Source organism: Haliotis rufescens, unplaced genomic scaffold, assembly GCF_023055435.1.
Source record: "Haliotis rufescens isolate VD_foot unplaced genomic scaffold, xgHalRufe1.0.p SCAF_13, whole genome shotgun sequence".
Classification (NCBI taxonomy): domain Eukaryota; kingdom Metazoa; phylum Mollusca; class Gastropoda; order Lepetellida; family Haliotidae; genus Haliotis; species Haliotis rufescens.
The window spans coordinates 35,568,024-35,631,127 of record NW_025963813.1 but is presented as its reverse complement, the minus strand read 5'-3'; the positions used below and the strand labels follow the sequence as shown (position 1 = coordinate 35,631,127).

At 41.7% G+C, this 63,104-nt stretch overlaps 3 protein-coding genes across 4 annotated transcripts; 1 reads left to right on the top strand and 2 right to left on the bottom strand.

The window, feature by feature from the left end:
- Positions 1-2,684: 2,684 nt before the first annotated feature.
- On the bottom strand, positions 2,685-17,464 carry LOC124117747 (DNA damage-binding protein 2-like). 2 transcript variants are annotated; one of them, XM_046479740.2, is made up of 10 exons: positions 17,336-17,464; positions 12,810-13,220; positions 11,898-12,092; positions 11,125-11,273; positions 8,156-8,255; positions 6,868-7,045; positions 5,748-5,890; positions 4,966-5,130; positions 4,717-4,762; positions 2,685-3,060 (listed from the first exon to the last, which is right to left on the bottom strand). In XM_046479740.2, exons 1-10 carry the CDS (start codon positions 17,381-17,383, stop codon positions 2,846-2,848), a joined length of 1,650 nt encoding a protein of 549 aa, XP_046335696.2. In that variant the 5' UTR covers positions 17,384-17,464; the 3' UTR covers positions 2,685-2,845. The 2 variants fall into 2 exon arrangements, with proteins under 2 accessions (XP_046335696.2, XP_048250439.1); XM_048394482.1 differs by lacking the exon at positions 2,685-3,060 and adding an exon at positions 3,067-3,545.
- A 160-nt stretch (positions 17,465-17,624) lies between these two features.
- LOC124117726 (triosephosphate isomerase) lies at positions 17,625-28,491 on the top strand. The gene is made up of 6 exons (XM_048394483.1): positions 17,625-17,814; positions 19,952-20,075; positions 21,107-21,191; positions 25,520-25,652; positions 25,966-26,139; positions 27,019-28,491. Exons 1-6 carry the CDS (start codon positions 17,700-17,702, stop codon positions 27,138-27,140), a joined length of 753 nt encoding a protein of 250 aa, XP_048250440.1. The 5' UTR covers positions 17,625-17,699; the 3' UTR covers positions 27,141-28,491.
- Positions 28,492-43,784: 15,293 nt separating this feature from the next.
- LOC125378734 (uncharacterized histidine-rich protein DDB_G0274557-like) lies at positions 43,785-45,013 on the bottom strand. The gene is made up of 2 exons (XM_048394689.1): positions 44,570-45,013; positions 43,785-44,273 (listed from the first exon to the last, which is right to left on the bottom strand). Exons 1-2 carry the CDS (start codon positions 45,011-45,013, stop codon positions 43,785-43,787), a joined length of 933 nt encoding a protein of 310 aa, XP_048250646.1.
- Between the last annotated feature and the right edge of the window lie 18,091 nt (positions 45,014-63,104).

Genomic DNA, 63,104 nt, shown 5'->3' with positions numbered 1-63,104 from the left:
TCAAAGCTCAAATGATGAAATGGACAAGCAAGACAACTTGTCAGGAGTCGTTGCCTCTGGTGGTTGTGGTACTCTGAAAATGAGTCATGTGGCCAAACATGTGACAGATGCCTGCCTAAAATTAAAACCATTTTAGGTTCCAGCTATATTGGCTTTACCTTGATGCAACCATTATCTGAGCACAAAGAGGATATTCATGTCATGACCAATTTCACCATTGCTGAACAACAATGACCAAACAGCCAAAAATGATGTTGTTGGTTGAGTAATCAATTAAAAGAATGTTTTCCAGGTTTGGTGCTCTTATAGAGATGGAATCATGATAATACAGGACCCTGAAGCTGATCGTTAAGCATCAGAGACCATATTATTACTTATGGTGTCTTTAGTTGCCGTATACGGTGGCATTTTATAATAGTGTGTGAGTTGGGTTTAACGCTGCTTTTAACACTATTCCAGTTATATCGCGGCGTGTCAGCTTAATGTGGGAGGAAAGCCCGAAGTGATGCAGGTCTCAGACGTTTACCACTTCGGTGAAACACACGAGCACGGATATGGCGCTGACAAACCTAGTTCCCGGGGCGAACCGGGATTCGAACCCACCATCATAGGTTTCTGGCGTGCCCAAGGGACGCAACTCTGTACAGCGAATCGCGGCGCCTTAGACGACTGGGCCACCCGTGCCCCCTTATTATGACACTGTATACGGCAATTAAAGACACCATGACGAATTAATTATGCCGATAAGTTTACACTATTTGGTATCTTTGTCGCACATGTCATGTCAAAACTTAAAACTCAAAACTTACAACCTGAGATGTTAAGGGTCAAAGGGAGACTACTCTTCAAACCTCAGAGGCCAAACCTTACTTTAACTTTCTATATAAACTTTATTAAAGTTGCCAACGTGATAAAAAACCAAAAGCATTAACGTCCTTGCACATCAGAATTAATGATATTAAATCACAAAACAGTGTCGAATAACGAATTTCTGTACCAGAATTTTCACGTTAAATATGTGAAGTGGTTGTTGGAAAATCCAAAATGGCTGTTACTGACGGTATACAGTCTCATATTAGGTCAGTAACAACCATCTTGGATTTTTACTGACGGTATACGGGGTCAAGTGGGGTCAGAAGTTCTGCTCTCTGATTGGTCAATCTCACTTTGAAGCATAATAAAACAAATTATTACCTACGAGGGGTTCATAAAAATCCTACGCGCCATATCACAACAGTGTATTGTATCATCCGGACGGCAGTGTTGACGTCATTCGAATATTATTGTGACGTGAGGTCAGAATGACGTCACACTAGAAACGACGTCATAGCTCAAGATTGTTAACGTCATTCAACAAATTGTGGTTCCGCTGCTGTTGCGACTTGCTGTCCTAAGAGGTCAACACTAAAATTTCTCTCTGTATGTAGACAATAAATAGAACATTATATTCGTGTTCATGTAATACTATGTCAACGACAAAAAAAACAAAGCTGAGGCCGTAAACATAGTATGACATGAACACGAATATAATATCCTCTATATATGGTCTCTGGAAGCAATAAAAAGGATAGGAGGATAACGCCTTATCATACTCAAGGGAACAGGCAGTGTCAAAGATTGAACAGGCCTTTACATGATCTGTCGGAACTAGTACATGACAAATATCTACCTGCTGAAAGATTGGTTGGTTGGTTTGTTGTTTAACTCCTCACTCAGCAATATTGCAGCTATATGACGGCGGTCCGTAAATAATCGATTCTGGACCAGACAATCCAGTGATTAATATCATGAGCATCGATCCACGCAATTGGGATCAATGACATGCATCCACCAAGTCAGCGAGCCTGACCACCCGATCCTGTTAGTCGCCTTTTACGACAAGCATAGTCGCCTTTTACGGCAAGCATGGGTTGCTGAAGATCTTTTCTACCCCGGATCTTCACGGGTCCCCTGCTGAAAGAGGACCAGCTGGCCCTGGGTTGGTGCAAGGTGGATCAATGGTAGGTCTGGAGACAGAACTGCCACCAATATGGAAAGTGAAAGTGAAAACAGGTGGCAGTCTGTATGTACTCACATACCAAGAATGTATCTTGGAGGAGAAGCTTTAACTTCGCGTCCAAGATCATTGCACTTCTATAGCTACGTGCTTGCACGTGTGTGGCTGCTTGTACTAGTCAGGACTAATGACCATTTTAGAGTGCTAGACCACAGAGACACCATGCCACAGTTCAACATGAATACCCCACACAGACACAGTATACAGTCTCCGAGTCAACCAGTCCTTGTTTCAGCCCCTCAAAGCCACTATTACCGCTAACAGCGACTTGTCAGCAGAGCAAATGCAGGTGCAAAAAAAACTATTCAGGCATCTAGTATTTCCACCACTCCTTGCGATTTCTTACAGCACTTCAAGCACTGTTCCATCTAGCAATCTGATCCCATTACTGGCACAAAACTTATGATCGCAACTCCTATACTTTAACATACACTTACGACTGTCGTAGCGCTACGATAGCTTTGTGGAATAGGGCCCAGACATATTGTGTTTCCACCCCTCCTTGCGATTTCTTACAGCACTGCAAGCACTGTTCCATCTAGCAATCTGATCCCATTACTGGTACAAAACTGACATGGTATGACTCACTTACAAAACTTTTTCAGTAATGAAAGACAAAGAAGAGGAAGACAGTGGCAGTGAGTTTTATTTAAGGCTACTTTGACACATCAGGATGCACAATGAAGATCCATGTTTGTCTTGATTTTCAGTGACCCATGCTTGCTGTAAGGAGTCACAAACGAATTTATGTGGCCCAGATTGGATTATTTACAGACACGCAAAGAACATTCATAGTTTCTTTGTTTTTGTTTTTAGCTTCGTTTTTAGCTCAGCAGTGTCTTTTAAAGATTTGGACTTGGTCTGTTTGTTTGTTGGTTTTCTTTTTTTCGGTTGTCTCTGTGAGGAGTCTGATGACGAGCTGATTCCCTGCTTGTATTTCTGAAGCAGGACCTGCTGCTTTGTCTCCGATTCTCCCTGTCGGCACCACACTAGGATGTTCACACCTGAAATAGTCGGGATTCAGTCAGTGAGTCAACACCACACCAGGATGTTCACACCTGAAATAGTCGGGATTCAGTCAGTGAGTAACACCACACTAGGATGTTCACACCTGAAACAGTCGGGATTCAGTCAGTGAGTAACACCACACTAGGATGTTCACACCTGAAACAGTCGGGATTCAGTCAGTGAGTAACACCACACCAGGATGTTCACACTTGAAACAGTCAGGATTCAGTCAGTGAGTCAACACCACACCAGGATGTTCACACCTGAAATAGTCGGGATTCAGTCAGTGAGTCAACAGAGACACTAGGAAGAGGTTCACACCTGAAATAGTCAGGATTCAGTCAGTGAGTAACACCAGTCTAGGATGTTCACACCTGAAACAGTCGGGATTCAGTCAGTGAGTAACACCACACTAGGATGTTCACACCTGAAACAGTCGGGATTCAGTCAGTGAGTCAACACCACACTAGGATGTTCACACCTGAAACAGTCGGGATTCAGTCAGTGAGTCAACACCACACCAGGATGTTTACACCGGAAATAGTCGGGATTCAGTCAGTGAGTCAACACCACACTAGGATGTTCACTCCTGAAATAGTCGGGATTCAGTCAGTGAGTCAACACCAAACTAGAATGTTCACACCTGAAATAGTCAGGATTCAGTCAGTGAGTCAACACCACACCAGGATGTTTACACCTGAAATAGTCGGGATTCAGTCAGTGAGTCAACACCACACTAGGAGGTTCACAACTGAAAGTCGGGATTCAGCCAGTTAGTCAACACCACACCAGGATGTTCACACCTGAAGCAGTCGGGATTCAGTCAGTGAGTCAACACCACACTAGGAGGTTCACAACTGAAAGTCGGGATTCAGCCAGTTCGTCAACACCACACCAGGATGTTCACACCTGAAATATTCAGGATTTAGTCAGTGAGTCAACACCAGCTAGCACTGTCTAAATCTAGCACTTATTTACATTGTTTATTGTGAACTATTACTTCTCATCCAACAAGCGACATTCCCATTTTCCTCATCAAATTTGTGCTCGCACAAAACCTCCTGATTTACAGTATCTAATTTGTATACATATGTCATTGGAGTTATTGGAGCTCTAAGGTCACGATACAGGACATGGATAGGTGAGGTGAGGTGGGGGGAGATGAGTACTAGTAAAATACGATGGTGGTTTTAAAATGTTGAGATGAGATTCAAGCCGCACACAGACACAGTAATTTGACTCCAAGCTGACCAGTCTATGTTTTATCCCAAGCACCAAGTTGGGTAACAATAAGTACCATATTTTAAAATCTTTGGGCATGACATTGCGGAGGATCTTAGATTTTCCAATCTCACCCTCGAATGCAAATGTTCCTAAAACCTCTCAGGACCCCTGAAGATCCGCGGTAGAATAGGTTTTCAGCAACCCATGCTTGCCGTAAATGGCGACTAACGGGATCGGGTGGTCAGGCTTGCTGACTTGGTTGATGCATGTCATCGATCCCAATTGTGTGGATCGATTCTCATGATATCAATCACTGGATTGTCTGGTCCAGACTCGATTATTTATAGATCGCCAGGAATATTGCTGAGTGCGATACCAAAACATATTTTCTAAACAAAAAACATTTGACAATCAGTGGATTCACTCACCCATGCCTGAAGCTAGCTTATCTCCATCTGGGCTGAATTTGTTCAACTGAAAAATACAAACATTTTGAATGTTTTGAATACAGAACAAGGTGAAGTGTGTGCTGGGGACATGGGTAGCCACATATCTAAAGTGATGCAATTTGTTGTGTAGTGTTGCATCCCTTAGACTTATTGCTGCCTTTTCCCTCTATACAGTTAAACATAATATTGCATACCAAGGATAAGGATGGCATGACATCCAGCCCTCACCGAGACTATCCCTGGTGCTGATGGGTCATGCAGCTGACACACTGTAGCCCCTGTGTTTGCATCGAACACATCGATTGTTCGCCTCTCACCGCTCGTGTAGCCGGGGAATGTCTTGTCAGGGTAGCGGCCCACCACGATCAGGTCCAGGAGGGGGTGCCACGATGCCTGCACACAAACAAACAAGCAGTCCTTAGTTCAAAACATATTGCTCTCTTGCTCCTATTACACTATCCCCCCTTGACAGGTCCTTATCATGTACGATGTGATGTGATGTGTCAGGCGATTACACTATCCCCCCTTGACATGTCCATATCATGTCCAGTGTGATGTACTAGGCTCTTATATTATCCCCCCCTTGACATGTCCCTATCATGTCCAGTGTGATGTACCAGGCGATTATATTATCCCCCTTGACATGTGCCTATCATGTTTGGTGTGATGTGATGTGTCAGGTGATTACACTATCCCCCCTTGACATGTCCCTATCATGTTTGGTGTGATGTGATGTGTCAGGCCATTACATTATCCCCCCTTGACATGTCCCTATCATGTTCGGTGTGATGTACCAAGCTATCACATTATCCCCCCTTGACATGTCCCTATCATGTTCAGTGTGATGTACCAGGCTATCACATTATCCCCCTTTTGACATGTCTGTATCATGTTTGGTGTGATGTGATGTACCAGGCTATTACATTATTCCCCCTTGACATGTCCCTATCATGTTTGGTGTGATGTGATGTACCAGGCTATTACATTATCCCCCCTTGACATGTCTCTACCTTGATGGGTGTGATGTGCTGGAAGAAGCGATGTGGGTGTGGTATTGTCCTTTCAAGGCTCCACTCAGGAGCCCGATACACGCGGATCTCAGATCCCTGGTCAGTGGTGAGGAGTCGGCAGCCATCAGATGGATTGAAGTACACTGAATCAAACAAACATACAGAGCTTGTACTTATGGTTCATATACTGCTGGGGGCGGTCGGGTAGCCTGGTGGTTAAAGCGTTCGCTCGTCACGCCGAAGACCCAGGTTCGAATCCCGACACGGGTACAATGTGTGAAGCCCATTTCAGGTGTCCCCTGCTGTGATATTGCTGGAATATTGCTAAAAGTGGTGTAAAACCATTTACTCTCTCACTCATTCACTCACTCACTCACTCACTATTCCCGAGGCAAGAGAGTTAACTGACTTTAAAAGTCCAGTTTCCACCCTTGCCAAACTAGGCTGGAATTCCTGGGCTCGATCGTAGCGCCACCAGTGGCTAGAGTCCAGAGTCCAGAGTCCAGAGTCCAGAGTTATGTCCTTTCTATGCCTCTCCTATTGACCAATCAGATTTAACCTCTCGTATGACTTGCATTTGCTTCTAACAATCGGTGGCGCCAAGTCAAGACAATCTGATCAATAATCAAGATCTATATTGTGATAAAACGCGTCTTACATCGCGAAGTGCATCAAATCACGTGAGCACCTTGATTAAAAACATGAAAAGATTTAGAAAATATCTGTTGACAACGAGTTAGCGGTGCACATGCTTTGCAAATCCTGCAGTCGACCGAAATCTGCATAACACTTTATGAACCGGATTTCGATTTCGGTGCCCGATTTTGATTGGACTATGCATAGACTCGTTAGTTCAGCCAAAATGTAACTCCATAATACCATCCTAGTTCGGCAAGGGTAGGAACTGGACTTTTATAGTCAGTTAACTCACTTGCCTCGGGAAGATGTCATATATACTGCTGGGTGAGTGATTGACTACTGGGTTGAATAGCAAGCCAGTAAATATTAGGGCTGATAGCATCGCCAGGGTTGAAGTGGGCTACAGTCTCAAGGTGCCAAACATGAGAAATCTTTGACTTGTCGCTATTACCTTCACAGTGTGTCTTCAAACTAGACATACCAGAGTTAACTCCCTTGTCATGTTGCAGAACACAGAGGGCGCTCTTCTTGTCCTTGATCATGCGTACGTCCCACAGCTTGACGGTGTGATCGATGGAAGCAGTACACAACGACCAGTCTTCCCGAGGGGAGAACTCTGCGTGGGTGACCTTGCCCTTGTGTAGCTTGTGGTTCCAGATCTGATAGAGATCAGTTATGTTATTACAAATCATAATGTTGAAGAAAGATCGACATATACACAAAATAAATTGTCATTTAATCTTCACTCATGATTCAGGGTTGGAACAGCAAGCCCGTATGTTTAATGATATTATTTGAGACACAGGAAAACATTAAAACTCAAAATATACTTTGGAACCAAGGTTAATCATGTCATCATTTGCATCTATAGACTCAATGCACAGCGTAATGTCAATGTTGAGGTAGTAAAGCATGGCCTGAAAACCACTATCAGATGATCCACATGCATGACTAACTCTCTGCTAGAAACTGAAAGACTCTAATATCTTGTGTATGATGCAATCCATTTAGCCATGTATCGAATATTGTGTCACCTGTCCTTTTGTGCTTGGTGACTAGCAATAGCGGCAACATTCTCAATATGTTTTTGTTCATACCTAATTGTTTACAAATGGATTGATTTGAATGATTGTGGTTTACACACGACTGATGAGAATGTTTGTGGCTGACACACGACTGATGTGAATATTTGTGGCTGACACACGACTGATGTGAATGTTTGTGGTTTACACGACTGACGTAAATATTTGTGGCTGACACACGACTGATGTAAATATTTGTGGTTTACACGACTGACGTAAATATTTGTGGCTGACATAATCCATAGAGATGGGCATGGAGACTGAAGTGTGATGGAGGACCATTTGTTTCAAATGATTGACAGGAAGATGTTTCTCATTAAAATATTGTCAGGGATACAAATGTTTCTTGTGAGAGTGTGACAAGTCACCAATAATCAGGGATCATTCCAAATTTCTGATGTTGGCCCATTTAGCACTGTTAAGTAGAATTTGGAACAATGTCTATGCATGCCTATGTAATACAATGTTATAAAGCCCCACTGCCCTTTTTTTTATTTACGGGGGAAAAGCCCAAGGGTCCTTTCTAGAATTATCCCTGAATTATTATGCTAAATGCTTCCTTCTGAATTAAAGTTTGCACATAACATGAATATACTTAATCAATCTTTAAACTTAGTGAACGTCGCTTAAACAGGCTCACTAAGAGAGTTGTCCTTTCCTTGTCACCGAGCCTATGACCCGTCTCACCTTCTTCCCCTCGTGAGACAACAGCTGCGTGTTGCCCACGTTGTCCCCGACAACCACCACCTTCCGTGCCTGGCTCACGTCCACAGAGCAGTACCAGAAGCTGAAACATGCATGGAGCTCCTGTCAGACTTGCTGTCTGTATGTTAAAACTCTTGTGGCAGAACAGCTCTGACTCATGAGCAGCGGTAGAAACTCACGTTTAGTCCAAGAGTCCTTAAAATGATACATATAGCAAAACCCTTAATATGGTAGTTTCTACTTGTTCTTATGATACCTTAACTATTGGGCACTTTGGCAAGGACTACAGGACTAGTTCCAATTTCTAACCCTGAAGAGGATATTACAATTATAAAATTCGAAACATATAGAAAAGATTGAAATATTGGTGGCTAAATTGAAAGTCAGATTCATACCTAGTCTTTGAACGACTAACTCATGACAGCTCAAACTAGGGAGTTGGTTGATGACAGCTTAAAAGAGGGTGCTGACGAGGCACCTGACTTACTCATGACATTTTAAACAAGGGGATTGGCTGACAAGGCACCTGACTTACTCATGACAGTTTAAGCAAGGGTGTTGGCTGTCGAGACACCTGACTTACTCATTACAGTTTAAACAAGGGTGTTGGCCAACGAGGCACCTGACTAACTAATGACAGTTTAAACAAGGGTGTTGGCCAACGAGGCACCTGACTAACTAATGACAGTTTAAACAAGGGTGTTGGCTGACGAGACACCTGACTTACTTACGACAGTTTAAACAAGGGGGTTGGCTGACGAGACACCTGACTTACTCACGACAGTTTAAACAAGGGGGTTGGCTGACGAGACACCTGACTTACTCATGACAGTTTAAGCAAGGGTGTTGGCTGACGAGACACCTCACTTACTAACGAAAGTTTAAACAAGGGGATTGGCTGACAATGCACCAGACTTACTCATGACAGTTTAAACAAGGGTGTTGGCTGACGAGACACCTGACTTACTCACGACAGTTTAAACAAGGGTGTTGGCTGACGAGACACCTGACTTACTCACGACAGTTTACACAAGGGGGTTGGCTGACGAGACACCTGACTTACTCATGACAGTTTAAACAAGGGTGTTGGCCAACGAGGCACCTGACTTACTAATGACAGTTTAAACAAGGGTGTTGGCCAACGAGGCACCTGACTAACTAATGACAGTTTAAACAAGGGTGTTGGCTGACGAGACACCTGACTTACTCACGACAGTTTAAACAAGGGGGTTGGCTGACGAGACACCTGACTTACGACAGTTTAAACAAGGGGGTTGGCTGACGAGACACCTGACTTACTCATGACAGTTTAAGCAGGGGTGTTGGCTGACGAGACACCTCACTTACTAACGAAAGTTTAAACAAGGGGATTGGCTGACAATGCACCAGACTTACTCATGACAGTTTAAACAAGGGTGTTGGCCAACGAGGCACCTGACTTACTAATGACAGTTTAAACAAGGGTGTTGGCCAACGAGGCACCTGACTTACTCATGACAGTTTAAGCAAGGGTGTTGGCTGACGAGACACCTCACTTACTAACGAAAGTTTAAACAAGGGGATTGGCTGACAATGCACCAGACTTACTCACGACAATTTAAACAAGGGGGTTGGCTGACGAGACACCTGACTTACTCATGACAGTTTACACAAGGGTGTTGGCCAACGAGGCACCTGACCTACAAATGACAGTTTAAACAAGGGTGTTGGCCAACGAGGCACCTGACTTACTAATGACAGTTTAAACAAGGGGGTTGGCTGACGAGACACCTGACTTACGACAGTTTAAACAAGGGGGTTGGCTGACGAGACACCTGACTTACTCATGACAGTTTAAGCAAGGGTGTTGGCTGACGAGACACCTCACTTACTAACGAAAGTTTAAACAAGGGGATTGGCTGACAATGCACCAGACTTACTCATGACAGTTTAAACAAGGGTGTTGGCCAACGAGGCACCTGACTTACTAATGACAGTTTAAACAAGGGTGTTGGCCAACGAGGCACCTGACTTACTCATGACAGTTTAAGCAAGGGTGTTGGCTGACGAGACACCTCACTTACTAACGAAAGTTTAAACAAGGGGATTGGCTGACAATGCACCAGACTTACTCACGACAGTTTAAACAAGGGGGTTGGCTGACGAGACACCTGACTTACTCATGACAGTTTACACAAGGGTGTTGGCCAACGAGGCACCTGACCTACAAATGACAGTTTAAACGAGGGTGTTGGCCAACGAGGCACCTGACTTACTAATGACAGTTTAAACAAGGGTGTTGGCCAACGAGGCACCTGACTTACTAATGACAGTTTAAGCAAGGGTGTTGGCCAACGAAGCACCTGACTTACTCATGACAGTTTAAACAAGGGTGTTGGCCAACGAGGCACCTGACTTACTAATGACAGTTTAAACAAGGGTGTTGGCCAACGAGGCACCAGAATTACTCATGACAGTTTAAACAAGGGTGTTGGCCAAGGAGGCACCTGACTTACTCATGACAGTTTACACAAGGGGACTGGACGACAAGGCACCTGACCTACAAATGACAGTTTAAACAAGGGTGTTGGCCAACGAGGCACCTGACTTACTAATGACAGTTTAAACAAGGGTGTTGGCCAACGAGGCACCTGACTTACTAATGACAGTTTAAACAAGGGTGTTGGCTGATGAGACACCTGACTTACTCATGACAGTTTAAACAAGGGTGTTGGCTGACGAGACACCTGACTTACTCATGACAGTTTAAACAAGGGTGTTGGCCGACGAGGCACCTGACTTACTCATGACAGTTTAAACTAGGATGCTGGCTGACAACACACCTGACTTACTCATGACAGTTTAAACAAGGGTGTTGGCCAACGAGGCACCTGACTTACTCATGACAGTTTAAACAAAGGTGTAGGTTGATGACAGCTTACATGCGGGTACTGGCGAGGCAGCTGACTTACTCATGACAATTGAAGGTGTCAGACAACACATCTGTTTTTCTTCCGTCGGTGTCCTGGAGGACGACTCTCCCATCAATGGAGGCAGTGATGATGCGCCTGTGGTTCCACGGCCAGAACTTAATGGCCTGTATAGATCCCCCAGGTCCTATCTGAAACACAGACAGTCATCAGTGACCTGCCCTTGCTGGCTTCAAGTCCTCCTCCTTGTCCAACCCTCACAGGGTAAAGTTCAGTATATTAATAATAACCAACAGGCTGCAACAAGTAAGCTGGTTCAGTAATGCGGCACAGCAGTGTCTGAAACTGAGGGGGCTCTGGGTTGCATCAGTTTTACTCCTATTTAGGGACATAAATCTTGGGACCCCTGAATCTTTAGCTTTTACCATTCAGTAAGGATAACCTAGAACTGGTCAGGCTGATATCATAGCAAATGTCTGTAAAAATTCCCAATTTGAAATTAAAATTTCCCAATTTTCAAAATTTACAAAAATAAAATAATAAAAAACATCCAATTTTTCACTATATCACAAAATTTTCCCAAATGAGTTTAGTACCCTAGCTAGTTTGGCAATTACAAGGACGATGTGACTTTCACGCCTAACTTTGAACAATTCATACTGTCTTGAAACAAAGGGTGTCATGGGGTTCCAGAGGTTTTCTCCGACAGTATTTGAATCCCGGGACCCCCTAAATTAACATCATGGTAATGACAAGTACCATCTAACTTTCATGCTTGGTTCTGAACGCTTCACATGTATAGAAAATCTGCTCACGCCAGGGATAAAATTGTCGTTGTTGTTGATGTTGTTGATGTCCCAGAGGTAGATGTCTCCGCCTTTGGAACCAGCTGCCAGAATGTTGGGGTTGCTGGGGTGCCACGCCATGGCGGTCACTCGACGGTCAAACGGACTACCAGTGCGGAAGAGCTGCATGTTAGACACCATGCTAACTACAGGACCTGCCACGCCCTGAAACAGATCAAGGCTTTGCCTGAAACAGTCTCATCATGACGGCTTTAGTCATTTTTCAAAAGTTTTACTCTCTTTACAATGGGTAAGTTGATCTCACCAGTATTTCATTAGGGTCATCTTATATCGGATAGTTTATGATATTTTTGCAAAGCAAACAAGAGGACTAAGTCATTGATATCCAGCATTTGAAATTGGCACTAGTCCTGTAATCCTTGCCCAACTGCCCAATAGTTAAGGTATCATAAGGACTAGTAGAAATTTGCCATTTTTAAGGGTTTTGCTATATGTTATCATTATAAGGACCAGTGGACTAAACATGTTAATTTCTACCCCTGACAATTCATAAACTCCAAAAGTGAGTGAGTGTGTTGGGTTTAACGCCGCTTTGTTTTAACAGTATTTCAGTTATATCACGGCTCATCAGTTTAATGTGGGAGGAAAGCCAGAAGTGATGCAGGTCTCAGACGTTTACCACTTCGGTGAAACCCACGAGCACGGGTATGGTGCTGACAAACCTAGAAACATAATCGGGGCGAACCGGGATTCAAACCCACAATCATAGGTTTCTGGCGTGCCCAAGGGACGCAACTCTGCACAGGGAATCGCAGCGCCTTAGACGACTGGGCCACCCGTGCCCCCTTAACTCCAAAAGAAATGGAACCATCTTTAGAGTGGGAATACCCCTTGGTTACAACCCCCCAAGTGCTGTCTAACCTGCGCATGCTGGAGTCGGGGATGTGAGAGAAGACCGATGGACGCCTGATACTGATGGTGGATGAAGTTGAGGCTTCGCTGAAGATATGGAAACATCAAGTTGGGCGCGATTGATAGTTCTTTCTTTCTCACAGAAAAATCAAGCTTCACTTCAGTCTGACCATTTAGGATTCTCCGACACGTTGTGGACAGTTCAGTGGCTTTGACTTCATTTTCACGAGCTTCATCGACAACTGATTGAGCTGTTTTGTCCTTATTGTCTTTCTGGTTTTGACTTGTCATTTTCTTGGGTCGTTTCCTCAAACATGTTGCTCCACTTTCTTGCTGCAAATTGTTGAGTTCTTGAAATCTCTTTGATCTCCTAGGGCCCATGCTTAAGTGTTGCCGTATGTCACCCGGTCCGGAGAGAGTCTGGAATTAGGACCATCAATGAATTTTCCATGTTATTTTACTTTCAATTGGGGAGGTGAAATGGGGTTTAACGTCGCGTCCAAGATTATTGCACTTATATATCGACGTGCATGCATGCATGCATGTGTTTGTGTGTGTGGCTGCTTGTACTAGTCCGGACTGATGCCGATTTATAGTGCTAGCTCACTGAGATACCATGCCGCAGTTTAACATGAATACTCAGCAAAAGCTTTAGCAGCCGAAACTGCTTGGAAAGACTTCAATCGTGTGATTACACCTCATTTAGTACAGGGTTGTTACCTGGGTCTTTCCTTTTTTTCAGTAATTATTTGGGGGTTTGAAGGCATGACAGTTGGGGTAGCTGGTACAGGCTGTGTATTGGCAAAGAATTGTATTGCAATATATTGAGAACTAAAGTGATTGACACTGATTGTAAATGCAGATCCTATTTCATACCAACTAAAATAATTATTACTCTGCATGGTAAGTCGCTGCCATTTTGTAGTCATCGATACAGATACTGCAGGAAACATCACTTCACGTTTCCACTGTTTTATCAATCAATTTCAAGGCAGACATCAGTGGTGAATGAATTTGTGTGTAGAATTTAGGTTAAACGAAAGAAACCATAATGAAACTTGTTATATATTTTCACCCAATATCCCTAACATGGAAAAGAATATTGCAGTACGTATCGTTTGAAAAGTTAATTGCAGTAAACAATGCAGTCCTACTGGCTGGGGATGTGTGTTTGTATATGTGAAGACTTGCAGTGGTAACCATGGTAACCAGGGTAACTGTATCTGTGCTGCTCCCTATAAACGAGTACGAGATTGACTTGTTGCTACACAGCGACATATGTTCTGCAACATTGAAGTCAAAATTTTAATTATCAGCTAACTCAGGACATATAATCCAATAACAAAACTGTTCTGATATTGGATGTTTTTTGTTTGTTTTTGATGCTAAACATTTTCGGTGGAATTGTTACAATGTTTTGATCCAAATTCACAGTAAAATCTATCATGAAATTTTACAAAACAAATACCAGTCATTTAGATTTGTCAATGACCTTTTTTAAGTTTGTGATGGAAACTTTTTTGCAGGGTTAGAAACTGGCACTAGTCCTGTAGTTCTTGACAAACTGCCCAATAGTTAAGGTATCATGAGGACAAGTAGAAATTTGCCATTTTTAAGGACTAAATATGTTAGTTTAGAAGACTTGGGAGGTAAAAATGCAATTCAAAAGATTATTTTTATGTACTCTCGGAACATGTTTCATGAACAAATATTGAAAGCTCTCAACATCCATTAGCTTATTCAACGACATTGCGTGTGGAGATGATAGATCACTGAGAGGAGCTTATGCACACTCGATGATCCCAGCAACCTTGTTGCTAGGCCGACGTCACATGGCATTGTTTCGCCTATGGGTCTTGCACCAAAATTCCACAATTTCCGTCATCGGGTATTGTGACGTGATTGTAAACTTTGAGGTGCAAGGCCCTGTTCCACAAGGCGATCATATTGTAGCGCAACGACAGTCGTTAGTCTAAGTTAAAGTATGTGAGTTGCGATAACCTTAGTGCTACGATAATTTTGTGGAACAGACGCCAGAATTCTAAAGGTGGACCATTGTATGGTATTAAATTCATACATTTCAACTTTTGACGTGTTTGAAGTATTATTCTGTTAAAACTCAATTGGATTATGCCATGGATCGTGTAGGTGTCAGCCTATTCACACTCAACAGTATAATTCTAAAAACGTTATAAATGTCAAGTAATAAATAAAATACTAAACTCGCTCCCGTGTAATACCAATTTTATGAAACGAGTGAATAGTTCTGGTATCTGACGAGCGAAAGCCGTATTACACGGGAGCTTGTTTAGTATTCTATATTTATCTAAAACCTCATTTCTGGTAACATTTATTGACATATTTTTATTTTTTTTGTAAGTTCGGATACCACATTACTTACATAATATGTGTAAGTGTTCCAGCAAAAAGTGTTCATAAGTACAAGTCACCATATTGAACACTGTAGAATGTATTGAAATGTCCATATGATATTAAATGAATTCTAAGCCATCACTCATATATAGGCCTTTACAAGATTCGGGAAGAGAATAGGTCTTCAGCAACCCATGCTTGCTGTAAAAAGAGACTGTGCTGGTTGTAAAAGACGACTAACAAGATCGGGTTGTCAGGTACGCTGATGCATGGACAAATATAGGCCTATAGGTTGATGCATGTCATCGTATCCCAACTGGTGAGACTGATGCTCATGATCTCAATCAGTGGATTGTCTGGACCAGACTCAATTATTTAAAGACTGCTGTCATATAGCTGGAAAATTGCTGAGTGGGGCGTTTAACAACAAACAAACAAATCAGTGTTGTTTTCAGTGATGTAGTCACATTCTAGCTGCAGTATTCCTAACTATACATTTCTGTCCGTCTCCCTAAATATAGTAGACTGCAGCATTTGGGTCCCCACTTCGGAAGGAACGTTTTTACGTGTTTATGGAAGTTGTCGAATGAAAAACGTTCCACGCATGCGCAGTTCGTTATTTACGGTCGAAGCGAGAGGATTTGTTGGCCGCCATTTTTCTACCGAACGCTGTCTGCAGTTCAGTATTTTCTTACACAGACAACACACGGGGGGTACAAGGGGGGTTTGTCCCCCCTTGTCGAAATATTAAAGTAAAAATGGGGGGTAAAGGGGGGTTACACCCCCCATTTTTTTAAATAAATCGCATGACGGTAAGTTCATTCTGTTACTTGAACAATATATTTTGTTGGGCGGACAACACAGCAGGGTTCAAGGCAGGTACAACCCCACCTTTATGACATTTTTAAAGAAAAATAAGAGGGGTAAAGAGGGAGGATCCCCCTTTTACAAATAAATCACAATATGGTATAACTTCATTCATGAAAGCATGTGAATTTTCATAGGAAAATGATCATCGATAGATACTTTCTCATTCAAACAAATCATTTGAAACGTTGAATTCGTTTTGACTGTCATATAGATTCTAGGACCTAAGTCTGTGGATCCATCTAGACCTAGTTCAATTTCTTTTTCTGCTTCTTTTTCATCTTTTTCTTAAACGATCATTTTGATTCCTAATTTTAATAAATGTAAACACGGCTGGTGAACTTAGAAACTGATCAATTGAACAACTGAAATATTTCTTTTGTGATAATGTTTTGAACAAAATAATTGTCATACATTCCCGCATTCGCCCCATACCTATGCAAAGATGTCTTCACTGTACGCCAAGTCGACTCTGTTTTATTTGTACAAGCCACACTTTAGGAATTTACAAGTTATGAGCGAAGTTGCTTTCGTAGTAACGAGTCCATATAAGGAAAGTCACAGGATCAGACACGTGATGTCTTACGTCATTTATGTCCCGCCCACAAACAACAGGGGCGGAGTTTTAGACCATACTTTTCACATCCAGCTCATTTTTGGGGTCCTTTTTGCTAAAAAATGCCTCCTAACAGATTTCGGCACACTTGCGCGTGCGCGTTTATATATAAGCGAAGCTGCCAAAACTGAAACTGCCGAAGGCAGCGGTTGCCTTACGGAAACCCCCGAAGTGGGGACCCAAATACTGCAGTTGACCCGTCCTGCACCATGAATGTGGAATATATTTATTTTATGAAAAAAAGAATAATCTAGAAATGCATACAAAAGCAAGTCTAGCCAGCTCTAGCTAGCTCTATTCCACAGCATAGGGATTTTTTAAACCGAATTGACTTGTCGCTAACCTGTAACAACTAGGCTACTTTTACCGCAGCTAATTCCAGCCAGTCAAGACATGGCCCTACACAATCTCCTTAAAATAATATCTTTAGTGTTTTGTCAATAGATCTAGGTAGCGAGCACTAAAATCTGATTATGTACAAGAGATTTTGTTTCTGTCGACCTCATCGGATCTCACGGCTTGTCACAAACCTGGTCTGAACATCGGAGATTTACTTATACTAAACATGCTAAATGAGATTCTAAATGATTTCTGTTTCGAGGTATACCAGTAGAATGGCGATGCATACTGATAATTAGTATTGCACAATACATACAACACGAAATCTAATCCAACTTACATAAATGTTGTCTGCTACCAGATATTCCCGCGGGTTACTCAAAAACATGAAATCTAAAACGGATCAGGCAAACGAAATAACCATCCCCGACTGACAGAGACAAACATGGCTTTTAAAGAAATATCTTGCACGTCTAAATTGATTACTCACTGGATCGAATGTTTTCATAAATAATGCAAATATTTTTTTACAGTAAATCAGTGTTAAAATGAAGTTTTAGAAGTTTGACTCGGTCCTGTCTTTCGAAAGATAGCGTATATCATCAGAGAACCAGTTTAATGTGGCCTTGACCGCAGTCACTCTTCAAGGTCACTTTGCCGGTAGCTCTTGTTTCTCTGAGTCTGCACAACATATTTCTACAAAGATGGCTAGCCAAAGGAAATTTGTCGTTGGTGGCAACTGGAAAATGAATGGCGACAAAGCGAGCATTGATGGAATTATTGCTTTTCTCAACGCTGGACCCCTCGACGAAAATGCAGGTTAAAACTTTAGAAATATCAGCATGATTGTCAGTGTGATGTCACATAATTTCGTGGCGTTCTGCACGTCAGTAGTCCAAAATTCATAGGTGTACCTTTCAGAGTGATATGTGTCCCAATTTCAAATTACAATGAACTGCAATATTAATATTATGACAAGGAATTACTTATGAGTGATTTTTTTTAAAATTTTACACTTTTATTTATATAGCATGGTACACAAGATCATCATTTTAGGCCTAGATAATTTATGAGGGATTGTAATGGTGCACGCTAACTAACCTACTAAATATGTCATATGTTTCTAGTTCTGTGTTTAAGTCTTTGAAACATCAATTAGGATTGATTGATGCTGAATTTAGACCTGTATCTGTCATTATCGACTCAAGGGTGGCCAACTCTATATTTTCGTGGCATCACTATTTTGTGGTGTGATATAGGGCTTGGATGAGTCCAAATTTACTACCTGGGGTCCTGAAAAACTTGAGAATGTGCTCCAGTATTTTATTTTGGAGAAATCTGTATAACTTGATTATGTTGATATCCAGTAAACAACCTTAAAATAAAGTTTCAATGTGTCTGTTTGTTGTGATTGTAGGGAGTGAGTGAAAGAGTACAGTTTTACGCTGCTGTTAGCAATATTCTACCAATATCTTGGCAGGGGACACCAGAAATGGGCTTCAAACATTGTACCCATGTCTGGAATCCAATCCAGGTTCTAGGCGTGACGAGTGGATGCTTTAACCACTACGCTTCCCCACTGCCCCTGTTTTGAATGTAACCTTAATAGTGACTATTCTAGTGGTAATTGTTAAGAAATAGTTCTGCAAGTTCACTGCATTCTGGACCCATGAAGATTCCGGGGTAGAATAGGTCTTCAGCAACCCGTGCTTGCTGTAAAAGGCAACTATTCTTGTCGTAAAAGGCGACTAACGGGATCGGGGTTGTCAGGCTCACTGACTTGGTTGATACATGTCATCGATCCCAATTACGTGGATCGATGCTCATGATATCGATCACTGGTCCAGACTCGATTATTTTACAGACAGCCGTCATATAGCATGGTATCTCAGTGAGCTAGCACTATAAATTGGCATCAGTCCGGACTAGGACAAGCAGCCACGCACAATCATACACGTACATACACGTCGCTATATAAGTGCAATAATCTTGGACGCGACATTAAACCCCATTTCACCTCACCTCACCTGCACTCTGATAGGAAATCTGGGCTTCCTTTTGCCTCATTTCCTGGTGATTAATGAGCAAATAAGGAAGTTGTTGTACACATCATTACAATAGCGCATCCGGTTGTCGTTCTACCGAGATTATCCCATTAAAAAATTAAACATAACCAAAAATTCACTAGCCAAACATACCTTCTACTTTATGTTTCAGCAAGCCCTTTGTAATTTTAACTGGCAATAGGCCAGTGGACCAGCAGTTATATCGATCCCTGTATTTGATTTGGGGGCAGGTACTTGTGTCCTTGCCTGACCCTCAGCTTTAAAGAGATCAAACAAGGACTGGTCAGCGTGTGTGTGTCTTCTTGAACTTGTTAAAAAAAGTGCCGGTGAAAAAGTGCCAGAGTACTGAGATGCCATGCTGCAATTTTAACATGGATACCCCACTCAGACACAGTATACTGGCTCTGAGCCAACCAGTCCATGTTTTATCCCCTTACTTGCAAGCGCCAGGCAGGGTGACATCAAGTACCATCTTTTAACGTCTTGTGGCATGACCCGGCTGGGTATAAAACCATAGTTGCGTCACAAGGTTTTGTTGTTAAAACCAATTCTAAGAGTGCCCTCCGCAGGCTTCAGGGACAGGAAACATATAATAATCCATGCTAGGGGCACTAAAATACATTGAATTTCTAGGGGCGGTTTGGTAGCCTAGTGGTTGAAGCGTTCGCTCGACATGCCGATAACCCGGGTTCGATTCCCGACGTGGGTACAATGTGTGAAGCCCATTTCTGGTGTCCCCCACCGTGATATTGCTGGAATATTGTTAAAAGCGGCGTAAGACCTCACTCACTCACTCACTCACTTACTCACTCACTCATTGAATTTCATTCCGGCACTTATCATGTTGACTAGACAATCACACTAAACTGATTCTCATGTTGTCTTTACAGAGGTGATTGTTGCCCCTGCTACACCATATTTGGATTATGTGAGGTCAAAGGTCAATGCCAATGTAGCAGTTGCAGCCCAGAACTGCTACAAGGTTGGGAAGGGAGCCTTCACCGGAGAAATCAGGTAATGAGAGACTTCCCACACTTGTCAGCTACTTATCACTGCTTATAGCATCGCTGTAATAACTGACTAAGTTGTCTAATATAAGGTGCTGCAATTTGCTTTGCAGAGTTGTGTCCCTTTGGTATGCCTTAAAGGGCAAGTTCACACGGAAATGAACCTATTTTTCTTGTACTTTTTCCACATTAAAAGTGTTAACATAGAAGTGTCATAGACAAAAATATAAAAATATCACAATTAATTAACATATTTTTCGCATTAAAACGATTTATATTTTTCACATTTACCAAGTGTTCTATTTCCACAACAAAAACACCATGGCTTATGCCCCTTGCAATATGACGTCATTGGTGCCAATTGATAAACATTATGACGTCATCATGCTTTGTTAGAGCCGCTTCACGTGGTGTAGGTCCAGGTGTGTGATTCTAGCGTCTCAGATGCCAACCAGCATAGTGTTATGCTGAGTCACCACTGCGCCGGAGTGTGTCGTAGGCCATGTTGTTTTACCGCAAACTGGTACTTGATATGTTTTGCGTTGAGAATAGACAGGGACCCAGTTGAATTGGCACCAATTACGTCATAATCTAAGGGGGATAACTCAGGCCTGTTTAGCTCGAAAAACGAAGGCCTCATAACGGCATATCATTTTCACACTATTGTGAGCTTCCTACGTTCACTGTGAAAAAAATGAGTGTATATTTTCAAACACAGATACTAATTAATTCTAAAATTGCGTATTGTTTAGAAAAAGAAAGAAAGTGATTTTTGTGTGTACACTTCCCCTTCAAACCTATGGTTATGGGGTTTGTTTGTTTGTTGCTTAACGCCGCGCTCAGCAATAATCTAGCTATATGACAGCGGTCTGTAAATAATCGAGTCTGGACCAGACAATCCAGTGATTGACATCATGAGCATCGATCCAGGAATTGGGATCAAATGAGATGTATGTCATGGGTTTTGAATCCCCCTGATTGTTATATTTGGAATATGCTTGTTGGTTTTTGTTAAAGTTCTTATATTTCCATTTGCAGTCCTTCCATGATTAAAGACGTCGGAGCCACTTGGGTTATTCTGGGCCACTCTGAGAGGAGGCATGTGTTTGGGGAATCGGACGAAGTAGGTACCAGTGCTGTAGAAACCAATGTGAATACACATACGAGACTGTGTTATACCCAGAGTTGGCAGAGTACAGATTTTGCCATGCGGATCTTCCGTTGTACATCTTCCTGAGGCAAGTGAGTTAACTGACTATAAAAGTCCAGTTTCCACCCTTTCCGAACTAGGCTGGTATTATGGAGTTACATTTTGGCTGGACTAACGAGTCTATGCATAGTCCAATCAAAATCGGGCACCGAAATCGAAATCCGGTTCGTAGAGTGTCATGCAGGTTTCGGTCGACTGCAGGATTTGCAAAGCATGTGCACCGCTAACTCGTCAACAGATATTTTCTAAATCTTTTCATGTTTTTAATCAAGGTGCTCACATGATTTGATGCACTTCGCGATGTAAGACTCGTTTTATCACAATATAGATCTTGATTATCGATCAGATCGTCTTGACTGGGCGCCACCTTTTTGTTTGAAACAAATGCAAGTGATATGAGAGGTTGAATCTGATTGGTCAATAGGAGAGGCATAGAAAGGACATAACTCTGGTGGCCATAGGTGGCGCTACGATTGAGCCCAGGAATTCCAGCCTAGTTCGGCAAGGGTGGAAACTGGACTTTTAAACTCTCCTGCCTCGGGAAGATGCCGTTGTAGAATTGGTCCCCAGCAACCTATGCTTGTAGGAAGAAGCGACCAGGTCATGCTGAGGACCGGCCTATGCAGAAATGAAAATAATTAGAATTCTCTCGCAACATGGTCACCCGTAATTTCATTGAAATATAGTGTTTTTTTCGGGCTGTGATAGTCTGGTGATAGTCTGACTACTTTGCTTCTATAAATTTCCAAGAAATGTTCGCACCATTCCTTTTCCAAGAAATGTTTGCTATCGTTTGGAAGTGCTATTATGTTTTACTCTGATTTATGAATGAAATGTGCCTCGTTTGCGACCAGGAATTTCAATTTTAAACAACTTGCGAAGGCGGAGTAAAGCTTTTCAGCTGTTAGTTTTATGTAGACGCACAACGCTATTCACGCTTGATTCGTCATTTAGGCTGACAGGTTTGGATTGCATTATAAGAACAGCTGTTTGCTGGCTCTTCTCCCACATTGAACCTTTTTTTTATCATACTAGCTTACTCGTACATGTTAGTAGTGGATAAGAAAGCTGTTTAAAAAAATCTGAATTGAATTTTTTTCACCTACCAACACATATTTTCCTGTACAAAGTCTGTAAAGCAAGTAGAAAATAAATGTGGGCTGCGTTAAACAAACAAACAAACAAACAAACAAACAAATCAAGCTGTTACTGTTACTGTCAGTTCACAAATCAGGGATATTTGTCAGAATATGCAGAATGTATCAAAATTGGACGAGGGGTTATGGAGTTTTGTTCATGGAATTCAGTAGGCTCTGATTTCTAACATTTCGACCCAAGTCACAATAACAAAGTGAATCCAAGTCTTGTGTCATGCCATCATTAACATGATCAAATGCCTACAGAAATCTTAAAGTTTATGTGAATACTACATATCAGGGATGTATATTAGGGCTGAAACGATATCCCGGGACACCGATGCATCGCGATTCACTCCATACGATATGGTGCGCGATTTGTGAGGTGCTGTATCTCGATTTTTCACGATACGTTTTTTCTAAGAGGTACATATATATAAATATTCCTTGGTCCTTAATCTGGACGTTATGAATGTGTTAGCTTACATTTTTTTATGTACAACGAACTTAATTAAGTTGTAAATGCATTATTTAAATAATGTGATAAACGTAACTTTCATATTTATAAACACTAGGATTCAAATGCTGTATAACATTACGGTTCCGTCGGTTGCCCCCAAAAAATACGTGAAAATGGCAAATCATAAGTTACTGGACACTGGTACATTTAGTATTTACTCCTACCATTTCGTCTGAACTCACAAATATGTAGGATTGTTACTTTTGTGTTTGCTGTCATTTACATGGAAATGGCAGATGATTTATTAAGTTAAAATACTCATTACAGTATATATACTAGCCACATTAAGAAACTGTGAACGGAGAAAATATAGATATAAGGGCACACCGTCCATATATGAAATATAGGTTTGAAGACAGCAATTATTGGAGACATTCAAACGTTCATGCACGTGCCATGCGATATGACGTCATTGATGGGGGCCTATGGACGTGCAATGTGTTACTGCAGGTGCATCCTGTGCAGCTGTACACAGCATGTGCAACTCAAAATTCGCTGTGGAAAGCATGATCTGTGGTCATTCAAAAATTCAAAACTTCTCAGGCGCAGACACAAGCATATCACAAGCAAACCATGCCAAGATTGACAGCTGCACAGCGTTATGAAGCCATTGGAATGATCCGAGCGGGAATGAGGCAACAACAGGTGGCAACACATTTCCAATGCCATCGTAACACGATATCGGCATTGGTGAGGCTTTATCAGAACACAAATGACGTTGCCGACCACACACGTTCAGGACGTCCCCGAGTAACGACGCCAAGACAGGACAGATGGATTCGAGTTACACATCTCCGACACAGGTTCCAAACGGCAGTAACGACGTCCCAGACAATTCCTGGACTGCGCCGTATCCATCCCAACACTGTCAGGAATCGTTTACGTCAGTACGGGATTCGACCACGACGCCCTGCCATACGTCCCATCCTGACACACCGTCATCGAGTCAACCGTCTAAGATGGTGTCGAAATCATGTTCGCCAACCTCGAATATGGTGGAGAAATGTTGTCTTTACAGATGAATCGAGGTTCAACATTTCCCACAGTGACGGGCGCCAACGTGTCTACCGGCGTTTGGGAGAACGTTATGCACGCAACTGTATTGTGGAGAGGAATCGTTTTGGAGGTGGCTCTGTGATGATTTGGGGTGGGATAACAGCACGGCACCGAACCCCTTTGGTGGTTGTTCAGGGCAATCTCACCGGTGTTGGCTACAGAGATCAGATTCTGAGGCCTGTGGTCATTCCTTTCCTGCAACGTCATGGCCCGGGATTGACATTTCAACAGGACAACGCTCGTCCTCACACGGCTAGGGTCGCGATCGATTTCCTTCACCATAACAATGTCATGTTACTGCCATGGCCTGCAAATTCTCCAGATCTCTCTCCACTAGAGCATGTGTGGGATGAAATGGAGCGCCGTCTGCGTCGTCTTCCACATCCTCCAGATAGCTCAGTGACTTGGCACAGGATTTGAGGAGGATATGGCAGGCCATTCCCCAGGCCTTCCATGCCCATTTGGTGGACTCCATGCGTCGCCGATGCACTGCTGTGATTCATGCACAGGGTGGTCGTACCCGTTATTGACTTTGTGACTTTGTCGTTTGACCCCCTACTCCATTTTGATCTCCTGGCGTCATCGTAACAGATGTTGTTCAGGTCCCGTTGACATTTTCTTATGGTCCGATCATTCAGCTGCTACAGCGTCTGCATCATTTTGTTCTTGCTGTGTTGTATTTCAATCCAGAATATATTTTTCTCCGTGCACAGTTTCTTTATGTGGCTAGTATATTTTATGACTCATGAACATTCATTCACGTTCATTTAATTTTTCATTTTAATAAACTAAGTTTAATTCATTTACCTCTTGTCTTCTCTTGTCACTATATGTATCGTAGCGTATCGAGATACGCATCGTATCGTGATGTAAGTATCGAGATACGTATCTTATCGTGACCTAGGTGTATCGTTGCAGCCCTAATGTATATAGCCTTAAACAACAAGAAATGACACCCACTAAAAAGACAACTCTATTGGGTTTTCCCCAAATTAGTAAACTTTTAAATATTTAAAAAAAATGAAATAATGTCTTAGATGTATAGTGTTCTAAATATTTAGACTTGACTCGGATTGTAAATTAGCTCGTAATTGTGTTTCGGAAATTAGCTCCTTTGTACGCATTCTGTACGGTATTTACGTTAGCGTTTTTTATACATTTGAGTTTTTCATTTAAAGCATGCGTTTCTGTACGCAATTAGTTGAAGGTATTTGGGTTTTGAATATTGTTGTGGGTATTTCATGCAAATATGCTGCTTATCTGTAGCTCTGGCCCAGCATCCACTGTAGAGTATCCAGGCCAGAATAGGTGCCCAAGACCTTGTAATAGCTCACAAAAGTGTTGTTCAGGGTTACCATGGTTACCTGACAGATTGTGGGGGGATTGATCATGCTGGCAACCACTGGTTGTCCGGGCCCACTATTGATGTACAGCTCACCCTGATAAGGCTGGAATATTGCCGACTTCAGCTTAACAAGCACTCATGCCTGGCATAACGTCTGACTCATGTTTGTTTCTCCTTCTTGCAGCTGATCGGGGAGAAGGTGAAGTTTGCATTGTCGGAGGGTTTGAATGTCATCGCCTGTATTGGGGAGAAGCTGGAGGAGAGAGAGGCAGGGAAGACCAACGAGGTGGTCTTCAGGCAGACTAAAGCCATTGCAGGTAACACAACATGTGGTGTCCAGGCAGACTAAAGCCATTGCAGGTAACACAACATGTGGTGTTCAGGCAGACTAAAGCCATTGCAGGTTACACAACATGTGGTGTTCAGGCAGACTAAAGCAATTGCAGGTTACACAAAATGTAGTGTCCAGGCAGACTAAAGCCATTGCAGGTAGCACAACATATAGTGTTCAGGCAGACTAAAGCCATTGCAGGTAGCACAACATATGGTGTTCAGGCAGACTAAAGCCATTGTAGGTTACACAACATATGGTGTTCAGGCAGACTAAACCCTTGATGTGTGTGTTGCCAGATAATGTGTCAGACTGGAAGCGAGTGGTGCTTGCCTATGAGCCTGTGTGGGCCATTGGCACCGGGAAGACAGCCACGCCTGACCAGGCACAGGAGGTGCATGATAGTCTGCGGAAGTGGGTGTCCGAGAACGTCTCATCTGAAGTTGCTCAGAATGTCAGGATACAGTACGGAGGTAGGAACTTATCACATATGTCTTAACCATCCATGCACACCCATACTGTTATCTGGAAGCGGTTTTCTGTTAACTGTACTCAACCATGTCAGCATGCTTAAAAGAAAGGCCTCTCTGAAACTCGTATTTTAATTTTTTTATTTTTTTTAATTTAAATGGTATTAAGGCTCTTTAGAAAGTCTATGGGAACCATTGTTATCTCAGTTAGAGTTCTCTTTAACACTTCAAACCAAAAAGGGAGGGCTTTTGTGTGCTTCTTTAAAGTTATATGCAAGGTGTACTGGTATACATTTAGGTGTTTCTTTGAGAAACTTTTTACACATTTACGTTTGGGTGTTTTGAGATATATTCCTTGTAAATCTCTGTTGAATGTGAATCTTACGAGCAGTTGCTTTCTAAATTGAATTTCGGTCAGAAAATGTTGTTTGTGTTGAAGTTCGAAATAGCCAGTCGCTAGTACTACTTTTAAAAAGACTAGTGGAGTGTAGACTGATGACTAGAGACTAGTCTAATTGTCTGGCAGTCTGGTTGAATCTCACCCATGACTATTTCTATTGCTAATCCCGGTTCACCCTGATTATGTTTCTCGGTTTGTCAGTGCTATGCCCTTGTTTCAATTAAGTGGTACACATATGAGAGCTGCACCACTTCGGTAAAAGCCGCATTCAGCCCCACCTGTCCAAACACACCCACCCACCTGTCCGAACCCACCCACCCACCCTCTCTCTCTCTCTCTCTCTCACTCACTCACTCACTCACTCACTCACTCACTCACTCACTCACTCACCCAATGACTGATAATATGAACCATCTTGATAAATTGTGGTGTAACCATGGTGATAAAACTGAGGTTTCTTAAATGTCTTTTTTCCATTTCAGGCTCTGTAAATGCTGCCAACTGTAAGGAACTCGGAGCCAAACCTGATGTTGACGGTTTCCTCGTGGGGGGTGCATCCCTGAAGCCAGACTTTGTCACAATCGTCAACGCCAGAAAAGCTTAGTGCAACCACAGACCTTAAGCTGTACTACATCTAATACAAAGTCATGGTACAATGTATCAACCCTTAGTGAGATCCAAATTGTGAAGTGCAGAGCAGCGTCACTAAAACTATTCATTGATTCAAATGGATGCTTCCTTTTTGTTTTCAGTTCTCCTTTAATTTTGAAATACCGTCACCACCAATCCTAGGTAAATTGTATGGAGCCAGTGTGAGATTGATATGATACAGAATACTGTATATTCTGTTTAGTCAGTTAAGTAGTATTACTAAAGGGCATGGATTATTGATAAATGGCATGATTGGTTAAGAACAGTTATCAATGTCCATGGTAACCTGAGTGATATGAAAAGCTATAGAATCTCAAGTACTATGTAAGTCAGTACTAATCTAATGATTTAGTCTGTTGTCATGGTTACAGACTGAATTGTTTGATAGGCATTACTTAGAAGGTGATGGGTGACAAAGTAGACACAATTTATGGATACCAGCTCTTTTGTTTACTGTAAAGGCGATATTTCGGTATAGATTCTATTCCGTTGTCAACAAGTAATTAAAGAAGTTGTTATCTTTAAATTGTGTCTACTTCGGTTACAAACTTATGTTTAACAACACCAGAAACTATTTTGGATGTTTCTTTTCTTATAATGGAAGTATTACACTCTTGTGTGTGTCGTACAGCGTCAGGGTACAGCACTTTTCACAGTTTATGATGAAATTATTCAGTGGTATCTACCAATGTTTTATTTTCAGTCTTGTCTTGAGTGTGCATTATTACACTGTTTTGTTTGATCCTGTTTTGTGCCCCTGTTTCTTGTGTTTGTTGAGACAGCCCAGTGTTGACAATATTGGAACAATTCCATGCTCATCTGTCCCTGTAAGCTCCAACTTGTTTATGTTATGTCCTTGCGCTTCAAAAATACGTGTTTTGGTTAAAAGAAGCAATCACGACGAAGTAACTAGTTCAGCATTGTAACATTTGATGCAGCGACTAAGTAACTAGTTCAGCATTGTAACATTTGATGCAGCGACTAAGTAACTAGTTCAGCATTGTAACATTTGATGCAGCGACTAAGTAACTAGTTCAGCATTGTAACATTTGATGCAGCGACTAAGTAACTAGTTCAGCATTGTAACATTTGATGCAGCGACTAAGTAACTAGTTCAGCATTGTAACATTTGATGCAGCGACTAAGTAACTAGTTCAGCATTGTAACATTTGATGCAGCGACTAAGTAACTAGTTCAGCATTGTAACATTTGATACAGCAGACTGCATCCTTGTCACATGGGTGGATTGTTCACCCTTGACAGTGATATGTCAACACCATTTTGAAATAAAGATACTCTCGGTACACAGATGTTGCTTTTACTTCATCTCCGCTGACGCAGTACTATGTACTGTACACCTTCTACTATATGTCACAAGAACATAGCTGCAAATACATCCTACAATGACATTCTGAAAGAAGCTGATGCGAATTTTGCATTGCAACATTTTATGCCCCCAAATTCCAGTCCAATCATCTTTTCAAACCATTTTGTTTTAAGATCAGTAATGATCAAGATATGAACCAGAACGATCATCAAGTCAAGTTTATTGCCACAGATGATGTTACTATTTTTAGAACAGAGGCCAACGTATTCACTCAAGCCCTCATTCAAACCCAGTGGGGCCACTCAGGGTTCCACCTGCTTCACTCAAGGCCGACCCGTGAAGATTCCGGGGTAGAATAGGTCTTCAGCAACCTATGCTTGCTTTAAAAGGTGACTATGCTTGTCGTAAAAGGCGACTGACGGGATCGGGTGGTCAGGCTCGCTGACTTGGTTGATGCATGTCATCGATCCCAGTTGTGTGGATCGATGCTCATGATGTTAATCACTGGATTGTCTGGTCCAGACTCGATTATTTACAGATCGCCGTCATATACCTGGAATATATCCGGGATAGAATCGGTCTTCAGCAACCCATGCTTGCTGTAAAAGGCGACTATGCTTGTCCTAAGAGGCGACTAGCGGGATTGGGTGTCAGGCTCACTGACTTGCTCGATACATGTCATCGATCCCAATGGCGTGGTCCAGACTCGAATGTTTACAGACCGTCGTCATATAGCTGGAATATTGCCGTGGACTGTGTTAAACAACAAACCAGAACAAAATTATCTTCAAGGTAACATTAAACCTAAATTCACCTCACCACCTCATTCAGGACTCAACTACTCAAGGGCCACAACTTATCTCTGCATTTAGGGCCCACAACTCGCTCAGGGTCCACAACCTGCTCAGGTTCATCTATCCACTCACGGACAACGTACTCAATCAGGGTCCACACCTCTTTCAGGCCCATCTACCCACTCAGGGCCACCTATTCACCCAGGCCCACCTAATTAGTGCCATATATACCAACATTTGAGTGAGCAAAACAAAACAGAGTGTTATGAATGACTTGAATCGAACGGGGGCGGGGGCGGGGGCGGGGGCGGGTGGCCCATTCGTCTAAGGCGCCGCAATTCGCTGTGCAGAGTTGAGTCATTCAGGCACGCCAGAACTAATGTGGGTTCGAATCAGGTTTGCCCCAAATATATTTCTAGGTCTGTCAGCACATACCCCTGCTCGTGGGTTTCACCAAAATGGTAAACATCTGAGACCTGCATCACATGGACTTTCCTCCCACATTTAACTGACACGCTGGGATATAACTGGAACATTGTTTTAAGCCGCGTTTAACCCAACTCACTAACTCACTCGAAACGACCTCGCTGGGACGGCCATTTGCCACAAGGCTACTCCCTTTTTTAGATAAACATGCTGTCTTCAAAGAATGAAAGACGGCTACAAAAACGAGCCATTGGCTACATTAAGACCTCCAATGAAAGGATAAAACGGAACGTCGTGAGGTTATGAATTTAGGGTGAGAGAGAGACAAACAGAGATATGAGTATAATAGGAGGCCACCATTTCACATATACAAATTGACTGGAGCGAATTATGCAATGGAAGTGGATCACGATACCGTTATTGCCAGTGTCGGGGACCGGTGAAGATCCGGGGTTGGATAGGTCTTCAGCAACCCACGCTTGCTGTAAAAGGCGACTGTGCTTGTCGTAAGAGGTGACTAACGGGATCGGAGGGTCAGACTCGCTGACTTGGTTGATGCATGTCATCGTATCCCAATTGCGTGGATCGATGCTCATGATGTGAATCACTGGATTGTCTTGTTCAGACTCGATTATTTACAGACCGCCGTCATATAACTGGAATATTGCTGAGTGCGGCGTTAAACAACAAACCAAACCAATCCTGTGTGAACAACAGACTTACCTTTGCGTGTGTTTGCGATGGGTGCCATGCACCGGGAGGGCAGGATACGCTCACCTTTTCACGATCACCTGGTGTCATCACACTGTCACAAGCTAAACTGTAATCACGGTATGTTGAAATCCTCTGAACAGCTCTCGCGAACGCAACCAGGGAAACGCTCTCCCGAACACAGCAAACATGGGAGGCAACTATATAAGCTGGGGTGTTCTAAGTGTCAGCTGACATCCCAGTGTCATCTCACCTACGTCCAGCGATACGCCAAAGTTGGCTTCCACGTAACCGTCAGACACGCCTAGCTTTGTGAAGACGACAATACTGAGATAGTGTACTGTTCCGCAGATGAAACCAGGTCATGCAAGGTCCACAGGCGTCCAGGAGAACGTTTTACCGACGCTTGCGTTAGTAAACGTCATCGGTTTAGTTGTGGAAGTGTAATGGTATGGGTGGCATCAACTCATGAAAACACAACTCATCATTGTTAATGGGATGAGGGACGTAGCGTCAAGTTGCAGCAGGATAATGCCCACTCACATGTTGTACGTGTTTTAACAGACGTTTTGAGGCAGAAGAACATTGCTGGACTATCATGGCCGGCTGTTTCTCCAGACCTCACTAGGGGCACGTGTGGCCCAGTCGTCTAAGGCCCCGCGATTCGCTGTGCAGAGTTGCGTCCCTTGGGCACGCCAGAAACCTATGATTGTGGGTTCGAATCCCGGTTCGCCCCGATTATGTTTCTAGGTTTGTCAGCACCATAGCCGTGCTCGTGGGTTTCACCGAACTGGTAAACGTCTGAGACCTGCATCACTTCGGGCTTTCCTCCCACATTAAGCTCACACGCCGCGATATGACTGGAATACTGTTAAAAGCGGTGCTAAACCCAACTCACTCACTCACTCACCCATCTTGGCAAACAAGAATAAAGAGATTTGTTTATCCTGACAATATTTCACCCAGTATTGAATTGCTTGTAATCCTATATGCTGGTGAATATTTTCTTTACACAATACCTATAGCTTTTATGGCAGGTGATATTTGCTTTGGAATATTTTTGAATATTTCCGTCATTGCTGTAAGACATACAATTTGTTGCCTTTGACAGAAAGAGCCGAAATATTTTCCGGACCCACAACAAATATTTCCACACAGGAAATAGTCCGCCCTTTCGTAATAATGAATAAATTGCAAGTGATTCATGGGCATTTGATTGGCTAACCAAGAAATTGTTTTTTTGCGTATATTTTTCCATAGACCCGTGTTTTAGCTGAGATTATTCCAGGCTTTAACATTTAATAGATGTTACTTAATAGATTAATATTTCATGTTATAACTTAGACCAAGGATGTTTAAAAGAGTTACAACTTATTTCTCTGTAAGCGTTTGCAAAGTCTATACATAATTTAGAATTTCTAATGACCGTGAAAGTAATAATAAATCAACTATTTTAAACAGATGGAAAAACGATCACAGTGAAATGTTTGTGGCTGATAATAAACAACATTTTAACGATGAACATCTCTTCAAAGTTCAAGCTGACCTCGACAAGAATAGTGTGACCTGTGACATTGACCTTGACACTGCTGACCCAGATTCACCCATCACTCGAGCCGAGGTTGAACGTGCAGTTGCACGTGCGAAACGCGGTAAGGCCTCGGGTCCTGACAGCATCCCAGCCGAGGCACTGAAAAACAACAAGTGTATTGACATTCTTTATAAATTGTGTTCATATTGTTTTGATAATTCAACTTGCCCTGATGTATGGGGTTCCAGTATTATAAATCCAATACCTAAACCTGATAGTAATTTACGCAACTCTTTATCATATAGGGGTATTTCTCTTATATTCGACCATGTAAAAATATTTTACGTGGTGGAATATAAGAGAAATACCCCTATATGATAAATGGTTGCGTAAATTACTATTTCACGAGCTGCTTTCAAATTATCTGGATTTTACAAGTGACTGGCACATATAAAACATGGTTGTTTCCACACTCTGATTTTGATGTTAAACAATAGCATTCCCTGTAACTATCACAGCTTAGTTACATTCTAGATTCCTCACCCTTCACATAAATTTAAAATGTCTATTACATGTAGTTTATTAACTACTGTGTTATTTTATAAATATATCATGTACCATTGTATACCAAAAATGTAAATTCATCATATTTATATATGTAGATGTATGTGTGAGTGCATGTAGGTATATGTGTTTGTGTGTAATACTGTATATATATGAATATGTGTGTGTTATTATATTTTTGTAATTCCTATGCACTGTACATTTATTCTGCACCACAGAATTCACATGACACAATGTAATGAAATGTATATAGGAGAAGGCCTCGTAAGTGTGTCACTTGTGCCTAATCCATTTCGTTTTCCGCAATAAAATATGTTTAAATAAAAAAAACCTAAACCCTTTATCATATAGGGGTATTTCTCTTATATTCGAGCATGTAAAGTATTTGCTGATGTTTTAAATATGCGTCTTAGCGCTCGGCTTGACTACAATGATTTATTAGCTGAAGAGCAAAATGGTTTTCGATCAAAACGCAGTAAATTGTCTAAGCAATCTACCTTTGTATGTTTTATTGACATTATGAAAGCTTTTGATAAGGTTAACCGACATTGTTTATGGTATAAGCTTCATTCGTTGGGGATACAAGGAAAGTTTCTTTTAGCAATTCAATCTATGTACAGTACATGATCACGTGTGCAGATGAACGACTCGTATACTGATGTCTTCAAGGTGAATACGGGTGTCCGTCAAGGTTGTGTCATGTCGCCTACTTTGTTTTCCATTTATATAAATGACCTTGTGAAAGAGTTAAATGATCTTAATTGTGGTATACTAATGGATGGAAATAAGTTGAACTGTTTATTGTATGCCGATGATATTGCTGTTATTGCGCCGGATGAATGTTGTCTTCAAGCTATGTTGAACTGTGTGTCAGATTGGTGTAAGAAATGTCGCCTACAAGTAAATATTAAAAAGTCTAAAGTTGTACATTTCAGACCTTGTTGTAAACAAATTTCAGATTTTGTGTTTATGATGGAAAATGATACTGTTTAATATTCAATATCCTATAAATATCTTGGATTATGGTTTCATGAGAATTTAGATTTAAAGTTTACAGCAAGTGAGATTGCTAAATCTGCTAGCCGGGCCCTTAGTGTTATAATATGTAAGTCCAAAGCTGTAGGGGGGTTTGCATATGACGTTCTTAACACGCTTATTCAAATTTAGTGCAACCTATTTTGACTTATGGTTCCGCTATTTGGGGTCTTAAAGAATTTAGTTGCATTAATGCTGTACAAAATAAAGCCTGTAGATATTTTTTGTCAGTTGGTAGCAAAACTCCTAATTTGCCTGTTAGGGGGGAAATGGGTTTGTCTTCAACACGCTGTAAACAAAATATTGAAATTTTATGCTTTTGGCGTCGCCTTCACCGTGAAAATTCCTGTTGAATTGTTTGTTCTATTAGTAAATGGTCACCATTTGGAAAATCCTGGTAAAATAATGTCTGTACAGCTATTAACTCATGGCAATTACCGGTGGCAGACATTTGCAATATATCAACTTCAGATTTTGTTAACTTTAAATTATGGTTGGAAAATTTAGATTTGCAATATTGGCTTAACCATATTTGGAATGATAAAGGTCGTTTAATGTAGGGAGTTATGTTCCAATAAAAAGAAAACATAGAAGTATCTTAAGTAAATTACGTTGTGGCACTCTGCCGTTAGAAATAGAAACCGGTAGATTTTCAAAAGTTCCTTTACAAAACCGTATCTCTAAATACTGTAAAAGTAATATGGTTGAAGATGAAGTTCACTTTTTGACCACATGTGACTTGTATTCCCATTTAAGATATGGGTTTTGGAAATATATTTTGAATATGGATCCACTATTTATACAGCTTCCACCAGTTGACCAGTTAATTTATTTCATGCAAATTTGTGATAGTTATTCAGGTAAAATCCTAGCTGCCCTAGTATATAAAATGTTTCAGGGTCGTAATTTTCTGTGTTAACATTAATATTTGATAATATTTGATTTTAAAATGGTAAATAGTTAATCAATTATTTAACTACATGCACTTTGTGCATTTTTATTGTTACCTTAGTAAAAAGAGTGTCTCGTTGGCCTCTTTGGCCGGAAGTTGTATGTTTTTTAATATGAATAAAATGTAATTCATCTGCTTATGTACAACATGTGACACCTTAATAAAACATCATTCTTCTTCTTCTTCTACTTCTTCTTCTTAATACATAGAAAATGGCATTGTGTGTCCATAGCTTTCGGCCATGGGAGCAAATTTACACTTGTCAGAGGGGTACACAAAGTACGTCATCTAGACTACCCGTTGTCGGTACTCGTGAAGATTCCGGGGTAGAATAGGTCTTTGGCAACCAATGCTTGCCGTAAAAAGGTGACTATGCTTGTCGTAAAGGGCGACTAACGGGATCGGGTGGTCAGGCTCGCTGACTTGGTTGATGCATGTCATCGATCCCAATTGCGTGGATCGATGCTCATGATATTAATCACTGGATTGTCTGGTCCATATTCGATTATTTTCAGACCGCCGTCATATAGCTGGAATATTGCTGAGTGCGGCGTTCAACAACAAACAAAAAACAAAAAAACAACTTTTGTCTAAACTGTTCTAGTTTTATCATAGTTCCAAATAGATGTAAAACCAATTATACAGTTCATATAAATTTTACATCACATGTGATTGTCGGACATGAAGCGCTCGTAATTTCATTGTGAGAGGAAGATGGGCAGACTCGATTCGAGGAGGTATAGAAAAGTTACTTATATACTGAAACAGTGTTGCGGGATAAACTATATAATCGATATTATTTGAACCGTTTGCGCCTATAAAAGTAAAATCTCCAATCCAATCATCATTCGATCACAATATGCATAGGTTGGACCACAAGGACCCAGTGTCTAATGGTTTAATTTACAATTTCAACGATTAGACACTGGGGTCCGAGTGGTCTAACATACTTACACCATGTCCAACATTTATGGCACCTGAAGTGCTTAAAAACATTGTTTTGTTAAAGGTATTTTGAGAGGTTATCAGGTTCTCCATGCTCAACTGACCCGTGAAGATCCGGGGTAGAATAGGTCTTCAGCAACCCATGCTTGCCGTTAAAGGTGACTATGCCTGTCGTAAAAGGCGACTAAGGGGATCGGATGGTCAGGCTCGCTGACTTGGTTGATGCATGTCGATGCTCATGATATCAATCACTGGATTGTCTGGTCCAGACTCGATTATTTACAGACCGCCGTCATATAGCTGGAATATTGCTGAGTGCGGCGTTAAACAACAAACCAACCAACCAAATCCATGCTTTGGGGGGTTGGGTAACATTGTATACAATATCTCAACCCCTATGTAATATATTTTCATTTTGTTTTTTGTATAGGATAGTACAATGGTTTAGGCAGATTTTAGTACCCAGTTATAGTGGTTTTATTTTCACAATTCAATGGAATTAGTATTTTACCTACTCACAAGATTAGAAAATGAAGTAAAAAAACATGATTTTTACCAATGTTTCAAATGAGATTTAGAATAACAGTTAAATGAAACAAAATGTTTGCCAAATTCAGATAACCGAACATATTACCTGTAATCAAAGACATAATTTGGATAGTTTAATGACTTAATAAAAATGTTACAGCCAATTTTGTCAAATTATGCATTTTCCGTTCAATTTATGCAATTTGGACCCCCTGAAAATTCCTGCACACACTTGAATGGAAATTGTGTACAGATACCTCCTTTATGCAATAGAAAAGGTTTAAGGTATACAGGAAAATGTGGGAACGCAAATCTTAACTTAGCCTCTTTTCCGCTGGTGGCCAACTGACTGCAACTGTGAGAATACTGTGCGAGTCGGACCTGCGTGAAGCACGTGAAATATTTTCCCCAAGCCTTTCGCACGTGCACCTCGCACTTTGCCGATTTGGGTTATGAAATTCATGTCACGGGGCAAGTAAGTATACCATTCATTTTTGACCACTTCGAGCACATTTATCAATCAACTAAATATTACTTGCCCATGTTGATGGGCCTATTACGAGCAAACACAGCCCTGATCAAGATAATAGTAATTTCTTTTCTATATGTTCGTTTCGTTGAACGAAAAGTACTGTACAAATACTAGAATACTAGAGTAACATACTGTATAAAAACTGCATAAAACACTTTTCGCAGTTCATAAACGGATAAGCAATTAGTCCAGATGTAAGTAAATATTTAGTTAGCCTGCAGTGCGGACTTCGCAGGTTCGAATCCCGCTGACGACAAACGTTTATCATGACATAGTTCTATCATCAAGATAAATTATAATGGAAAAAAGGTTCCGTCATTGCCAAGTGCTGTTGGACCACGGTCAAAGACAAAAGAGCCATGGTTTAAGTACAGAACTTCAGTCGAGAAAACATTAACCGATCTTATCGGCAGAGAAGCGCTTTAGATTAGAATTGTCAAGGATTAAATCTGACAGGGAGGGGTTTTGGCTTTCAATGAATTCTATTATATCACCTTCGACAAAATCAGCATTAGTTCCTGTTCGTGCGTTAAAGTCTCCGCCAGAAAGAATATAAGCCAACGAGTATTTCTGAAAAACTTGAAATATATTAATTCCAGTTTTACAGTATAAATAAGGTTTGTTACACTAGGTAGATATTTCTGGACCATTTGAAGCCATCTTTGAATGGTTATATGATTAATAATATTATGCCCCCCTTCCCGCTCCCCATACTATCTAATGTCAATGACAGGAATATTCCAAAATATAAAACTGCACAGTATTGTCAGAGATATTTATGCTTTTATTCACTTTGGCTCTATTGGTGTCTTTTTGATGAGTCGTAAAATGATGACTGCTTGATTCCTGACCCTGGCCCCGCCACAACTGACATGTCTTCTGCAACAGCGACGTGACGCGGATCTAAGTAGGCGTCGTTGATCCTGTCTCTGCCGTTGGGTGCTGGTCTCACCAGGTCCGTGTCTGTCCTGTGGGGTGCTGGTCTCAGCACGTGTCTGTCCTTTGTGTGTGTTGCTAGTCTCACCACAAGTCTGTCCTGTGTGTGGGGTGCTAGTCTCACCACGTGTCTTTCATGTGGGGTGCTTATCTCACCAGCTCCGTGTCCATCCTGGCGGGTTCTGGTCTCACCACATGTCTGTCCTGTGGGGTGCTGGTCACACCACGAGTCTGTGCTGTGGAGTGCTAGTCTCACCACGTGTCTTTCCTTTTGGGTGCTAGTCTCACCACGTGTCTTTCCTGTAGGGTGATGGTCTCACCACGTGTCTGTCACGTGGGGTATTGGTCTCACCACGTGTCTGTACTATGGGGTGCTGATCTCACCACGTGTCTTTCCTGTGGGGTGCTGATCTCACCACGTGTCTTTCCTGTGGGGTGCTGATCTCACCACGTGTTTGTCCTGTTGGGTGCTGGTCTCACCACGTGTCTGTCCTTTGTGTGTAGTGCTAGTCTCACCACGTGTCTGTCCTGCGTGTGGGGTGCTAGTCTCACCACGTGTCTGTCCTGTGTGTGGGGTGCTAGTCTCACCACGTGTCTGTCCTGTGTGTGGGGTGCTAGTCTCACCACGTGTCTGTCCTGTGTGTGGGGTGCTAGTCTCACCACGTGTCTGTCCTGTGTGTGGGGTGCTAGTCTCACCACGTGTCTGTCCTGTGTGTGGGGTGCTAGTCTCACCACGTGTCTGTCCTGTGTGTGGGGTGCTAGTCTCACCACGTGTCTGTCCTGTGTGTGGGGTGCTAGTCACACCACGTGTCTGTACTGTGGGGTGCTGATCTCACCACGTGTCTGTCCTGTTGGGTGCTAGTCTCACCACGTGTCTGTCCTGTTGGGTGCTAGTCTCACCACGTGTCTGTCGTGTATGGTGCTGGTCTCACCAGCTCCGTGTCTATCCTGTGGGGTGCTAGTCTCACCACGTGTCTGTCCTGTGGGGTGCTTGTCTCACCACGTGTCTGTCCTGTATGGTGCTGGTCTCACCAGCACCTTATCAGGGAAAGTATCTGATGTGTGGAAAGTATCCCTGCTCATGGCGTCAGTCAGCACAGCATGTCCGAGCTGTCGCTGTGTGTTGGGTCAATATGGCCAACTTGACGTGTACCTAGCTGAATGAAAAGCCCAACCCTAGCTTTATCGAGGAAAATATCTGTCCTCGGGTATGGCGGAATGCACCCCAACACTTCATAGATCTGCTTCCTCACAGTTTATGTGATCGAAGCCAATGTCGATTGTAAGTTACGTATTTATTTTCTTGACGGCTATTTTTCTTCGGAACCCGGAAGTATGAAACACACACACACACACACACACACACACACACACACACACACACACACACACACACACACACACACACACACACACACACACACACACACACACACACACACACACACACACACACACACACACACACACACATTTCAGAAGTATAAATGAGAGGGGGATAGAGAGAGAAATAGTTTATTTTTCTGTCAATCGTTACATAAGTAAAAATTAATGAAAAGCAAAATCCAGCCATTAGGCTTTTGAGACACAGTAATACATAACACATAAAGAGGATATTGTTCGTATCATGAACAAAACAATATTATACATGGTAACATACTTAGGTAATATTAAGTGTGCTTGCTAATAGAACGTAAACTGTATGACTATAAAATAAATACATGTTCGTGTAAATCAGGCAGATTTATAAAGGTAGGTTCTAATAACATACAATACAGTAAACTACGTTTATAACGAACACGCTTATAACGAACTGACCGATATAACGAACCTATTTTTCAGTCCCGGCCATTTGCTGTATATATGCTGTATGTATGTTTATAACGAACTACGTCTATTACGAACTAAAAATAGTGGTCCCCTTGAGTTCGTTATAACCGTAGTTTACTGTATTTAAAACCTGTGCGTCTCAGATCTTCATAAAATGGACATGACATTTAAATATGTGCTTCGTCTTAATAATTATGTTATTAAACTGTATGAAACAATTAAACAACTGAATAAATTATGTTTAGAAGACGGGTTGGTGTTTTTTAAAACGTCCAGTTTCTATGGCAAAAGGTTAAGATCAACAATTACATAAAGCTAAAACAATACGGCTATATTTTACATTTAAAACATACTACTCAACACCATTTAGCGTCCTAAATTACCTGTAAGCTCTAAGCTTATTGCTATTTTACATAATTATCCTACAATTCTCTGCCCTACCTTTCATTATCACCTTTAGTTAGAATATATCTTTTTTATTTTATTGGGACGAGGTTACGATGTCATTAAGGTTATTAATATTTTTTGACAGAATTTATGTCGCGTCTGAAATGTAGTTGTACTTGAAATTGAAATTATAGTTTGGCATAGTCTTCTGGAAAAGGGTAGTAAATCTGTCTCTTATTCTCTATTCAAGGTATCGTGTGGTACATAGCTGTATCTTAGCTGTGTGACCGTCAGTAAATTGAGAGTGGCGCTAGCTCAGCTGTGTGTTGAGGTGAGGTGAAATTGGGTTTAACGTCGCATCCAAGATTATTGCACTTATATAGCGACGTGCATGCACGTGAGTGTGTGTGGCTGCTTGTACTGGACCGGACTGATGCCGATTTATAGTGCTAGCCCACTGAGATACCAAGCCGCAGTTTAACATAAAAAAAACCACTCAGACACAGTATACTAACTCCGAGCCGACCAGTCCTTGCTTTAATCCCTTAATGCTCAGCGCCAGACAGGGTAACAACAAGTTCCATCTTTTAACGTCGGATCAACCCCGGACCTTCCGCTCTCCGGGCGGACGCTCTACCACTAGACCACGGAGGCGGTCCTGTGTGTTGAAACTGGGAGACACGCTAATATCCCACGTGACAGAAGACTATGTTGTGTTTGTAATACTGGGTACGTGGAGGACGAGTATTATGTTTTGTTAGTTTGCTCCGGTTATAACAAGTTACGGGTGGATCACTTACCACAGAAATATTGTAAATATCCGACCAAACAAAAAATTAATAACATTATGTCTACAACTGATTGTAAATTAATTATACGTCTAGCTATCTATATCTATCAAGCGATGTCACTTCGTAGTACATTATTGTCAGAACAATAAGATCTGTGTACATCACGTCCATCGTCATACAAATGTAACTATGGGCCGATGGCCTACACTTACGAAATAAACCGAATTGAATACAGGATATTTTTACAATTCTGTTATTTTGGGACATATTTAATATTTTCTTGCTCGAGCCGTAGCGGGTATCCCCATCATCACTCATCTTTATGTAAAGTCTCAAAACTTGAAATGTTGTTTAACAACTGATCATATAAAACCCATATCTCCCCTCGATGGATGGATGGATGGTTTGTTTGTTGTTTAACACCGCACTCAGCAAAATTACAGCTATATGACGGCGATCTGTAAATAATCGAGTCTGGACCAGACAATCCAGTGATTGATATCATGAGCATCGATCCTTGCAATTGGGATCGATGACATGCATCAACCAAGTCAGCGAGCCTGACCACCCGATCCCGTTAGTCGCCTTTTACGACAAGCATAGTCGCCTTTTACGGCAAGCATGGGTTGCTGAAGACCTATTCTACCCAGGATCTTCACGGGTCTCTCCACTCGAAGCTACATTAGATGAGTGCTTAGTGACACGAATGAAGATATTGCAAGCTTTGTTTTGTAAAAGATTTGTTTCTTTGTAAGTATTAATTTTATTGAGAGAGTTTTAACTTAAACTGCACAGGTAGTATCAACATACAAAGAATTCATTGCAGTTAGTAGTTTTCCACGGACGTCAGTATTACATTATTTGTACCACAAACTGTCTTTTTACATTATTAATTTATATTTTGTTTGTTTGTTTGTTGTTTAACGCCGTACTCAGCAATATTCCAGCTTTAGGACGGCGGTCTGTAAATAATCGAGTCTGGACCAGACAATCCTGTGATTGACATCATAAACATCGATCAACGCAATTGGGATCGATGACATGTATCAACCAAGTCAGCGAGCCTGACCACCCGATCCCGTTAGTCGCCTCTTACGACAAGCATAGTCGCCTGTTACGGTAAGCATGGGTTCCTGAAGACCTGTTCCAGCCCTGATCTTCACGGCGTTAATTTTTAATTTTTAGCTCGACACATGTAACAAAAGTATATATATAGATATATTCTGTTTTGTTTTAACGATGCTTAAACAGAAACATTATCAATGCAATCTCGTTTGTCCCGAAAAATATTCTGTTCATGTGCTAATTATTCGTACTTTTCCAGCCATTCTTGGTATTAATGATATTGGCATATGCTTGAGAAGGTACTGAAATAAGAGTGATATCTCTATATTCTAATGGATTTCAAGCATCTTATATATCGGTATCTGGTACCTATAACATATTCGGGGCGAACCGGGATTCGAACCCACAATCATAGGTTCCTGGCGTGCCCAAGGGACGAAACTCTGCACAGCGAATTGCACCGCCTTAGATGACTGCCGGTGCCCCCATGTCTATTCAGGAGATAAACCTTCCGTGTGTTGCTATCTAAGGACGTCCAACTGCAGATTAACGCCCGGTTCCAAATGTATAAATAAGGGGTAATAAATTATATTCACTTAGACTACCTCAAATTTGAAACACAGTAGGTATATCTACATTCTGCCATGACGACAGACGCGCTTTGAAAACGGTGTTCTCTTGGAATGCATGCGTACACATGAGCCTTAAAGCCAGCTACGTTAGACGTTTTGTTTGTTTGTTTGTTTGTTGTTTAACGCCGTACTCAGCATTATTTCAGCTATATGACGGTGGTCTGTAAATGATCGAGTCTGGACCAGACAATCCAGTGATTGACATGATGAGCATCGATCCTTGCAATTTGGGTACGATGACATGCATCAACAAAGTCAGCGAGTCTGACCACCCGGTCCCGTCAGTCGCCTCTTACGACAAGCATAGTCGCCTGTTACGGCAAGCATTGGTTGCTGAAGACCTATTCTACCCCGGATCTTCACGGGCCACTTTAGAAAATGCTGAAAAGGAGTCACGGTTAGTGATAAACATAAACAAAATATTACACAAGTTCAAGATTAATTATGAATTGACTTCAATATTGCTGGAGTTTATGGAGGCATAAAAACATATTATTGTAGCGCCTATATTTGTTAAATTTAACATAATTGTATGGACAAGGATAACTTTCGGATTGTATATTTGTATGTTTGAAACATTTTATATCAATGGGGTGGCAACTGTATGGACAAAATCTAACAATTGAAATTGTTACATTATAAAGCTGTCACAATAAGAAAACAATCATAATAACTGAATAGACAGGAATACCAGATCCGGAGTTTTATCAAATCGATAGATATTGTTCATGGTAAACTTTCAGGAGAGTGATTTTTAAATAAAATATCGCCATTTTGCAGCCAGCATAAGCATTTCTGAACATTTAGACCGATTAAATTTTGTGAGCGATGAGCGAACGATACCTGACTATTTTAGAAAATGTTTCTGGAGCTATTGGCACACGCAGCGATTGGTAAAACGAATTTGATATGATCACTTCGATTGGAACATAATGTTTTGTCCCGAAATGTTGCGCACCATGTTATCAGAAATACACTGATTAAAAACAACCTATGTGGCTAAATAAACTGGCGTGTAGTAGGACACGATTAATGTGTCTTTTCATATTACATTTTCAGCATTGATATCCTCAACGAATCAACTATCGCGCATCTGGCTTTTGCAGGTCAGTGTCAGTAAGACCCCGGATCTAAGACCCGTGTATTCCAACCAGTCTCGTCGTTTGTGCTCGGGCAGTGGGAGAGAAAGCAGTTGTCAGTTGTCAAAGAAGGGTTGAAACTGAACGCGAGGCAGGTCTGAGTCATGTGACATTGGATTCCGCATCCATTGGCTGAATAAGTTGTAATGGAGGCTTGAGTAGTCTGTAATTTCTTCCCCTTATTTGCTGAAAACTTGGAGACTGAAAATATATCAGCAAACAGTATATAGACACATGGAGGTGTTGTGTAAAGACGAGGTATATTCATCGAGCAATACTTTAAGCAACCGTCGGGACATGATATGACACATATCTTTCATCAAGAACAATGGGAAATCTTACCTTACACGAAGTGCCCCAAGCGGGATTAATGAGTGTTTATAGAAAACTGATTGTTATCAATATGCACATACTCTGATGAAAGAAAATCAAGAACATTGAATTGTGTATTGAACAGGTAGCGTTTATAGATTCAAGTTATGGTCGTGTGTTGCCCTGATCGATTGTGTTTCTCGTGTGGTCGTGTGTTGCCCTGATTGTGTTTCTCATATGGTCGTGTGTTGCCCTGATTGTGTTTCTCGTATGGTCGTGTGTTGCCCTGATTGTGTTTCTCGTGTGGTCGTGTGTTGCCCTGATTGTGTTTCTCGTGTGGTCGTGTGTTGCCCTGATTGTGTTTCTCGTGTGGACGTGTGTTGCCCTGATTGTGTTTCTCTTGTGGTCGTGTGTTGCCCTGATTGTGTTTCTCGTGTGGTCGTGTGTTGCCCTGATTGTGTTTCTCATATGGTCGTGTGTTGCCCTGATTGTGTTTCTCGTGTGGTCGTGTGTTGCCCTGATTGTGTTTCTCGTGTGGTCGTGTGTTGCCCTGATTGTGTTTCTCTTGTGGTCGTGTGTTGCCCTGATTGTGTTTCTCATATGGTCGTGTGTTGCCCTGATTGTGTTTCTCGTGTGGTCGTGTGTTGCCCTGATTGTGTTTCTCTCATGGTCGTGTGTTGCCCTGATTGTGTTTCTCGTGTGGTCGTGTGTTGCCCTGATTGTGTTTCTCGTGTGGTCGTGTGTTGCCCTGATTGTGTTTCTTTCATGGTCGTGTGTTGCCCTGATTGTGTTTCTCGTGTGGTCGTGTGTTGCCCTGATTGTGTTTCTCGTGTGGTCGTGTGTTGCCCTGATTGTGTTTCTCGTGTGGTCGTGTGTTGCCCTGATTGTGTTTCTCGTGTGGTCGTGTGTTGCCCTGATTGTGTTTCTCGTGTGGTCGTGTGTTGCCCCTTTGTGTTTCTCGTATGGCCGTGTGTTGCCCTGATTGTGTTTCTCGTGTGGTCGTGTGTTGCCCTGATTGTGTTTCTCGTGTGGTCGTGTGTTGCCCTGATTGTGTTTCTCGTATGACCGTGTGTTGCCCTGATTGTGTTTCTCGTGTGGTCGTGTGTTGCCCTGATTGTGTTTCTCTTGTGGTCGTGTGTTGCCCTGATTGTGTTTCTCGTGTGGTCGTGTGTTGCCCTGATTGTGTGTCTCGTGTGGTCGTGTGTTGCCCTGATTGTGTTTCTCGTATGGTCGTGTGTTGCCCTGGTTGTGTTTCTCGTGTGGTCGTGTGTTGCCCTGATTGTGTTTCTCGTGTGGTCGTGTGTTGCCCTGATTGTGTGTCTTATGTGGTCGTGTGTTGCCCTGATTGTGTTTCTCGTATGGCCGTGTGTTGCCCTGGTTGTGTCTCATGTTGTCGTGTTTTGCCCTGATTGTGTTTCTCGTTTTGTCGTATGTTGCCCTGATAATGTTTCTCTCATGGTCGTGTGTTGCCCTGATAATGTTTCTCTCATGGTCGTGTGTTGACCTGATAATGTTTCTCTCATGGTCGTGTGTTGCCCTGATTCTGTTTCTGTCATGGTCGTGTGTTGCCCTGATAATGTTTCTCTCATGGTCGTGTGTTGCCCTGATTATTGTTCTCGTATGGCCGTGTGATTCAAGCGACGATGAACAATCATGCACCACATGGGATCTATTGTCTGACATGATTCTCTGTATGAGGGTGTCAGTACCCCAAATTCCTTGTTTCGTCCAATCAAAAACACCAAAAGAATCCCAAAGGATGGGAACAACATACATTTAACATACAAGTTAACATTTGTATTGATGCCAAAGTCTTTCCTTTATATGTGCATTCTTTCTCTAACCTGCACCCCTATATACGTGTGGGCCTGACCTTCCACGTAATGGAACTTAAGTCGTCCCCCAAGTAAAGTGACTGATAGTAGTAGTAGTAGTAGTAGTAGTAGTAGTAGTAGTAGTGAGTGAGTTAAGATTTAAAGTCACGCCGGCAGTATTTCAGCCATATTGAGACTATCAAATGTTATAAATATGAAATACATTTAAATTATAAAAGCCTGTCAACAAAGGACAGTAAAATAAGTAGAATATCACAGATTATTGATTGAAACTAACATGTAATCATAAAAAAAATCTTAATTAATCTTAATTAAATGAGCACTGATATTTAAAAGATCCTCAATGGATGAAACTTTGAAATAGTTATCCCTTGAAGTGGAAATATCATTGTAGTCATGCTTGACCGTGGTTCTTTCATCACAAGGTATGCAAAACGGAGGATCTTCACCTTTCAATAAATAATCATGTGTACATCGTCGCATAATGACCTCTTCAAATCTGGACTGACAGCCCAAGTAGGTGTAACCAATTTTTTAATTTTATTTCATGCAATTTATTAAAACCTGCTCTGGTGTCACACTTCTTTTGCATAAGATCTCCTGATGTTACATCTAATTACAGGTCTGTAATCATTACATTGGATTAGAAGTGGTGTCATAGATTTGTTGAGCGCTGCTTTTGCAGCAGCATCAGTCATTAATTCCAACATGGCTGGGTAACCAACAAAAGACTATGTCCTATTGGCCAGTGGCAAAATCATTATGAAATTCTATGATTTCAAGTAAAAATGGATGTTCACAGGAAATATTCTTAATGGCCTGAAGGCAGGAAAGGGAATCAGAAAATATAACGAGCTGTTTATGTTTTGATTGTGTATGTATATATTTGAGAGCTGTTAAAATTGCCTTGGTACTGCTGTAAAAATTGAACTGGCGTCTGGGAATTTTTTATGATATGGCCTTGGAGCCAGTGACAGTGGTACTTGCAACTGCACCACCGTCCTTGGATCCGTCTGTAAAATATATTTGTGAGTATTATAGGTGCCTCTTAATTCATTATATTCTTGCTGATAAATTAACAGATTAGTATCTGATTTCTTGAGTTTAGTTAAGGAAAGGTCTACCTGTGGCTTTAACAGTTGCCACGAAGGAGACGACAGAATTTGGATGGGAGATACGTTAAAGAGTTTAATTTGGGCAGCAGAAATGTCAAGTTTGATTTTATTCCAAGGGGTGGAATAAGTGATTGTTCGTTATGATACAGAACCTCATACAGAGGATTCAAAATGCACTCGTAAGCTTGGTTAGATTGATTAGAAAAACGTTTTGTGATGTATTGTATTGATAGTTTTATGCGGCGTTGTTTTAGGGATGGTTCATCAGCCTCCACGTACAGACTATTAATGGGAGAAGTTCTGAACAAAGTGACAGACAAAGTGACAGACAGGATACTGCCTTGCGGGACACCCTCATCCTGATAAAGATCAGACAGGGTAGATCCTACGAGGACTTGAAATTGCCTGTCGGTTAAAAACTTGGATATAAATTGAGGCAAATGGTCTCGTTATCCAAAATCATGTACATCTTTTAAAATACCGCATTTCCAGGCAGTGTCATATGCTTTTTTAAGATCGAAAAAGGTAGACACTGCATGTTGTTTATTGATTATTGCATTCTCAGGGAAATAAATGATCTATGGTACTTCTATTTTTCCAGAAACCACTTTGAATGTCAGCAATAAGATTGTCGGTTTCTAAATACCAAGCTATTCGATAATTTATCATGCGTTCAATAGTTTTGCAAACGCAGCTTGTCAATGATATTGGTCTATAATTTGAATGGTCAGAATGATCTCTCCCGGATTTGGGTATTATAGCATCAAGCCATGACGAAGGAAATTTCCCTGTCCTCCACCTTCCATCATAAATATTCAATAATGTTCCTAAAGACGATTGTGGTAAGTGTTTCAGAAGTAGATGATGAATGTTACCAGCTCCTGTAGCAGTAACGTAAGCTTGTCCAAGGGCAGTATGGAGTTCATGAATAGAGAATAGTTCATAATAATCTTCCCTGTTATCTGAATTAAACTCAATAGGTCTGTTTTCTTGCTGTTTTTGATGCTTTTGGAATTGAGGTACATGGTTGGAAGAGGAAGAGTGTTTAGCCAAAGTTCCACCAAGTTTATTAGCATTATCTGATTTATGAGTTTGTAAATGGTCCCCATTTGCAAGATGGTGAATACTGAATTTAGTACTTTGATGTTTTGGATCATATTCCATACCTTGGACATAGGCGTTCGTGAATATAGTTTAGGGAATAATTTTGCCAAGATTGGCGTTTACTTTGTTTAAATGTTCGCATTTCTTTAGCGTTTAAAATTTTATATAAATTCAAATTGTGGACCATAAGATGGCGACAGAAATAACGCTCAGCCTTTTTCCTCGCCTTCCTGGCTTGTTTGCAGTCATCGTTAAACCATGGTTTACGTATGTGGGGAATTGCAGAGGACTTTGGAATACATTAATCAGCTATTTTGTTTAGTTCATCAGAGAACGCTTTAATTTGATAAGGAACGTCCACAAAAAGATCAGGATTTAATTTGCTCGTACCGATTGGCTCGAACAAAGACCAGTTAGCTTTAGTGAAAATTCCATCTTGATGATGGAGGAACATTAGTTGGAGTTATTGTTTGAAGAATTGTTGGAAAATGTACACAGTCTTTGTGGACTGACTATTCGAATTCATTCAGCAAATTTGAGTTTGTAAGTAATAAAGTTTGAGAGGATTGTCATCAGCGGATGCGATGACAATGAACCTGGGCCAAGAATCAGCCACTTGTGAAGGCACATCTTCATCAGATGAAAGAGAATATACATGCCTACGTTTGTATTATTTTGTTGAACCAGAGTCTAGATTTAAAGACATGTGAAAATATTTTTCAGCATCCATGTTCCCCACCCGCCATCGAGTGCTGCAGTGGAATCAAGGATACAGTGATGTTATACTCCAGAAAATACAACGCGAATAGCTACATTTTTCTATCAAAATAAATGCTTAACTAGTTTGTCCCATGACAGAACAATCTGAGACGTAATTCGGAGGTTGACATCACCAGATTGGCCCATTAGCCACCGCCTTCTTGCATTAGACTCTAGGCAATATTTAGATTTGCAGAAGTAGGTTTATCATATTTCATCATTAAAAATTGTTTGATATGATATTTCCAAACAACATATGTCCATGTACAGGGCATGGCGTGACCGGCCAATTTTAAGAGTCGGGCCAATTCTACTACCCGTCTAGGTGAAGTAGTGAGTGAGTGAGTGAGGTTTTACGCCGCTTTTAGCAATATTCCAGCAATATCACGGCGGGGGACACCAGAAATGGGCTTCACACATTGTACCCATGTCGGGAATCGAACCCGGGTCTTCGGCGTGACGAGCTAACGCTTTAACCACTAGGCTACCCGACCGCCCCTCTAGGTGAAGTAAGGGTCGAAGTGGACAAAGGAACGCCGGTTCCTGGCTCAAATGCCTGAAACCACCAGACCCCCTTCCTCGAGCGACACAGGGATGCAACCCACCCAAACGGGTTGCTCAGTTCGTTCGCCACTTACACATTCCAACCCGATTCCCCGGGTAGTAGTAGTAATAGTAGTAGTAGTAGTAGTAACCAACTGACTGATACGATAGTATTATCCAAACAAGTGAACAACAAGTACATAATCAAAACGAACAGCAAGGGACTGTTGAAATTCGTTCGTTGTATTCATCGTTTGCTCCCCGCGAAAATTGTCCACTATTTTGAATCCCTCCCCTTTTTATATACATTGCATACCAAGTGCAGAAACCTGGAGTCATTAATGGTAATTGGGTGATATCATACCTGCACCACGTGTTGTGCGAATGCCCATAGCCAATGCTTCCTTCAGACCCAGATCTGGTTGCGTTGTGGCAACGAGTCGAATGTACCGAACACGGTATGTAGGAGTGGCGTGGAATACGTGAGTCTGTGACTCGCCTGTACCTGCTGGTGTTGTTCCATAGAGGAAGCTGACACCACCAGGACACTGGTCAGGGTTGCTGAAGTAGGTCTGGATCTCAACTGACTGTGTTTTCCATCCTGTGTGTAGAAACAAGTGGTTCATGCTTCTGTTCTCATCCATCTGGGCAGAGGGTGTCGGTTTAAGATTAAGATAATATGTATAGAAATCATGAAAACAATAAATCTACCTTCATATCTATATGTAATTCGGAAGGATACTTAATGCTAAACTGCAATCATCACTCCTAAACATGATCGCCCCGATTATGTTTCTAGGTTTGTCAGCGCCATACCCGTGCTCGTGGGTTTCACCGAAGTGGTTAACGTCTGAGACCTGCATCGCTTCGGGCTTTCCTCCCACATTAAGCTGACACGCCGTGATATAACTTGAATAATGTTAAAAGCGGCGTTAAACACAACTCACTCACTCACCCACTCACTCAATGAGAAGAGGGTGGACGGTCTGCATCAATGCACACAACGGACACGCCTCTGCCTGTGTGGACTTCCATCGAGTGACGTACATCATTTATACATGGCAGGAACGCTCTTCATATGGAATGTTGCTTGTTTCGTACCCACAGAAGTTGTTCTTTAAGATGTTACAATCCCATGTACGGCAGTAAAAGTGTTTTGACCGATTCTACTTGGTTTTCAAATGTCACAGTAACTATTGCATCTGAGTATATATGCGACCTGGACATTTAAATTTTCAGTCCGCTTCTATATTGTTCTTCATTCCATGCTTACATTGACAGGGATAACGGGATCGGGTAGTCTTACATGAACGAGACCCGTGAAGATCCGGGGTAGAATAAGTCTTGAGTAACCCATGCTTGCTGTAAAAGGCAACTATGCTTGTCGTAAGAGGCGACTAACGGGATCAGGTGGTCAGGCTCGCTGACTTGGTTGATACATGTCATCGTATCCCAATTGTGTGGATCGATGCTCAAGATGTCATTCACTGGATTGCCTAGTGCAGGTTTGATTATTTACAGACTGCTGTACTTGGCACCTCGTGTACAGAAGGAGCAGTAGCTGTTAATTGTAGCTTTACAAACCCCATGTTCCCGAGCATGTTTCCAAGGTGATGTTGTGGACGTCATAGTAGCCCTGTAGATCCACCTGCCAGTAAGGTGTTGGTTGTGCATCAGTAAACATACACATATCCGAAAGTTCATCATTTCCTCTTGGATCAGTTGATGGTTTGCCGCCAAGAATATTTCCTGAAAAGAAGCCATTACAGTCGATGAAACAACTTCAATAGCATTGGTGTGTTTGTACGAGAGGAACAGAACCAAACGGTTGGATATTATTTGTAAGGTTGTGACTAATAGTAGGAAATAACCTCTGAAGATAGGACTTAGGGGGTAATTCTGTCCTTTCTCTTTATGGGTGGCACGGGTGGCCCAGTCGTCTGAGGTGCCGCGATTCGCTGTGTAAAGGTTCGTCCCTTGGGCACGCCAGAAACCTATGATTGTGGGTTCGAATCCCGGTTCGCCCTGATTATGTTTCTAGGTTTGTCAGCACCATACCCGTGCTCCTGGGTTTCACCGAACTGGTAAACGTCTGAGACCTGCATCACTTCGGGCTTTCCTCGCACATTAGGCTGACACGCGGCGATATAACTGTAATACTGTTGAAAGGGGCGTTAAACCCAACTCACTCACTCACCCTTTCTCTTTATGATTCAATTATCAAGTCCTGCTGGCGAGTCTTCTCTGAAGCCTGCTACGAATCCGTTCACATGGTGAGACAACCTGATCATGTCTAATGTGGACGGATATAATATAATTTTGCAGCTATTCACGAAGAGCACGACTTTTGAACGAAACAATATATTAAGCATGAAAGTGGCGTGGGATCACATTCCACATCGGGTATGGCCACCATTAGCATTGGCGACTTGACAAAGACGCCTCATTGACGACACAAGATTATTAAGGAAGGATTGTGGGGTGTCATTCTCGGTCTGTCACAGCTGGAACAACGTCACCGTTTGGTTTTGTAACTCTGCGTCTCATATCATCCTACTCATGTTCTATGGGTGATAGATATGGCGAAACAACAGGCACAGGGAGTGTGGGGATGTTCTGTTGTCCACACGTAGCGGTTAACAAGTGTGTTACGCATGATCATAAATTGAACGTTCATTGGTCAAAGTCTTTACGCGTATCTTTCAGCGTAAAACATAAAGCTTTAGGCGTAAAATAACAAGGTATACACGTAAAAGACAGGTTTACGCGTCATAAGTAACCCAACATGGATTTCCCATTTGCAGCTTTACCTGTAGCCTTACGCATAAGTTTATCTGCTTCATCTTCTGACTCTAATCGCTAACCGGGGGCACGGGTGGCCCAGTCTTCTGAGGCGCCGCGTTTCGCTTTGCAGAGTTGCGTCCCTATGATTGTGGGTTCGAATGCTGGTTCGCCCCGATTATGTTTCTAGGTTTGTCAGCACCATACCCTTGCTCGTGGGTTTCACCGAAGTGGTAACCGTCGGAGACCTGCATCACTTCGGGCTTTCCTCCCACATTAAGCTGACACGCCGTAATATAACTGGAATACTGTCAAAATCAACTTTAAATTCACAGATGTATCACCACGTGTGTTGACACCTATAGACTAATATTATATTATATTATGCCAATGATGTCCGATGCAATTCCTTATTTTGACTTGTACCATATTTATGATCTCATGTTGTTTTTTCAGGCGAACAATTAACTTGCCTTTGCATGCGTTTGTGACGGGTGACTCAGGTGGGACAGGGTACGCTCACCTATTCGCGAACCTGGTATCATCATAATTTTTTATGAATATGGGTAGGGTTTTGTCGCTTTTTTAAGCATGTGAAATAGCTTGTTCCACTGTGTATTATAAAACTGCTGCTGCCTTTTGACATTACAATAGGAGCGACACAACCATTGTACGATTCCGTCTATATCATAGGAATCTGTCTTTGAATCACTATGAAGCCGTCAATTGTTTACCTGAAAAGCAGCTCGGGAAGGTGAGGTACAAGTCAAAATAGGGATCTGGGACATCATTATTGTCATTGGTGAATCAAATTTGAAAATGGCCTTCAATAGTCTATCACAAACATTTCTGGAGGGTGTGAGTGAGTGAGTTGGGTTTAACGCCGTTTTTAACAGTATTCCAGTTATATCACGGCGTGTAAGCTTTATGTTGGAGGAAAGCCCGAAGTGATGCAGGTCTCAGACGTTTACCACTTCGGTGAAACCCACGAGGACGGCTATGGTGCTGACAAACCTAGAAACACAATCAGGGCGAACCGGGATTCGAATCCACAATCACAGGTTTCTGGCGTGCCCAAGGGACGCAACTCTGCACAGCGAATCACGGCACCTTAGGCGACTGGGCCACCCGTGCCCCCTAAATCATTCTGGAAGCCTTACTAAGGTCTTAAATGCGGTAAGAGTCGCATAACTGTCTTTGAAAAGCTACCACTAAGGACGTTTGCTTTATATTTAGAATGAAATAAACTTTCTGAAGCGTTGAAAGTACATCGCATCAAGTGCTTGAAAGTAAATATGTCAACAGAGATCGAGTGTCCCCTCAACAACACACACAGAGTTTTAATTGCAATACATATATTGACTTCACTAGCTGAAGCTCAATTCATCCCTGTCTTGCCTTATTTATGCAGATCGAATCTTCCCAAACCTAGATTCCAAAACCTACAATTGGCGATATTCTCATTTTTATAGAAAATACATTGCAAGTTATCAGGCTTTGAAAATATTTAAAACAAGCATGAAATACTCACATCCCCCGCCAATATGACATGTCGGGTGTGTGCAATGCATTAGCCCCTGTGAACTATGTTCACTGGGCCTTTTTGTAAAGAAATATACTACGTTTTTCAAGATCTGCTCCGGAAACGAGGACTACCGCCATTTTCAGTCTAAATCAAAGTTGTTGCCATGGAAACTCGAAAAATAACTTTTAAATTTTTTCCAAAACTATCCAAAGGCACCAGTTCACCACTAGACCTATCAATGTGCAAAATATGGTGAAGAAATATGGTACGGTTTTCAAGATCTGCTCCGGAAACGAGGACTACCGCCATTTTCAGTCTAAATCAAAGTTGTTGCCATGGAAACTCGAAAAATAATTTTTTTTAAAATCCCAAACTATCAAAAGGCACCTGTTCACCACTAGACCTATCTATGTGCCAAGTATGACGAAGAAATATGGTACGGTTTCCAAGATCTGCTCCGAAAACGAGGACTACCGCCATTTTCAGTCTAAATCAAAGTTGTTTACATGGAAACTCAAAAACTATTGTTTTTAAAAATCCCAAACTATCAAAAGGCACCAGTTCACCACTAGACCTATCTATGTGCCAAATATGACGAAGAAATATGGTACGGTTTTCAAGATCTGCTCCGGAAACGAGGACTACCGCCATTTTCAGTCGAAATCAAAGCTGTTGCCATGGAAACTCAAAAAATATTGTTTTTAAAAATCCCAAACTATCAAAAGGCACCAGTTCACCACTAGATCTATCTATGTGCCAAGTTTGGTGAAGAAATATGGTACGGTTTTCAAGATCTGCTCCGGAAACGAGGACTACCGCCATTTTCAGCCTAAATCAAAGTCGTTGCCATGGAAACTCGAAAAATATTGTTTTTAAAAATCCCAAACTATCAAAAGGCACCAGTTTACCAATAAATCTATCTATGTGCCAAGTTTGGTGAAGAAATATGGTACGGATTTCAAGATCAGATCCGGAAACGAGGACTACCGCCATTTTCAGTCTAAATCAAAGTCGTTGCCATGGAAACTCAAAAAATAACTTTTTTAAAAATCCCAAACTATCAAAAGGCACCAGTTCACCACTAGATCTGTCTATGTGCCAAGTTTGGTGAAGAAATATGGTACGGTTTTCAAGATCTGCTCCGGAAACGAAATGTGACGGACGGACGGACGGACGGAAGGACGGACGGACGGCACCCATTCCTATATCCCCCTTCCACTTCGTGGCGGGGGATAATAAAGAACAAAAGGAAACACGACAAAGGTAATACGGGACGCGCTAAGATGATTTAGAAATCGAATCGTTCATAAATCATTCAGATTCTGACATTTCCCCGTAAGACTCATGTTCTGAAAATCGATACTTTCTTATACCGCTCTTTGAACCGTGAAGATCCGAGGTAAAAAGGGTCTTCAGCAACCAATGCTTATCGTAAGAATGTGACTGACGGGATCGGGTGGTCAGGCACGCTGACTTGGTTCATGTTTTGTCATCGTCTCCAAATTGCGTGGATTGATGCTCATGATGTCAATCACTGGATTGCCTTGTCCAGACCCGATTATGCACAGACCGCCGTCATATACATGTTGCAGGAATATTCCTGATTGCGGCGTTAAACAACATCCCGTGAGTCGCCTCTTACGACCAGCATAGTCGCCTGTCACTGCAAGCATGGGTTGCTGAAGATGTATTCTATACCCGGATCTTTACGGGTCAGCCAAATTATTAAAAAAGATGGACATAATATATATTTAGTTTACAAATTTCATTTGGAGAGCGCAAACTGAGCCCTTTTGTGAATACCAGACAAATTCCTTGTAAACTAAGCGGTATAGGTTGGCAATTTGTAATTTTCCTAAAAACAGCGAGTGGAATGTGGGTATTTGGAATATGACTGCCCAGGAACAGGTAACATCCCCCCCCCCCCCCCCCCCACACACACACACATACACACACACACACACACCCGAACGCGCAACCTTTGACGGCGCTCGTGCGGTGTCAAAAAATGGTGAAACAGGTTTCCCGCCTATGGCATAAACTGCACGTGCATGTTAGCTGTATAAATGCGTTCGTCTGCAGGGTATAACCACACGTGATGAAAGCACACAAAAGAAATGCCACGACTATCACGGGAGCAGAGGGAGAGCCATTGGTATGGCCGAAATGGGGGCAAGACAGGTCCAAATTGCCAGAAGGTTTGGTTGTACACAATTGACAGTAGCCAGGCTGATTCAACGGTACAGGCAGACAGGCACAGACACAGGCCAGGCCTAGAACCGGACGACCCCGAGTGACAACACCACTGGAAGACGGTCAGATGCGGTTCATTCACCTGCGAAACAGATTCGTAGCGGCGACGGCGACGGCGACGGCAGCAACATCGATGGGACATCCCATAAGCCAACGTACAGTACTACGACGACTTCGTGCTGCTGGAATCCGATCGTATCGTCCTTTCCGAGGAATGGTACTGACTGCTCAACATCGACGCCTTAGACTGCGATGGGCGAGGCAGGTTCGACGCTGGCAAGTGAGAAATTGGCGTCGAATGCTGTTTACTGATGAAAGTCGGTTTAACTTGTTTCGAAATGACGGCAGAGAACGAGTTTGGCTCCGGCGTGTATTCGAGAGGTCCATCAATTCGGCGGGGGAGGTGTCATGGTGTGGGGCGGTATTTGTGGAGATCGGAAGACTGATTTTTTGATTATACAGGGAAACCTGAACGGGGTGCAGTACAGAGACCAAGAGTTGCAGCCAGTTGTGCTTCCGTTCTTACAAAACCAACAGTGTTTCAACACGACAATGCCAGGCCCCATACTGCAAGACTGACTGACTTTCTAAGCCAGCAGAACGTTGACGTTTTGCCCTGGCCTGCCCACTCACCAGATATGAATCCTTTTGAACATCTGTGGGACCATCTTGACAGACAGATTAGAGCACGCCATCAGACAAGAATTGCAACAGGCCCTGAGAGACGAATGGCAACGGATTCCAGTCCACGTCATCAAAATACTGACGTCATCAATGAGGCGGCGTATCACAGCAAACATTGAGGCAGATGGAGGTCATACACGCCATTGTGTCGACAATGAACTTGTAGTGTGTCTGACAATGTTTTGGTGACATTTCAGACAACTTTTGAAAATGAAATTTCTTACCCCACCATTGTTTACCTTTACCTGTGATTTCACAATTTCCTTCAAACTGTGGTTGATCAATCATTTGTTACCCATCCCTAGATTATATTATAATTCACAACAAAACTTCTTCTTGTTATTTTTTTTATCGATAATTGAACTCGACCTATACTTTCTTTTGCCGCCCAGTTTACAATATCCTTAAAAATCATATGAGTGATATCTTCCTACCTGCAGTTGTTGTGCTGGCTCTAGGGATCAGCGTCATGAGCAACGTTGCCTCCAACAAGGACATCGAATGAGACATGCTGGTATGTGTGCTTCTATACCCAAAGTCAATGTTGTTATCACGGCGTGTTTGTAGGGAGTTGGACTCCACAATGCTGGGATGTCATGGTGGAATCAATACTGTCCTCCTGACGGACGGTGTGCGAGTCAATTATGTCAGTAATGTGGAAACAATTGATCGATAATGGTAATACGAGAACAGTTCTGAGCCTGGCTAACTTTTAACTGTGGACCAAAACAAGGTGAACTACTCAATACAGTACATTGTATGAGTAGTTAGTTGCAAGTGTATTTGGTCTGTTGAGGCGGTTTGTATATTAATGACACCCGGGTGATAGGGGTCCAAATGCCAAATGGACACAGAAATGGAAAATAACGAATACCGAGCAGTCAAATTTTGGACTTTAGAAAAAAGTACTCCCCAAGAAATGCATGACCGCATGTGACAAGTGTATGGGGATAAGTGCCCTAGCTGTTCCACTGTTAAACACTTTCGTCAGCTAAGGCTGGGAGAACAGGCCTTCATGATGACTCTAGGTCTAGACGTCCCTCAACTTCTACAATGAAGATTCAATAAAGGAGATTGCAAACTTATACTGCCAGATACACGTATTGCCATTGCTGAACGGATCCATTAAAACTTTTATTAATGAACATATACAAATGAATAAGATATCTGCGGCCAAAGTTTCTAAATTCTGATATTAAGGGAAAAAGAATTGACATTTCGAGAGACAATTTAGAGCTTATTAAGGAGAATTTCTTCAAATTGAAAAAGAGAGCAGTAACGAGTGATAAAACATTGGTCTACCACTATGATCCCGAGTCAAAACGTCAATCACTCGAAAGGCACAATTCTGGCACCAAAGAATATCAAGTCCCTAGGATCAGTGAAGATTGTTTTGGCCACTGTATTTTGGGATGCAAAGGATGTAATCCTTGTTGATTACTTAGAAAGTCAAAAGACGATTACCCTTACCTACTGTGCTGATTTGCTTCATTGCCTTGCTTCATTGATAGGGATTCTATCAAAGAAAAGCGGCGAGGAATGCTGACTGCTGGAGTTGTACTCCTTCATGACAATGCCTCTTCTCACACATCTCGACTTGCAAAGGCTGTGGGTTCGAAGCTAGCTTCCTCACCCTCCATACTCGCCAGACATGGCACCAAGTGAATCCCACCTGTTTCCTACACTGACAGAACACCTTCGTGGACGACAATGATGACGTCAAAGCTGTCGTGAAAACATCTTCATGACTGGAAAAAAATCACTATCAATGCTAGGAGTGTATTGAGGGAGATTATGTTGAAAAATATAATTAAAAACACTTTCAAAATATAATTAAAAACACTTTCACACTTTTTGACCAGCCCTCGTACGTGTCATTCAAATAGTATACATATATTTTTACTTTCGCACGATCTTGGAAAACCAACATGACATCAAACATATTGTTTGTCCTACACGATTTACGGATGCTGATTAGAAAGGAAAACGAGATCGTTGTTCTCATCATCACCGTCTCGAAGGAAAACGAGAACGTTGTTCTCATCATCACCGTCTCGAAGGAAAATGAGAACGTTGTTCTCATCATCACCATCTCGAAGGAAGACGAGAACGTTGTTATCATCATCACCGTCTCTAAGGAAAACGAGAACGTTGTTATCATCATCACCGTCTCTAAGGAAAACGAGAATGTTGTTATCATCATCACCGTCTCTGAGGAAAACGAGAATGTTGTTATCATCATCACCGTCTCTGAGGAAAACGAGAATGTTGTTATCATCATCACCGTCTCTAAGGAAAACGAGAATATTGTTATCATCATCACCGTCTCTAAGGAAAACGAGAATGTTGTTATCATCATCACCGTCTCGAAGTGTCTCATGGGTAAGTTATATGAAAGCTTTACTCTCACTGACTGACATGTTTGATAACACTAAATAGAAGCGGAAAACAATTACCATAATCATAAGGAACTTCAACTAAAAGAGTCCATTGTACGATTCTGACTTCTGCATGGGCATGTGTTTATGAATCATAATAAAATAGTGAAGATGCCAGGGGTGCGTGAAAATGTGAGCGTTTCCTCACACTTTGGTGGCACCTGTCACTGCTCATTGTTCACTTTGAGAAAAAATATGGTAACACATTGTACAAGTCAAAATAGGGAATTGCATCTGACATCATTTTTTTCACTGATGTGTCAAATTCGGAAATGTCCTCCACATGTCAGCCATAAAACGTTTTGAAAGCTGTGCAAGGGGCTCAAATGTCTTAAGCAAGAAACGTATAATGCTCATTGAAATTTTTTTGTAGACAGAGAATGCTCGATTGTATGTCAAAAGTTGTGAAATGAAGACACCAACAAACAAATTTTCTTTTTAAAACTTGTAAATGTTTCTGTCTAACGATGTATCTGTTTCGAACACCCACATTTCCAAAATACTGAAATTTCAAAGCTCTTTGACATTATCTGATAGCCAAACGTTTCTTCAAATCTTTGCAAAATTTACTTCTCAAAATGAAAGGAGAATGATTGGAAATTGTCGTAATGGCGAAACAGTAGAGAATATTCCACAAATGGCAAGCAATAGACATGATTATGTTGAGGAGCTACATGGAATACATGTTGATGCAAGGTGGTTGACGCGTTCTTTGTAGACGGAAATACACTGACCATGGAGATCCGCAGAATAAACCCACTAGTAACGTCAAAGAATGATCTCAGATCAACATCAAGCATAAATGCTGAGTTTAGGTCCATGGTCTCTACACGCAAGTAAGTGATCCTGCTGTGTGCAACAGGATTAAACACTGTCGACCACTGCATCGAGATTACTGCTACTCACATATGTTTAGGTATGGTTGGGGCATAGCAGGGGAGCGTCAGGTGTCATTGAGTCACGCCGTGATCCGTAAGAAAGCTGGAATGTTTGGAGCCGATGTAAGTCATATTTCTGGTTATGAAGATTCTAACACATCCTTTGATACACAAGCTGTTAAACGTATGTTTTCATTTTTGTATCAATGCATTAGGTGTACTTCATGACAGACACGTGTGACGTGTCGTTTATTTATCGAGCAAGTATTTTCAGTAAAAACGTTCATGTGTTAGAAACGTTGTTGATTCTATATGCTTTTTGACATGCTGACCTTCCCATGGTAAAATACAAAGCATACCCATGAAATGTGTTTTTATGCACACTGTGTGAGTGGTGGGTACTATGACAGACCCCAGCACTACAAGACACATGGCCAATAATGCTCAAACATGACTGTCAAGAAACGCATGTGAACAGATGTGTTGCACAACAAGACCGTGAACGTGCCACGATCGGTTCGTATTAATCAAATATTCGTGTGCTAAACAGCGTGTCCAGTTTTATCGTCATATCATCATGTCATATTTTACCATAATACTAGAAAATGTACTGCGAAGAAGGAAACCGTAGACTAACATGGAATCTTGAAGCTTCGCTGATTTCATTTCCTGTTCCATTCAAAGTGTTGTACCTTTTTATACTTTCTTCTTCTTCTTTATACAATCTGAATGGTAAAGATGGTAAAGTTGTTTTTCTAAATTGTTAAGCCTGTTGGAACGTGGTAAATGTGGTTATTTGATCTGATCTGACAAGTGCCTGGGATAAATGTAAGTTTCAATTTTATTTAACGCCGATTTAAAACAGTATTTCAGTTTTTTTCAATTATATTCACCAAAACAGTAGGTACAGACTTAACAGTGGGTAAATATCCTGCAAAAGGCTGGACACAACCAATAATGGGTTATTATTCCAAAACAGAGGCTGGACACACCAAACAGAGGGTAAATATCCTGCAAAAGGCTGGACACAACCAATAATGGGTTATTATTCCAAAACAGAGGCGGGACACACCAAACAGAGGGTAAATATCCTGCAAAAGGCTGGACACAACCAACAATGGGTTAATATTCCCAAACAGAGGCGGGACACACCAAACAGAGGGTAAATATCCTGCAAAATGCTGGACACAACCAACAGTGTGTATATATTACCAAACAGAGGCGGCACACACCAAACAGAGTGTAAATATCCTGCAAAAGGATGGACACAAACAACAATGGGAGGAGGAGTAAATTAATACCTCCAGCGCCCTCCGTGGAAGGCGCCCTATGAATATTCATGAGCCTAGTGTTATGCTAATAGACATGCATGGCGTCACAATGAGAACGGCGTCATTATGCATGAATGTTAAGAATGTAAAGAATGCGGCTTTTGTTAAAATCTCTTAGTTGGGGAATTCTTTAGGAATGTCAGCTATTTGGAATGTAGTCGGGGTAGATACCTTCAAATACATACTAGAATGATCGTCATCAAATGGAATCTCACCCTATCGGGAATGAATGAAACAGTTCTCAATCTCTTGATATAGCTACTTAATGAATACTAGAATGTCGTCAATCGAGACAAAGAGGTGAATGTACTTATTCACCATTTGATCATCACAGTCGACTGCGAGGAATTATATATATATATATATTTCGTTTTTGCTTACAAAATACAGACGTACCTTTCATATTTGGATGGAAAAAAATCTGATTCAACCAAACATTCCATTCCATTCAATAAAAAACATTTTAAAAATGATAAAACACACGTGTGACCCACATCGTCTCCCAAAGTGGCAGCCTATATTCACACACGGTTTAGGAATGCCTGAGGTAATGTATCCATCTAGGTCAATCAGTACAACGCGTGTCCCACCCATTCATACAGCCGGATGCCAGATGAGGTAAACATTATTTTCAGAGTACATACTAACGTATCATCTCTAAACAGGGAACTGTAACTTAAACATGTGTAACCATAAAGGGGACGGGTATTTTTTTAGACCATTTACGGTGGTATATCAATAGGGTTGAGGTGGGTAAAAGTTCTAAAAGCCGTGTGGAAGAAGGGATACATGCTACACGGAAGATATGTGTTTCGTGAATTTCAACAGGATTTGGAAAACACTATCGGTGAGATAACAATATTCTGAAACTGGTCATGTATTCTTAATAAGAACTTGGGATGTTTCATTTCAATCTAGCTTTACAACATACTCACATTCATTTATCATATGTTCGTTGAATAATATGTGATGTGAACTAGATATAATTTAAGAAGAACGTGTATGGTCGGATTTAGTGTTAGATGGGAAACTTAGGGTCTATATGAGCGAAGGAAATCTTTTAGAGTTGGAAATTAAGATTGAATATAAGAATAAGACTAACTATTTACAAGGAAATATATCAGGCGTGAATAAAGTAAATAAATGTTGTGTCCAGCCTTTTGCAGGATATTTACCCTCTGTTTGGTGTGTCCCGCCTCTGTTTGGGAATATTAACTCATTGTTGGTTGTGTCCAGCCTCTGTTGGGAATATTTGCTCACTGTTTGTTGTTTCCAGCCTTTTGCAGGATATTTACACTCTGTTTGGTGTGTCCAGCCTCTGTTTGGGAACACTAGTCTCATAACACTAGGCTCGTGAATATTCATAGGGCGCCTTCCATTGAAGGCGCTGGAGGTATTAATTTACTCCTGCTAATGGGTTAATATTCCCAAACAGAGGCTGGACACACCAAACAGAAAATGAAAGAGACAAAACCATTTCCATAATCATAGGACATTGTGCTTGTGTTCTGGTTAAGACCAGTACCACCTAAAAGCATGCAGGTTTCCCCAAGCATTTCGTTCTAGAACACAGTCGTCAGTATGCTAATGACCGTGCCCGTAATGATAGTGGATATATGGACATTTAATGCAATGACCACATCGCGAAAATTTTCCCCAGAAGATCACACATGGCTCTTTCACTTTCCGCCCGGAGAGCGGAAGGTCCAGGGTTCGATCCCGGGCCGCGTCATACAAAAAGACGTTAAAAGATTGTACTTGTTGTTACCCTGTCTGGCGCTCGGCATTAAGGGGCTAAAACAAGGACTGGTCGGCTCGGAGTCAGTATACTGTGTCTGAGTGGGGTATTCATGTTAAACTGCGGCATGGTATCTCAGTGAGCTAGCACTATAAATCGGCATCAGTCCGGACTAGTACAAGCAGCCACACACACACATATACGTGCATGCACGTCGCTATATAAGTGCAATAATCTTGGACGCGACGTTAAACCCAATTTCACCTCACCTCACCTTTCACTTTCAGACGACTGCACACGTGACACTGCTCGTGACACTTAGAGCAGAAACAACGGATGTGACCTTTGAAATAGGAAGCGAGAAGAAACATTCCAATAATCGTAAGAGACAAAAACATTTTATGAGTGCTTCTGTAAACTTCTTGCATGCGCAAAGGGACGTAACGCTGTATAGGGTATACAGTTATTCTTGTGGTATACACAGTTTTCGCGTGCT

What these genes read in the sequence shown, in the direction of transcription:
- LOC124117747 (XM_046479740.2), bottom strand. Translation starts at nt 17,383, where the DNA reads ATGTTTTTGAGTAACCCGCGGGAATATCTGGTAGCAGACAACATTTAT. An exon ending in TGGTAGCAGACAACATTTAT is followed by an intron (nt 13,221 to 17,335) that starts GTAAGTTGGATT and finishes TCCTAATTCCAG; the next exon opens with ACTCTCTCCGGACCGGGTGA. An exon ending in TGTCTCACGAGGGGAAGAAG is followed by an intron (nt 7,046 to 8,155) that starts GTGAGACGGGTC and finishes GATCTCTATCAG; the next exon opens with ATCTGGAACCACAAGCTACA.
- LOC124117726 (XM_048394483.1), top strand. Translation starts at nt 17,700, where the DNA reads ATGGCTAGCCAAAGGAAATTTGTCGTTGGTGGCAACTGGAAAATGAAT. An exon ending in ACCCCTCGACGAAAATGCAG is followed by an intron (nt 17,815 to 19,951) that starts GTTAAAACTTTA and finishes TTGTCTTTACAG; the next exon opens with AGGTGATTGTTGCCCCTGCT. An exon ending in GCAGACTAAAGCCATTGCAG is followed by an intron (nt 25,653 to 25,965) that starts GTAACACAACAT and finishes GTGTGTTGCCAG; the next exon opens with ATAATGTGTCAGACTGGAAG.
- LOC125378734 (XM_048394689.1), bottom strand. Translation starts at nt 45,013, where the DNA reads ATGAGACACAACCAGGGCAACACACGGCCATACGAGAAACACAATCAG. An exon ending in CATACGAGAAACACAAAGGG is followed by an intron (nt 44,274 to 44,569) that starts GCAACACACGAC and finishes AAACACAATCAG; the next exon opens with GGCAACACACGACCACACGA.